The 64,198-nt window shown below is 36.9% G+C and overlaps 1 protein-coding gene across 1 annotated transcript; it reads left to right on the top strand.

The window, feature by feature from the left end:
- Positions 1–3,924: 3,924 nt before the first annotated feature.
- On the top strand, positions 3,925–60,048 carry LOC134678376 (dendritic arbor reduction protein 1-like). The gene is given in 7 exon segments (XM_063536928.1): positions 3,925–4,055; positions 8,456–8,533; positions 57,468–57,914; positions 58,422–58,580; positions 58,801–58,975; positions 59,233–59,292; positions 59,778–60,048. Coding segments are annotated over 7 exon segments (1,161 nt in total). The 5' UTR covers positions 3,925–4,004; the 3' UTR covers positions 59,969–60,048.
- Positions 60,049–64,198: the final 4,150 nt, after the last annotated feature.

The raw sequence follows: 64,198 nt of genomic DNA, 5'->3' as shown, positions 1-64,198 counted from the left end.
AAATAAATTTTAAACATAGGGGCGCTTTTGGGGGGTAAATGAGACAAATGAAAGAGTTCATTGTGTCTCAAATAATTTTTTAAATTTTTTATGATAAATAGTTTAGAGGTACTTAATTAAAAAAAAGGCAAAAAATTACCACCCCCCCCCCCTTTAACTCCGAAATTCCGGGTCTACAATTTTGAAAAAATACACAAAATAGGTCTTTACCTATAGATAACAAGAAAAATCTATTAGAAGTGTGCAGTCAAGCGTGAGTCCGACTTCATTACTTAGTTTTTGATCCGATCCAACGCTTACGGGTTTTTTCAAGATATTTCACTCACGTTTCACATAAAAAATTACATTGTTAAAAATTATGTAATGTACGGAACCCTTGGAACGCGAGTCCCACTCGCACTTGGCCCGTTTTTTATAAAACACCCTTTCAAATTATCTTCAAGCTAGCTATAGCGATGCAAGAAGTTATGTTGCCTGTAAAACATTAAAGGCGTTAAAGAAGAGTTTATACTGGTACATTATTAACGCCTATCAAACAAATCAAACCTATATCGTCTGTATAACAAACGTTTAATTAACAAAAAATAGAGTCGGACCAAGAAAACTCTGTAGAGGATTTGATAGCCCACGCAGTGCAAGTGTTATTTATACGTTTTAATTTCGTAGAAGTTTAATTTCGTTTAAAATAACTGCGTGGGCTATGAAATCCGTTGCAGACTTTTCTTGGTCTGACTCTAACTCCATCAATGATTTACTTTTCTCTGATAAGGCCCTTACGAGCGTGTACACTTGCCTTAGGGCCGTTTACTTACCTATTGATTAGGATGATTCGTGTATTATGAGATTTTACATTTGTTGCTACTAAACGCAAGTAGGTACTAATTCGGACAATCGATATTCGAAATGTCATTGATATGTCGTACTTAGTTTTCAATTGTTACATTACATTACAAAAGCGCTATTTTTTACTGTTTATAAAATAAAACCGTTTAAAAAATAAAAATCAACTATGCCATTCAGTTTCCTTAAATGTACTTACTTATTGTTAGTCATACCCCGAGAGTTAAAAAAACCGGGCAAGTGCGAGTCGGACTCGCGCACGAAGGGTTCCGTACCATAATGCAAAAAACGGCAAAAAAGAAAACGGTCACCCATCCAAGTACTGACCCCGCCCGACGTTGCTTAACTTTGGTCAAAAATCACGTTTGTTGTATGGGAGCCCCACTTAAATCTTTATTTTATTCTGTTTTTAGTATTTGTTGTTATAGCGGCAACAGAAATACATCATCTGTGAAAATTTCAACTGTCTAGCTATCACGGTTCGTGAGATACAGCCTGGTGACAGACAGACGGACGGACGGACGGACAGCGAAGTCTTAGTAATAGGGTCCCGTTTTACCCTTTGGGTACGGAACCCTAAAAAAACACCGTGTTGTATAGGTAGTATAATGTAACACAATGAGTGGATGCTTATTTGGAGTAAAAAGCTGCTTACCTGCCCGATTCATAATAACCAGACTATAATCATAATAACCAGACTATAATGACATTTTTATTTGTTTACCTGTCAGCTCTGATGTTAACTTGGAAATGTTTCGTAGAAAAATAGTTTAATTTCCTGAACGGCTCTTTTCCAGCAGCTTATTATTTACAATGTTTCGCTCTTGATTATGTATAGTTTTACCCATTGTTTGTCATTTATTATTTAATATTCAACACGTAAATATTATTCAAGTAAACTGCCACAATTACACTGACAATAGTGACAACCTATCATTAAAATTATTACCAGTGTAAGAAATTAGTTCCAATGAAATTCTCATATACAGGGTGATTCCGGGGTCGTGGAGCAAGCGATCAAGGCATGATACACAAGCCCATACTGAACAACTTTTACTATGGGACCAACTCCGAAATCGCGAAAAAAAAAATTGGTAGTTTCATACATTTCGGCCGATCACATGTTGTCGTGTTCTATGGGAAGGCCAGTTTTTTTTCGCGATTTCGGATTTGGTCCCATAGTAAAGCCAGCGATCAAGGCATAATACAGTGATCGGCCGAAATGTATGAAACTACCAATTTTCATGTTGTCGTGTTCTATGGGAAGGCCAGTTTTTTTTCGCGATTTCGGAGTTGGTCCCATAGTAAAAGTTGTTCAGTATGGGCTTGTGTATCATGCCTTGATCGCTTGCTCCACGACCCCGGAATCATCCTGTATAGAGCATTATATTCTTTGATATAGAGTCAGACTGTGAAAAGTTTGCAGCGATTTTGATAGCCCACGCAGTGCAAGTGTCATTTTAAACGTCAAACTTCTATGAAATTATTACGTATATATATATAACACTTACACTGCGTGGGCTATCAAATCCGCTGCAGACTTCTCTTGGTGCGACTCTATTATACTACTCTTTGAAAATTCCGCAACATGGCGAATGTTAATATATCCGGTCAGGCTTTACCTACTTATATAATTAATGAGTTTGAGGTTCGATTATTAACCATAATATAGTATCAGCTTTGGTATCAGTTAGGTTTCGGAATGCACCCTAGCTGACAGCGCGGCAGTTATTCGGAACAAGCTGTCAAGAGAGCTTCGCGAGGCAACGAAGCGTCGGTCTTAGCATAGTCATCTCAAAAATACATCAGCCGGTGGTTAAGTACCTAAGGCCGCAGAGAGAATAACCGATGTACTGTAAACGTTTACTGCTTCCTGGATCTGACCCCTGTTCCAGCCACCAAGCGTGTCTAATCCCACTAGGGGTTTGTCGACATTCTTCGCTATAAGACCGTTCACTGACCGACTATCGGAACAATGATCTTCGAATCTATGTCTAGGTACGTGCTGGATTTTTCCTTCTCGGTTTTAACAAGATTCTCATGATGAGGGATGGTGGCCTAGCGCTGCGATCGGTCTACTATCAGCAATGTCAGTTTTATTGTCACAATAGTCCTGTCAGTGATGATATAACTAAATCCAGCTAAATCAATTCCAGTAGAGCATATGGTACGTTCATTTTCTAGGACTGGCGATGCAAACGCAAAACATTTAATTTAGCTACGTATAATGAATTAATCGAGTAAAAGCGAAGCTCCCCGTTTCAGCAAAGTAAGGGCAATAAAAATGCTTTCGTATGTCCGGCTGCTCGCATCTACCCACTCACTTGCTTGATATTTTTCAGTGACCTCTATTATTATAATAAAATAAGGGTGACAGCTGGTAGCTACAGTTACCAAAAGCAAGTGAGTGGCTACGGGTCGAATTTCTCAATTGATTCTCGTGAAAATTTGTGAGTATATTCTATAATTATTTCAATTTTCGCCTACTAATTCGGACAACTTCCACACTTGCATTGAAATGTTCGCTTAAATAGTAAACCAATATCTTTCGAAATATTTTTGTAGAAAGTGACGTCTTTTTATAGTTACAGCCATGTTACAGCAGAAATTACAGATTTTAAAGCTTCAAACTCTTGTAAGTTGCACCCTTCTTCCTAGCAGCGATAATATTAGTGTAGGTATAGGTACCTATTTTATAGGCACGTTAGAAATTTTAAACGAGCTCTAAAAATAGGAATATATTTATACTATTCGGCGAATACGAATATTCGTAGTTGCGTCACTAACGTTGATGTAGGTACTTACGCCGAATACGTACTATTCCTATTGGTATGTCAATAAATGTATTATAAAAGTATTTTGGGTATTAGTTTCAGTGTAGGTAGTTATCAAAGTGTAACGGCGGTATGTATTCTGAATTACCTACGGCCGGCCACGCCACGTACACAAAGAACCAACTGGAAAGCAGTGTTTCGCAGCGCTAGCCCTCGTTATCAGTCGCGCAAGAACCTAATCACTTTCATTGCAACCCCGCGAAGGAGGTCGCGGCGGCTATCACCTATCGCACGCAGTGTGTCTCGCGCAGCAGCCGCGCGCAGGCGTGCGCATGGCCCTCGCGTGACAGTCGCGCCCCGATCCGCGACGCGACGCCCGGCTCGCCGGGAATGGAGGCCTGCTGCGCGATCAGAGCTGCCGAGGACCTTGTGGGCGACCAGGTACGAAGAGCCCTCACATTCTGGAACTTCGATCCGCATACCAAATAGTTTGTGCAAATTTACTCAAGTGCAGTTTCCACCGGCGGAACCGTTTCGATGTGACTCCGAATTGGGCCACGAGCTTGCGCCGGCGCTACTTGGAGTTGGGTTGTTCCCGGTACAGCCTTCAGCCCTATATAGCAGCTGGATCCAGGATGTAGATACCCTCTATGTTTTCCGAAGTGCAGGTGTAATTACGAGGTTAAGTGTTTTGGTCTTATCTAGTGCTAAACCCGAAATCAAAACTCAGATTGGTTGCGCAGATCCACGACATCGACCTGGCGGCCGATTTTTGAATATCGATCACTCGATTTCGTCATTCGAAAATCGGTGGAAAACGGCGAAATGCTAATTTTTGAAATACGAACGATTGAAATTTGGAATCTATTGGTATTGACCACTCGATTTCAATTCTATTAGTAGAATTTAAACGCCTAGTAGTGGAGATATCATTTAACGAAATACACGAAATCGAGTGGTCGAATTTCAAAAATCGGCCCCCTGGCAGGATCAGGAATATACTCGTACGTGGACTCTAGATCACAAATAGATATCCCCATGGTCTGTATACTACATTACGGTAATTTTTATCAGTTGCTGAAACCTTTCAAGTTTTTCAGACTGATGTACGGAGGGCATTACGGACATTATTATTATTTTTAATGCAACTCATACTGATTGATTCCAGCTAATTAAGTTATTTTTTTATATATTGAATAGTACTTAGTGTGTTATTGCATTATCAATGCAAGCTAATTATCAGAAACTTTGTGCAATCAATTGGTAAATATATGTACTTAAATCATTGTTATGTTCATTTGTAAAAACTATCATTGCCTGTGTCTAAATAAGTAATTATCGTTGTTACTCAGGACCAATTGATACATCGGATACAACTTTACGTCAGTTAGTTTTAGTAGTAGGTAAACTGTTTTAGCCTTAATTGTTTATGTTCATTTACATGCAGAAGAGGTACCTCTTATAAATGAATATGTTATTATAGTCAAATTTAAAATCAAGTTAAACTATCACGAAACTAAACAACAATCGCAATTAGTATTTCGAAGTTCTCAAAAAAATATCTATTAATCAATAATCAGCAAATAAAACTCATTATATTCCGCTTCTCCATACAAACGTAGTCCCCATTTTCCTCTGAATATTAACATTATAGAAAATATTGTTACGCAATTTGATGTATTTTAACAACAGATATGCCCGCTCGTTTATAAATTATTATCTGTTAGGAGCTTTTAATAATTTGTTTAGAATTAGTTTTTCACTCCCAACTATAGTAATAATAAAAAAATCTAATAAATTCAGAGGAAGGCTCGTAGTAATGGTTAACAATACATTTCTAGATGACATCAAAGCTCTCCAAAACCCGTCTCTACGTATTGGATCTGTATCCCCACGCCAGCCTATCTAAAGAACAAATCGTGAAATCCAGAATTATGTAAAAATATTTTTCATAACAACAATATCTAAGGAGGAAAATTGGGACTACGTTTGTATGGAGAAACCGTCGTACACTATCCTCTTAAACCAATCGCTTTTAAATAAATCAGGACGTGTAAATGGATTAGTACGTACAAACGCAAAGATTTACGGGATAGCAGCTGCAAGCGGGCGCAGTGGAAAAGACATCAACGCCGGCCGGTGCCGACGGCCGCGCCGGGACCCCTTCCGCCGCTGCTACCGCTCTCCTTTTATTCTTAAACATACTAAAATATACTTTTTATATACGGTACTAACAGTTGCATATAGTCAGACCGTAAAAAGTCTGCAGCGATTTAAAAAAAAAAAATTAGTGCTAGTGTCATGTTAAACGTCAAACGTCAAACTTCTATGAAATCTATACATAACACTTACACTGCGTGGGCTATCAAATCCGCTGTTTTGTACATTGCCATAAACAATAACTGAGGTTTTTTTTTTCAGTTATAGAATCGTTACCCTACATAAATACTACAGAATGGGTTCTCGTATTATTTTATTATACGTAGAACGCTAGAGATATAGCCGAACAGAAGTATATTATTTTCAGATTAAAGGTAAAACCCTGTATAAGTATTTCATCGCAAGTTTTGCGCGACTTGTCGTGTCTTTTGTTTTGTCCTAATTTCTTAGCTTTTCGCCCCCTCTTAAGTAAAGCTGAGCACGCTAGAGCTAGTTTTTGTAATTTGTACCTGTATAAACCCCTGATTCGACTTTTAACTTGACACATTTTTGTTTTAAATTACTTTTTTTATAACTATTAGACGGTATCCTCTTATAGGTACCACGTTTTGACTTTGTTCTTACCTCGTGATATTAGTTATGATCAATCCCGCCAGTCCCACATCGTGCAAAAACGTAATCAAGCTTTACATGGTACTTACTACAAAGAGCGTTAAGCGACTGCAATACTGCTTGAAGATGCTTGAGAAATTTATTAAATAAAAGAATTGAATGCCATATGTTCAAAGCATACCTACTATACCGGGTATGGCCTGTAATATGAGCAAAAAATTTAAATGTAAGCTGTACTCCTCATACTGATCAACATTTGTTCAGCGACTTTTGAAAATAAGTTGTACTTTGATTTTTAATACACTTTAAAGGTTATTCAAAGACGCAATGTATTGCGAATTTTGTTATGTTTAAGGCTTGACAAGCAACGTCAATCACAATGATATGGCGTGGCGATGGCGTCCAAAGATAATATTTGTTTTGTATGAAAAATAGGGAGTCTAAATACTTCATAATTTTTAAAAGTTGTTGAACAAAAGTGTCACCGTTTGAGGAGTACAATCTATGTTTTAATTATTTGCTCATGTTACAGGCCACACCCGGTATAAATGTTAGGTATATGGTCCTCGTCACTTACTGAAGTGCAGTCACCTGTCAACCAGTTTTAATGGCTGTCCTAGTTTACGTAAAGGTTGAAGCGGTCATATCAAGCTTCTTTTTGGAAATATTCTCTGCCCAAAACATATCGGGAATTTCTCTCCACATCTGCGCATACATTACTATATGCATATTTATTACACATTTTGCTCTAAATCTAAGTTACTCTAATATAGTAGGTTCTAAAAAACATGTTATAATATGTACGGCCAAGTTAACTTAGGTCAAGTAGCGTTAGCGGAGAGTTTACAATCGCGGTGAAAACGGTTCATGAATTGGAAGTTGTACGGTTACTTATGAATAATAGGAATGGTCTGTTGTCCACAATACACAGTGTCGAATGGTTTCCAATCTTAAGATTTGCATAATAAGCTGATACTTTTGAATGAATGGCTTTGATGTCAACTTTTTATTATTAGCCTAAAAGCAGATAGAAATGATGTCGATGCGAAGGCAATATAATAAAATACAAGATTTGAATTGTTAAATACTTTGATAATACTTAATAGTCAAGCAGACAAATGAAAAAAGAATTTTACTGAGTTTATTGAAGGCTAAGCTTATAAATGCAATCAAATGGTGGGATGCTTTTTACACTCAATTAAAGGCACTAATTACTAATCAGTGCTGCAAAAGCAATCACACTAGGTACCTAGGAACTTTAATTTCGTAGCATGACATACTTATTTAAAATCTAAGAAATAGGAATTTATCTTTTAATTTAGCGGTTTAGCCTATTAGCGTGTCCCACTGCGGGGAAAGGCCTTCCCTCTTTTCCGCCACTCGGCTTTATCCAATGTCCACTCCCGTCACTCCACACGGAATGTATCTATCGAGGTTGTCCTGCCATCTATTCTCCGTTAGTGTCTTCCTCTGCCCCTAGATCATGGACATAATAATAATGCCATAATCCAGGGATACAAACTGGAAACATATAGCTACAAACAGGGATAGATGGAAGTCCTGGAGGAGGCCTTCACCCGATGAGGGGTTCTTGTCCACCACAAATAATTAATAATAATTATATATTTATAATATATGAAAAACTGACTTAACAATAACAATAAATAATTAAAAATTGATATTATACCTTAAATAAATACTTAAAAATAGCTGCTAACTTATTTCGTTGTAATGTAATGTGGACTTGAAATAAAAGGCTTTTTTATTTTATTATTTAATAATCCAGGGCAGTGGCGGATTTGCCCTAAGGCAAAGTAGGCCCGGGCCTAGAGCGGCAAGTTTCTTGGGGGCGGCAAATTGTGACAAAAAATTCGATTATGATAACAAGAAATAACTCAAAATATAGTCAATATGATGGGTGCTGAGAAAGGGGCGGCTACAGGGCCTGGGGCATAGGGCGGCAAAGTCTGCAAATCCGCCACTGATCCAGGGATAATAATAATGCCATAATTATATAAATGGTACAGCATTCGATAGTATAAAATATGAACTGGTTGGTTATGTTTCAGATTGTCCCTGGCGGCAGTCGCTGGGCCGCTCCGCACGCGCCCGGCCTTCTTGACTCATGGTTTCAGATGCAGATGCAGGTCGGTTCAACTAATCTTCTTGTTGCCTCTACTCTCTGGAGACCTAACTATTTGTATTTGATAGGAGTGTATTTTCAACAAGTTAACTGCCGTATTAGAACTTCAAGATATTCACAAGAGACTACACGTACTAGATCCATTCTAGTTAGATACGTTATAGTTTAGATATCAACTAGTTCTCTTTTGCAGCGCAATTCGGGCAACCAATGTCACTTTTACGTTAGATAGAGTAAGATATCTATTAGATGTGAAATGGATCTCTAAGTCATATCCTGTGGAAATCGTTCAAGAGTATCTCGAGAATCACGCAAATGTCAGATAGGTCAGATCTTAAACATATCGTTATCGTATCTTGGTGATGTCTAAAAGATATCTAATAGATATCTATTTCAAAATCCGAATCGGGCCCTTAGTCGACAGCGGAAGTGGCTAACTAGGTGGCTAGGTTAGGTAGGTGGTATCCCACTACATACATGTGAACATAAAAAATATATAATAAAAAATAAAACATATAACAAATTCGCATTCAATTGAGTTGTATTTTATTACAAAGTATTGAATCGGTATACCAACATGCTGGTACCTTAATATTGAATTGCCAGAAAAACACAATAAGGCACTTAAAATAAAGCTTGTCTGATTAAATATTATAAGCCTGTGATTAAAATGTGTAAGTGTTATAATTGTAGATACATAATATAGGTATAATGTATAAAAAAATTACAAAATTTTATTTTCAATATTCCTGTTAAAAATTTATAAAATGATATTAACAATCTAAACTCAAACAATAAAACAAAGTTGGTTAATGTAAAAAATAATTAAAGCCAATTACTTGCAATGATTTAATTTAACATTTATTGGGTAACGATATACTCGTAGGTAGGTACTCAAAATCATGAAAAACTATTAAAAAAAAACGTAAACCCCGATTTCAGACTATACCTATTATAATAAAAACACATTTATTAGGAAGGACTAAAAATCAAATTAAGCATCATGATCGTCATTTGTCCTTTACCTACCTATTTAAAATCCTCACCTAATCTGCAGGAAGGGTGAGAAGTCGAGAACGGAGGGTCGCGCTTTCGTCGGAGCATGGTAGCACTAATAAAATAACTATAGTAATTAGTTTGAGTTGTGTTTTTTGTAGTAGTGACTATAACAAAACAATATCTTACTGTATTTCGTTATTCCTAACCTTTATTTTACATTATTGAGGGTTATTCGAGATCTAACGTAGGAAACTTGAACTAACAAACGCGCGCTATTGCGACCTAGTTTCTAAATAATAGATTCCAAAAAATCGACGATGTTCCAACTCTCCTCTGTCACAACTCTCCTCGGTCTCCCCTACAACAGCAACACTCTTAACTGTCCATCGGTGGGCCTTATGCCTTTTGTAATAGGGTTTATGAACTACCATTTAACAGTGTGGGCTCATGGTGCCTCTTTTATAAAACCTATCCTAAAATAAAATAGGTGGCTATGTACTCGAATAAGTTGAGTTTTGCCGGTTACCCGTATAACTTTCTACCTTACCTCTAACGGCTCTAATTGCACGTAACTTGAGATTAAAAACCTTTTCGATTGGCAGTTACAGTTAGAACAAAACACTATCTTATTTGCATTACTAATTTCTAATTGCACTTATAGCAACTGCAAACTTAAATGAAATAACGCACTTGGTTTTTGCTTCAGCAATTTGTTCATAATACGAGTACTTACATTATGAACAAATTGTAAGCTAGATTGGAAATCGATCGTTTTATTATACTATACATATAACAATAACCATCAGATATCTAGACGATTTGCTAATGATATGGATTTAATTTTAAAGTACAACTTTTTAAACAGTATAACTGTCCAATTCAGGTACTTAAAAAAACCGGCCAAGTGCGAGTAGAAGAACTCGCGCACGAAGGGTTCCATACCATTACGCAAAAACGGCAAAATATCACGTTTGTTGTATGGGAGCCCCACTTAAATATTTATTTCGTTTTGATTTTAGTACCTATTTGTTGAGCGGCAACAGGAATACATCATGTGTGAAATTTTTTAACTGCCTAGCTATCACGGTTCATGAGATACAGGCTGGTGATAGGCAGACGGACAGCGGGGTCTTAGTAACAGGTTCCCGTTTTTACCCTTCAGGTACGGAACCTTAAAAATGAACCTTTAGGTACTTAGTATTTTTATTTTTGCCTAACATACGCCACCTTATTTGGTTCGTGAAAGAAAACATCTTGAATATTTTGTAGGCACAAAATAGGTAAGAGTAAATTAGCGTTAGTAAGTAGGTACATATACGAGTATGTAACAGAGTACTTAAGTAATAGAAATAAAAGTAAAAAAAGATCCGTTTAAAGCGTGCCGATATATAAACGCTATCGTCGGTTTAATTGCTCGGTTAGTTCGGATTGGTAGTTTTTACTCAGCCTATCGGAATTAATTTGCAGAGACCAGTAAATAATAACTACTATTATTCATACCAAGTCGCGTGCCTCACCATTTTTGTAGAAGCGATCTATTTAATTTTACTCAATTTATTTTAATATTTCGGTAGTAGTTGTAGCCGGTGTGTTGTGTTCTTGAGTGGAGACCGCGACTCGGCAAACGTAGTGTAGGACGCCTCCGACCAGGTGGGATGACGATCTGCGAAAGACTGCAGACAGATGCTGGATGCGGCAAGCTGAAAACAGGGCGCTACGACGCTCTTTAGGGGAGGGCTATGTCCAGAAGTGGACTACATAGCCTGATGATGATGAGTTGTAGTAAAACACTTAAACCCACACTCATGTTTAATGCCCTTCATTATGTACAGTCACATGAACTACTATTACGAGTATTGTACAAAAATCAAAACAAAACAGGGAAAATAACATTCGTCATTGGTACAAAGGTGAAATTTTCCTTTTAAGGGATCTCTTCCAATGAACCTTCAAATCAAGGGGAGCGGGTATTTTTTTGGATTTTCGAAGTTCTTATTTAGTTACATTTAGATATATATATATAGTAGAGGTCCATCAAGTAGCCACAATAAATATATATAAATATATAGCATCGTAACTACTAAAGTAACCCATTCGCGCCCTGTTGGACACGCTCTTCTGAATTAGGGTATTTCATTGGATTTTCTATTTTAACTGTACTTAATAGCATCAGACAAATTTGGTACTTTTGAAAGTTGACGTAGACGTAGTTCACTAGTATCAATAGATATACAGGGTGTTACTGACCAACGGGCTTTAAATCCAGGGCTCGATCCTATACTCGCTAAACTGAGCTACTTTTATTATGGCAAAAACCCCGAAATCCCGAACAATTTTTTACGTTTTCATACATTTTGTCTGATCAGATGTGACGTTTTCTATGGAAAAGCCTAAATTTTTTCTCCGATTTTAGGGTTGGTCCCATAGTAAAAGTAGCTCAGTTTAGCGAGTAAAATCAGGCCCTGATGGAATTAAAGCCCCATGGTCGGACATGTGTCTGGAAACTAGAATATGTATATGTATATACAGTATGTACTGTATATACATATACATATTCTAGTTTCCGGGTAGAATGGCTGTGACATATGATATGAGAGACGGACATTAATAAATTATAAGGGCACCGTTTGTGCCGGTTTCGCTATGGAACCCTAAAAAGAAGGGATCATAGCGTGATTGGTCATTTGAATCTGATGCGATATGTTCAGCAGGAGTCGCGCGTCACGGCACACAACCTAATAACGATAAAAATGTTGGCTTCCTTCGCACACTTCAATGATTCTCGTGCTCATTGTTGCTATTTAGATTTATAAAAACAGAGTTAAAAAGTATATACGTACTTAATACTTATATCATTTAGGACTTTTAGGAGATATGAGAAACAATATAGGTATCTATAGAAACCGGTAGCGCACGGGTTTTTCTGTTAGGACGATTCATCAATTTATCTTTTCATATCATCGAATCGTGTTTTAAATTTCTACTCCAGATCAGAAATAAGGACTATTGATCTCCGAATTGAGCCGCGTAAGAGACAAGTCAGTAATAAAAGAGTCAAATAAGGTACCTATCTTCGAGCAACACCGGCTTCCGACACGTCGGAAGGGAGGGGCCCAAGCGATATCTCGCCCTACAAATCTTTCTGCCATTTTTCGCGGGGGGAAAGGTGCACACAGTCGCATTTCTCACACACTTACATACAAAATCCAATCTGTAATGACGACACAAATACATAGAAAATGACACACGTCAAAGACAAATCTTGCAAACCTCGATCTCTTTTTGTGTACGGACAAGTGACTAGTGTCACAACACGCACACTAACACATTTTCGTTGAAGTATGTCATTGTATTCTGAGAAATGAGAAGTCGGATTTGTCGCTCGACCGATCCGCAATTTGTACTGAGCGAGCAAAATCGATAAATCCAACAATTACTTGAGACTAAAATATAATAATTGTATTTAAATGTAATTTAACGTATGATATGTAAAAAAAATATTACATGTGAAATGTAACACTTTCTTTTTGTAAATTTAATGTCCCCGACCTCTTTTTATAACAAAAAACCGAGCAAACAGGCATTTTTGTGCAGCAGTGTTCACGCGCGCGTCTGGACTCGGTCTAGTGAAAAATCCAAGTGCAACTAGTTTTATTACCTGCGCTAGATTAGATTGACGCGCTAATCTTGTACCTCGGCAGAGGGGAAATAGTGCGAATGCCGCCTCCCTTCCGTGTTGCTCGAAGGTACCTATGTATTATTTATCGGGATGTAGAGATTTAATATAGAGATGTAGTATTAGTCATAGACTAGAAATCCTCTAGACCGAGTTTAGAGCAATTATTTCATGCAACCGATGATGCCAAAAATGCGGGGGTGCGCGGGACAAGGTGAGCGAAGTCCCGTGCGTGATTGGTCCGTTCAAAGACACGGACGTCACACAAAGACACTTTCGACTCGAACATGGAGTAAAATTTCCGTATGCGTGGCAATCCCGGGGGTAGCGCGACTATGCTAAGTCTGGTGGATGTTTTGTGTGTGAATATAGGCAATATAGAGATGTAGTGGTAGTAAACGTATCGTGTGACGTCATTATATTTACATTTTAAATTAATTAACCCCCGTGTATCTGGATTTATACTATTTTCAAATCCGTGGAAGTGTAAAAAGACTAGCAATCGAATTTGGAATTTGAAGGATAGAGTTTTCACCTATTTGGATATTTTCATAGTAATTCGTACATGCGAACTGTTTTATGAATTGAGATCTTTTTTAGGGTTCCGTACCCAAAGGGTAAAAACAAGACCCTATTACTATTTGCCGTTTTTTACGTAATAGTACGGAACCCATCGTGCGCGAGTCCGAATGGCACTTGACCGGTTTTATTATTAAGATTATTAAACGACTCTAAATTTCATTTTTTAGGTTATAATGATTAGTTATAAATTTTCAAAAAAATGTTAATGAGGGTAGCATGAAATTGACATGAATTGGTACAGCATTAAATTGATAGTGACTGCATTGTTCGTCTAATCTAAAGTGAGTTTAATAAATGTACGGGAACCAGGTACGTAGGAATGTTTCCCCGTGCGTGCGCGTAGCGTGTAAAATAATATTAAACGCACCATTAGAGCCGCGCGCACTGTGACATCGGCCATTGTTCGCTTCCTCCGCATCCACGTTACGTCACGGTAGCCGGTGACCGGGGACTACTTACATATCAGAATTAAACTAATAGCTGCTAACGCACATAATTGAGTTATTAATTCCTACGAGTACTACATAAGTAATAATAAGTGGGTGCAAGCGTAAAGAAAGTAAGTAAATATTATAAATTAACCTACATACATTTGTGCTTTGCCACATTTCGATTAGTACAACTTATTTAATGGGTAGGTATTTAAAGCTAATTTTAAAACTACGCGGGGAAATTGTAAATAGGTAAGTAGGTACCTATACTTAGATATACCTTTCTTACTGCATGATTTGAGTAGGTAACAATTACTACCTACTATTTATCGGAATCTTCAGTTTCTTTTATTTTTTATTTGTACATTACGGTCATTACACTTCGATGCGTCGGAAGCCGGTGTTACTCGCCTACATCACAATTCGCGCTTATCATAAAATTAAAGAAAATAATTGACATATAATGAAGTTTTACATGATTATTTAATGCTTTATCTAAATTATCTTATAATACGCCTCTGCATTCATATTGGGCTTTGCGCCCTTAGTTTCAATTAGCATTATACACTTCGGTGATTTTACTCAGTTGCGTAAGCACAAACGTAAATGAGATTCATAATATGAACGGGGAGAGGGGCGAGGGGCGGGAGTATAGTGACAGGATTCACGGTCCAACTGACGAACACAATGATCGCACTCAATACCGATCGATTATGCCTTTATATGTATCTACACAGTATCTCTACAGTACCTACCATTAGCTATTAGTAAAGTTTGTTGGTACCTCTGCGCTGTGATGCAACGTAATACGGCTAAAAAAAATTCAAGATCACCGAAAACGGAAGTGTTTCAGAAGTTAGGTACTATAGTAAAATATTAATGTATAATGTATATAAACCTTACCCTATATTGGTGCCTTAAATACTTGCTTAATACTTAATTAAAATTTGTCTCGTCAAGTTATACCTATACAAAAGGTATTTTGCATTCACTTTTACCCACCGTACTACTTGTCCATAGGTAACTTTGACGATAAGAACTCAATGGGTCATTTGATTATCTGTAAAATAAACCGCAAAATCTTACTGACGTATTTAGCTGCAATATATTTTTGTACCTGATATGTGTCCTCGTATCAGACTACTATCACAAAGTAAATGTAAGTTTTAAACATTAAGGACTTTGATAAAGTTAAAATCCGCGAATGGTGTTAGATACCATGTTCAAACAGCGCTGAAGACTAATATTGCCCCGTAACTTTATCATATTGTCGATAAGTAAATGCGCCGCGACTGTTCCCTCACACTGTAGAATTTAGTATCGTACTATGTTATTCAATACGTATTTCATAATAAGCTGTGAACTAATTTCTACTTGAATACATATTTTCATGCACAGCCTACTAAGTAGTCTACATTAGTACGTGTATTAACCTTTGTTACTAAATAGCACGGCAGAATAAAATATGCGATGCGAATAAGATTTCATGTCCATTTACGTAGTGCAAAATCGATTCCAGGCGATCTTAGAGCTATAACACGGGCCGAGCGCAGACAATCTGGGTTAGGGCGACGCGACCCTAAATCGAACTTGTAATCTCCGTCTGACGGTGTACGAGGGAGCGAGACAGGGCGACGCGAGGCTGACCTAGAGTAGCAGGTTGGGAATCCGGAAGGTATGAAGGAACCGGCTCCGCAGTGCATTTTTCCATTCAATGGAAAGCGCGCTTAGAGTTCGCAACGATGAGCCCTGCGGCTTTATCGAGTTACCTACTCTTTGTTATAATTTTTTAACGAAACGAACGAAAGATGTACATATATGTATGTAAACTCGAACATTTTCATTGATACTAATTGGCAGGTACTACTGATTTATTAACATTCGTATTTCATTTCAATTGAATTTCAATACTCAGATGCATACTTTATGGATGCATACTTGATGCCTCTTATTATTTAATAGTTAATTAACTTTTTTGCATCGAAAGTAATAAAAAACTATAATTATTTTATTTATCAGCTACCTAAAAAAAAGTAATTATTTAAGGATGACTCACATTAGACCAGGCCGTGGGCGGGCCGGAGCTTCCGGAGCTTTGTTTTCTATGGAAAGCACCACCAGCACCGATCAGCCGTCATATAAAATAACATGTCGGACGCCTCGGCCCGGGCACGGCCTGGTCTAGCCTGAGGCATCCTTTATACATGAAAGGTGCATAATCCAATGAGGATATAATACCAATCGAAAAATGGTAGAGTTAGACCACAGACAAAATGAGTTAGACCAAGATAAATAGGCAACGATTTAGATATTAGCACACACAGTGCAAGTGTTATTTTAAACGTCATAATTCTGTGAAATCGTTGCAGACTTTTTTCTTGGACTCTAGTTGACTTGGACTGTTGTTAGCTGCAATCTTATTAGTACGTCGCTGCCATTCGTGGTTCATGCAGAGGTCGGCGCCGGCTTGTCTATGCTGCCATCACCTTGTCAAATCGTGTTACGTTTCTCTATGTAATATATTTTTATGTAATATATTTTTTCAAGTGTTAAAGGTGCACCAAGCACATTATACCAATTGTCATCGAAACCGGCACCTCTTTAAAATGTAGATCTTGCCTTTACATGTAAGTAGGTACTTTCTTCTTTATTACTGTGATTACTGGTACAGTTCAAATACTTCAAGACGATCATTAATATTTGAAATCGGTAATTGACGCTGAATGAATATAGGTAGAAGTGTAATTCAACAATCTGATTATCTCTTTTGTGAACAATCTTTGGCGAACATTTAACATTTTGACGAAACGGTGCAGGTGATGAAGCCCGGCTTAGCCACAGGCAGCCGGCCGTACCTACCTAAATACCTAATACCTCACCTACACAGCGCACACTTAGCACACACCCTCGAGCTTGCCCAGGCCCCGAATCCACGGGTTTCGTTATCGAACTGTAGTTTAGTTCCTAGTACATTAAGTACCAAAGAAGAAAACCCTGTGTGGAGGCTTTAAAATATACTAGCTCCTGGCCAGACTAAAGGTTAAGCCCGCTGTCGGGCCGACGAATTCGCGATCTCGAAGTGCAGCAAATTTCAAAGGGCATGTGGCCCAATTACCGGCGTGTCAGCGCGTCGCTGCGCGGCTTTCTACCCCGCGGCCACGCTGCGCAGCGCCGCCGCCGCGCCGCGCGCATTCCGCATCCGCGCACGCTGCCCATCGTATTTGCACTACCAATACCTATTGCAATTACGCTACGCATTTTTTTTTAAATAGTAAACACTTTATTGACCTGAATTAGGTAGCCTATGTTTTACTTAGCAACTGAGTTAGATTAAATAATTTTAATGTACCCTCCCGCGCATTTTCTTCGAGGCAAATACAAAAAGCTCGTAGGTAATGTAGTATATATTTAATCTAACTTTTGCCAATATTAGCCAAAGTAGGTAAACTATCTGTAATCGAAGTTATTTACCCACTATGAAGTAGGTATATCGTAACATAAGTAGGTACGAGTACACATAATAAAAAGTTGATTAAATTTTTTTGTCTAAAATTTCGATTGTTGAAATTAAATTGATTGATATTTGACGTACTTACCTACTTTCGTAAGTTTACTGACAATGCAATAAATACTAACATGGAGCTGTTCTGATGATGTCGTCAGAAGAGCGTGTCGGTGGATCAACATCGCATCGCGAGCTGCGCCGCGGTATCGCGACAACTCTGCAGACTCATTACGTTCCAAGTTGTAAACCACACTTCTGGCAGTCCTAGTAATACTAATTTACACAACATTACTTACCTATCAGATTAATTTATTCATCCATTTGTATTACTTGCTTACATGCCGTGAAATTCTACAGCCCGGTTTACATTAACTAGCTACTTATGGCTACTCATTTAAATCACAGATTATATAAAAGTTCTAACGAATTAGTTTAAATTATCGATCCATAGTAGGTAACTAAGTACCTAGTACTTTGTTTATTATGACCTAAAATATTAAATAAAGCTAGCATACAACAGAAATTAGGCTGGTGTCCGAACATGTTCGAATAAAAAGCCGTGCCACGCTGCCGTCTCCATCAGAGATAATATAATCGTTTGCTAAAATCGCAAACCTTGGAGTTACCATTACAAGGATATTAGCAGGAAACACTTAACTCCTTTCGGAAGAGATAAGAGATTTACGGTTTTAGCCGACATGTCACTCTTTACTCATCATCATCAGTCGTTCCCTCAATGCTGAGGATCGTGACATCATGTCATAGTCATCTCTTCCATAGGCTTCTGTCACCCGCCATATGTACGGCTTCCTGCAGATGTAGATGCAACAGTGTAGTAACTTGTGCGCTCCATCTAGCGCACATCTAGTGCACTCTTTACTAGCTTGCTTAATTTATTTTACAGGAGGATAAGCTTTCGTTGTACTGTAAAAGTATAAAACTTTAGCCTTTAACACATTTGCCCACCGCGACACAGTTCAGTGAACGTATCTTTTGAAACATTCAGTTCACGATAAGTTAATTTCGTCCAAATTACCTTAAAGGTATATCATTGAGTCCATCCATGCTTGCTCGACTATTTACATATGTTATCTCTTATTGACACGTCCGAGCGACTTATCGGTCGCTTCGGTCTGGATGTGCTTAATGCACGGCGCTCGAGGTCCAAATTATAAATAAGACGCATTTTTCAATGATTATTATGCTTGTATTTAGGCGTCTTCCAAGATAACTGAAAATACATACGCTTAAAGCCGGCTTTTACGCGCATATATGTACGATATTATATAAATAAATGATAATATTTAAAATTATAAGTATATTTAAAATCTATGACTACACGACCATTGAATTATTGTTAGATTAGTTATGCTAAGTTATTGCCTTTTAATCAAGATTAACCTATGCCTATTCATACGTACATTTTTATACAAATATCAACACTATGTCGCTCCAACTATTTACAACACATTATTTATATTACCTACACACACATATGTATATAAACGTTTTTTACTTATGTTTCATGGGAATTTCAGTAAATACTTGTTTTATTTTTAAAATGTTTTTTTTCTGTTCTAAACGATACCACCGAAGTAAAAACCCATGACTTACGTTACGACCCCCATACTATATCAATGGTTTAATAATAAATTAGTAAGTATCTACCCTCTGCAGGTACATCATTATATGTAATTAACAATAAATAACGTTACAGTGAAAATTATCCTGAAATGTGGTTGGAATAGTTGAATGAAGGTAAATGAAGCCATTTAATTCTTTAAAACGCTATCCTTCCATTGGAGCCAAAGTTACCTACGCGAATTAACATAACCGTTACCCGCAATTTATTCTTTACCTCAATGGGTCGATTACAAAAAGAGGTGTAAGAAAAAAGCTCTAAAACTTTTATTGGTATCGTAAGTGTTGACAGAAAAATCCCAGCTAAATACATAGGTTTAACTGATTATTGAATGATTTATTGAGTGAAGCTCACTTTTAGAATAGTACAATGTGTGTGTTGACTTTTCTTAACAAAACACACCGTTAGTTTGCCGGCGTCGGGGCAAGGGGGGGCGGTACACCTGCGCGAGCGCCGACGAAAGTGATCGGCGGCAGATCTTAAGGTACGCAGAAACGCTACTTCTCTGGTGAATATTTCGAGATAAACAATCAATGTTATTCGTTGCTCGTTTGAAATAAGTACTAAAAAATTCACGCTGTCGATATATGATTTAATTTAACCAAGAAATTCTTAACGTCACAACTTGATTTGTGTTAATAGAGATTAGACATCTTCATTAAATTCTAAAATATTCAAGACTATTATAGGTGAGTCATAAATCATTCTCAAAGCTCTGAATTTATATACATACTCTTATAATAAGAGACGATACAATCAACTTCTGCCGCTTCTGAGTATGGCGTATTCGTACCAAATGTTGGTCACTGTGACCGCACACGGCAGGTTATGTCCGATAAACGCCGCGATCGTAATGCCATTCAAGCCTTAATAGCCTTTTTGAAATCGCCGTACAACCAATAACTCAGGCGTCCGATATGGGCCCTTTTTCGTAAAGCACCTAAACAGTTGCCCAACTGCAAAATAATCATTCCGAGTGGGTGTCGCCAAGATAGCAGTAGACTTATAGTGATGCGTTTCGGAACGTCACTTAGTTGGCTCGGTAAAGATTATGTGCAAGTGTATTTGTTAGCTTTACACGGGAACATGAGTAGGTAATGTAACTATGCTGTAATGAGCGAGACAGCACCAGAAAGTTATTTTGCCAAGAACTTTGTAGGTACCATAACTACCTACAATTAACTCACGTCTAGGTAAAATACATAATCTAAAGTATATAATCATTTACCAGAAGAGTTAAAAGAGTTACACCTAAATCTATTTAAAAGAAAATTAAAGGCAGAGCTAATTGAAAAAACATATTATAAAATAGAACATTTTTTTAATGATAAATTTTAATGTAATCCTATTTAAAATAATAATTCAATAATGTATTATAACGACATGTAAGATGGAAGTCTATTTTGTATTAACTCTCTTCCTGTTTCATTATTTTTTTTGACTATATAACATTATGCCTAATTATTTTTATTACTTATTTAAATCAGTAATATAATGCATGCACTAGATTAAGTAGTTAACTAGGTTAAACATACTTTAATTTTCACATGCCTAACGGCCGAATGTATTAAGGTTCAATATCATTATTGTAACATCTCATGTACCATATGTTCTTGTGAATAAATGACAATTCAATTCAATTCAATTCAATTCACTAAAATCCTTTGAGGCTCTTTCAATACAAACAGTATGCGGCCTCGAAACTTAAGTATAATCCTCCAGTTTCAAACTATTTCATGAGTACGAGAAGAGACGGTGCAAGAATGTATACATATAGGTACGTAATACGTAATAGTAATTACCTATCTAAGTTGAATGTTATTTGATTTAAAATGGGGCAAAGTTGTTTAACCTCTCGTACTAATCCTATTTATATGAATCTAAGCAAGTGAAAGATTCCAAAATTGAACAAGGGGCGTAACGAGTAGTGGTTAGAAAAGTGGAATCTTGAATCTATTTTTTGCACGAAGACGACGAGAATAACTTTAAATTTTGGAATTAGCTTTTTGAAATTGTATTGGCCTGCCAACCATAGCAAATTAGTTACGTAGGTAAAGCGTATATAGGTAAATATGCGTGTACATATTTATTGTGCATTTATTTGTGGATTAAAGATAATTAGTTTATACGTAGCAAGTAGACTGAAGTCGGTAAATGTATTAGGCTCTAGCTTTACGAACTCGGGCACCGGCAGAGTTTTAGATATGTTGGTATAGGTAATGTCGTGACAATGGTTGGAATTCACGCAGAGTCGTCGGTGGCGCAGTGCGGATACTGGGCGGTCTTGACGCCGGGTCAAACATTCTAAATGTTCCATTTGTATGACGCAATGTGCCTCGAACTGGATTTGCACTCGTCTCACAGGCACCCGACCTATGCATGTGTGCGGTAGTGTGTAACCATAACTTAAACGCAAACCTATTCTGACAATTCACCATTCAAACGAGCAAGTAAGGTATTAATTATGCTAAAGTCTAAACAATAATTTGGTCTCTCATCCCTTCTCGATGTGACATCATTAATATTGAATGGTATAGAAGCTTTGTGTCGCTGTTTTTCCGGCAACCCTATCCATCGCTGCATCGATGCGCTCGATCTTGTGGTTCGTTCCTTCTATGCGATTAACGTAAACATGACACTGTAAAAGTTGTTATATCCGATGAGACGTCGTCGCGGCCACTTCACTGGTAGCAGACAGCTTGGCGCGCCACTTTTTTAACTATAATTCTTTTAACATACAAAAGTCGAACGTTAATGCTGGTGGGGATTGCGGCGGAAACCGCTTTCTTTTTTTACAGTATCTAATGTCCGTACTAAATAAGATGTGATCGAATATGCTACATTTGTTATACCCGCGTAATTAACTACATATACAATATATCTAATTACGAGTACTAATTAAGATTTATTTGAATCGGAATATTATATAGCACCGTGATAGTTGTAACAATAACAATTATCTTTACGTAAATACTAATTTTTCAAAAACATATCCAAATCAACACACTTCCCTTAATTTTATCAGGATCCGGTTATCATCATCAAAATGATGAAAACAGAAAATGGGCGTCTTTAAAAAAAACAGAAGTTTCCAACCGTTCTCGAGAAACTGGGAAAAAAATTAGTGAATCAGTGAATTTGGTATCTCCGGCACTCAGTTAAAAAAGTAGTCGATCCCATTATATTATGTAAGGTACCGAATCAGCGCCACACTAAGCCGCGGGCGTAGCTTAAAGTTGAAAAAAAAAGACAATACGCGTGACATACTGGATGTTGTGTACCTGCAATAAGTATAATGACACAATGAAAAGCGAGTCAGATATTTTTTGCCTACTTACCCTTATTTCAGTGCTGATTGAATGGATTTTTTCCTGACCCACTGAAGAAAAAATGGAAAATTAACAAACTTTTTGAAAAAATGTTATAGTTATATATAAAGAAATTTTAAAACTAAAACAATGTCATGCAATGTGTAACTGCAATGTTTGCCTTCATACAGAATATCACATTCGTAACAATCCTAACTTTAAAAACCACAAAGATTTGGATATTTCAATACCTATTGTTCATCTCCAAACGGCTGTAGTATTTCATGCGCCAATTTCGTTGGTCTTCGTTTGACTCTAGGGTCTAGGGGGTGATCGGTAGTAAATAACGTTTGTCAATTTCTTTACTTGTAGAGTTAGAACATGCATGGGTGGCAGCGATTTTGATAACACAGACTGTGGAAGTGTTATTTTAAAAGAACTTCTATGAAATCATGACGTTTAAAATAATACTTTCACAATCTGGGCTATTTAAACCGCTGCCAACCATGCTTAGGTATAGGAAAAACGAAGATTTAAGCATTTAAGTAATAATAAATAACAACAACCTCTTCAGCAATCAATTTAACAAAAGATGATTCACACATCTTAATATATACTTTTGATTATTTAATCCATTTGATTAGAAATATATTATAATTGTGCTCGTATTACAATATTTTGGATGGTGAGTCATTTTACTCCTATTAGGTATTACGCAATGCCCATTACTAGTTTGTCTTAATAGCCTCGGGCAATAATATAGTGTGACTCATCTATAACATCACACGTGGCACTGCAAAAACCTTCCTATATGTTAATAAGGCAATATATTTTATAGATATAATAGTTGGCAAAAAAACGTTAATCAAAAATAGTCACATTGATATCAAGGAGTAAAACTGTCTGTCATTCTATTACCTAACTAAAATAATGGAAACATACTCTCGTGGAACCATGTCGCGCGTAGAGTGACTGAAAATACGAGTGAACCCCAAAACTGGAATTCCGTTTTATTCACTCTAGTCGCTTGCAAAGAAGACATCGTTATGTGGCTGATGTTTTTTCCAGAAAATTTATCGTGATTTCACTCCTCACTGTTTGCATTAACGTATTGATAAACTTTTAGGCAGTGCTGGTAATTAATGTACTGCGCCAGGTATGGTCTCGCATTACGAGTAAAGAGACAGGCAACTGAAACAAATTGTGGTGTTTTTAGTGAAATAGTGTGAATTATTAGTTAAAATTAAGTACAACCTATCCCGAAGTGATCAGGATCTTTCATGATCTGCTCGTGGCGTGGTGTATGTACGTAAAGTGCATAATAAACCGATAGGCAGGTGTCTGCTAGATAATGAAATTGCAATTGATAAGCGGCTCACTGCAGTTTCACTTTATATGCTCAAATACAAGCTTGGGACCCGTTCTACTTGTAATGTAGATACCTACAAGGCTTTCTTGTATCATAATCGCCTCTAATGTAATCGTAACATAATCTAAAGAAAATCATGATGAAAAGAAAAATACTTTGTGAGGTATTTTGTTAATAAACGTACAGTTTTCTTAATTAGGGGTGCAGCATATAGGTAATAAATAATAGATTCAGCAGCCAATTGCGCAACGACGTTATAGAGCTTTAATTTTTGGTACAACAAAAAGTGAATATTTCAAACAGATTACCATAGTGCATTAGTTAAACCACAACTCGAAACATTACTACGAACTATGGATGAGATTTCACAAATCCTTTACATAAAACCGCAATTACTTATTTAAGGACGTTTAGAAATTGTTTAGGTAGGTACGTAATCTGCGAATTGTCAACAGTTCTGAAGCACTGCTCGAGGTGAAAGGTGACCATGGTCTATGAATGTAATTTCGATCCTGTTCGGTCAGAAACTGTAATATTTACCCTGATTTAGTCATTAACTACTAAAAAGCTAGTTTATAATATTCAAAAGGTACCTACTGAATCGGTTTTCATCATAGTGGAGTATAAGCTCTCAAGCAGGTCAAAAACTAATGTTAGCTGCTATGTAAAGTTATTCAAACTTCAAAGTACCTACATACTTGACAATACTCGTACTAATTAAACATTAATTCAATGTATATAATGACTACCTAACCTACATAGATCGTATATCCCGTCATTAATACAAAATCAAACCTTTATAGTTTATGTTCATTGGCGAAATTATGGGCCTCTAACCGAATCGCAGAAACATATTGTATGCAATTTATATTTACACATATATTTTATCTAACAATGTACTACGTATCTTATCAGTATTTCTGCTATGTAGATACCTACTAAAAAAAGATAAACTGGAAAACATAGTATTTCGCGAACCCCACCTTTGTTTGGTGACCTATATTTGTTTTTTTACTTAAGGTGCAATTCTACCGATGTACCTACAGTCCTAAACGCAATGTGCAATAGAAATATTTCTTTCATTTGTATGAATACCTATTTACGCAAGGGAAAGTGGGGAAAAACCGGGCCATAAGGACATTATTTATTTAAAAACATAAACTACTCGAATATTTATTTTATTAGTATTCGTTAATTTTAATAAATACTCGTCAAGTTCTTCTGGTTCCCACCAGTAAGTTTACACAATAGTAACTTTGCACATTGCAGTCTATTATTTTAATTGATTGTTGGTAAAAGTTAGTAGCTGGGGTTTGGACTGATTTCTCCGACAGCAGACTTAACAGTGACAAAGTGTATCCGTCTGTAGTGTCCGTGCTAATAGATATTAAAAAATTGAAAAAGTTGACGTTTTTAGTGGCTTCCACACTTTTTCACTTCGAAGTCGGTTCACAGTTAGCTTAGACTGATTCTATATATTAACGAATCCAGCAACATAAAAACTAGTTGGATGTATTCAAAAGGTAGTTACACACAAAATACAGTACGTAGCGCCCCCCTTTTTTAAATTTAAGTAATCACTATTATTTAGCAGTGGCGCTAGTGTGCACGTTGACGGGCTCTTAAAGGTTAAAGTTGGCTTGATAGGAAAAAAAAAAACGAAAACGTCTTAGTTTCATTTATTTTCAATTGTACATCGTTTCCCTGTGCATAGTCGGTAGGTCGGTAGTCCTCAACGCTGAGGATCGTTGCATCATGTCCTTCTGTTGAAGACCAGGATCCTCCATAGGCTTCTATTCTTATCTTGCCTGCTTATTCTAAATGGCTTATAGGGGAAAAAATGACCATAGCTAGTGATATTGGCGAGAGCTCTGACGAGCAAAATTTTACACAGGTATTTTTTCAGAGAAACCGAGATAAGAGATAAATCCGCGCGATGGCCATTTTTCCCCTAGTATATTTTTCCCTTTCTAATTTCTTTGCGTTACCTACCCTCTTAAAAAGCACTAATTGCAATATGATGCCCAATTTCACTATTGAATCAATCAGATAATATTGATGTACGGGTTTATCGGTTTCTCCATGAATAAAAATATTAGCAAATCTAATTTAATACACAGGTTACGTATATTGGGTACATGTATCATATCTACTAGTTTATTGTCTCGATTTTTGAATGCAATTTGTTATCACACTTATCTTCTACCTACGCGAGTATACCGATATTTTATTTATTAGATTATAACAATTTACAGTTTCAGATTACTTTTTGTTTACCTAAACTCAGGTAACTGAATTCTACAACATTGGAAAAGGATCTTTGGTAGAGAATGTATTTTTTTAGTACGAATAAGAATAATCGGTAAACACACTAAAGTGGATTTCTAATTCTTCCAAATTTTATATGAAGCGTGTTTTATTTTAATAGTATATAAATAATCTCGGTGGTCTACGTCTTTATTGTGTACAATTTTAATACAATATTTATTAATTTAATAATTATTTTTATACAATAATAGAATGTAACACATTTCAAACGATGGTGGTTCATCGAGGTTTCCAAATGTAATATGTTCTGAACATGAGAATAGGTCTAAATGGAAAATTTGTTCATTGTTTTTGAGATTTCCATCTTATACCTATCTCAATCGTATTCATTTCCTTTTTAAGAAAGAAGGGTCGTGGAATGTATTGGGCCCCATACATTCCACGACTCTTCTCTTTCCGCACAGACTATATGCCATTCAGTTTCTTTAAATGTTAGGTACATTTAGCCATACACCATGTATGTATTTTTTTGCAAAAGAAAAAGGCCTTGCTAAAAGTAAAAATTACATGGTTACAATGCGAAGTATTTCTGTAATCATTATTAAAAATTTTAGCTACATTCTGTTCGCCTTTGAATTCAACGTCGTTTTATTAACAAACAGAGCTTGTCTGCTAAATCTGCTAACAATATGATAATTAGATTTAGATTCGTCATAACACTCATAACTAAATACTTCCCTGGTGAAAAATCATGCATTATTAACCATAACGTCATGTGTCATGTCATATTATCACCCGCTGCGATTATAGTTCTTTACTTAATTATTTTATTTTATTTATATTTTAGTTTTGATACATACCTTACATACCACATAATATATATGTATACCTACCTCCTGCCTGCGAAACTATCGGGATCCAACATGTTGGTATAACGGATCTACTTTATGCCTTATATGGAATCGTAAAGAGTCTTGTTTGCATTGTTAATGTTACTAGCATTTCACTATCGATAATTCTATCTCTGTCTGATGTTGGAGGCGTGATTCGCCATTTTGAGTGGAATGACGGAGCGTAACTGTGAAATGTATACCTGTCCTATTCTCGCTTGTTGGCAACCTTTGACCTAAAGAATCGATTTAAGCGAATGCGGTCGGTGTCGTTTGTGAGTCGATTAATTAGCCAAAGTAGCGAGACCGAATAACTAATCGCGATACTGCCATTCAGATTGCATTATGTCCGATGATTTCCACGATTTCCCAGATTTATGGGACTATTCGTTTAGATGCTCGTTTGTTTTAACCGTCTCGGACTTTTACTGCTCTACACAATCAAACACATGACTATGAAATTTCCTACCCCAGGAGAGTAGGTACCTAAGTGGTGTAGGTATATTATTTATACATTCAATACTCAATACTCATGCAATATTTTATTGCAAATTCAACATTTCAACATTTACAATTACAGTTTACATTTTCAAGGTAAGTCATAGTAATTATTTTTGTCAGTATTATAGATGAAAACTGTCTAGAGTTAGACCAAGAAAAGTCCGCAGCGACTTTAATAGCACACGCAGCGCAAGTGTTATATTAAACGTCAAACTTCTATTTAATTATGACTTATAAATGACACTTGCACTGCGTATGGTATCAAAACAAAATCGCTGCAGACTTTTCTTGATCTAACTCTATTATACTGGTCAAATTACCTATCGTGACCTGATCGTGATTGATCAGTTGATCACGCACGTGTCAATGGAATGAATGCTGCCGGTTTAGACCATTAAACAAAAGGGGATAAATGTTACGCATTTTCGCCTGTGGGTAATGTATGTTTGCCTTACTTTATAACAATCATATTTAGGTATTAGTAAAAGAGATTATAGGCTATTTATAAAATCCACCACTACGTTGGCATCTATATACTTACCCAGAAACAACAAATTCTGACATAAGTAGGTAACCAACAAAGTACCTACCTATATTATACAGTGCCAAAAAATACTTAAACTTAATAACTTAAAACAAAGCAATACCAAAAATTCCTAAATAGTAATTGCTTTTCGTTCAGTTACATACTGTATGTATGTACTTCACTAAAACTTACACCACCACAAGGAAACTATGAGTACGTACGCAGTGACAGCACAAAGGTTTATATTCTGCAGTAATGTTTATAAATAGATCGTTGTATATTCTGGATAACTTAACAAGAAGAAAATATTACCCATTGTCGATTCGACGAACATTGACTATTATCTATCCGATGACAAATGAGCTCAAAACTCTGTGCATATAGCATTAAGCAACGCCGAAGCCAGTACAAGGAACTTTGGTCTTGCACGTCATACATTACCGTGGCTACAAGACCTTATGAGATTATAAATGGTAGTCCCTCCGCATTGTATGTTGTCGCATTGTCCTCTCGATCAAACTTGCATCGTCAGTGTATAGGAGTAAGCCGATTTAGATTGGAACAGATAGACGGCGCGTGATGCTAATTCTAAATTTAAATTTGTGTTGGTTTAGGTACCTACACTGCACACAATCAGAATTCCATAAGAATGGAATCTCTACGCTGACAATGTGCATTGTCATTTGACAGGTGACGTATGAGCAGGTTATCAAAACATCGAGGTGACGATTTAACCAGATTCTCTTGCGACTTGAACTGAAGGATCATGGATGGTTTATAACTTCTTGGGATGTTTGGAATTATGGAGAACCTAAGATTTATTTATATCGTACTATTTTACGATTATAAAGATTTTTTCCAATGACCATGCTACAAATTATTCGGAGTCGATTTCGATTCAATTATATTATTCCAAATGTCGTCGTAAGTGCAGTTCCTTATATTATCCACAGCGCGCCCAGTAATATTTTTTCCTTATCCATTTTTCGGACTCCCATTACCAGCTCTAAACTACCTAGGTAGTTTATTTTTTAGCATACACCACGCGTTCGTAACACAGTGGAATCAATAAACTCAAGACAAGTAACAGGTACTTAACTGTCCTTAACAATATTCGCTTGTGAAACTAAATACCGCTTTTAAGTAGGTACTTACTAGGAATTTAAAACAAGTACTTCATCGCTAAATAAAAGCATATTTACCTAGAAATATAAGGACGCCTAGCACGTGGAAATTCGTACATTCACCCGCCTGTTCCTATCTCTAAGGTATAAAGGATTTTCGATCAATTGTGTGTAAGTATTTAAGGATTTATCCAAAAGGATAGCAGACGCCACTGGTGATCGTAGAGCTGGCAGCTTCCTCGCACAAAGAATAAGTATTGCGATACAGCGGGGAAATGCTGCCAGCATCTACGGCACCATTCCGCAGGATAGTTTGTAATTATTTATTTTTAGATTAGTTTTATTTATTTTTAGATTTAGTTTTTAAGTTTTGTAGGTTAGTTATTTAATTATGTTTTAAGTATCATTTTTGTTTGTAGGTATTAAGTTTGTATACACAAATTAAATTGACAGTATTAGGTACTTCTACCATACCTAATCGTATTACCGTATACTATACTAGCTGTTGCCCGCGACTTCGTCCGCGTGGAATCTTATCTTCAACATTTTACATCTTTAGTACCTATAATTTTCATATCCAAGCAATGTTGAAATTAAGTACTTTTCTTTTTTAGCAAGTTGTATGAAGTTTTAAGTCAAGTGGATTTTGATGTTGGTTGCTGAATTGACTTTTCTTGTATTCTCATAATAGGTACCTATGCCCTTATACAAAGATTCAAGTTCCGCATTCCGCACTCACAAAATATCTGATCTCCATACAAACGTGCAACCCCTTTCTCACCACCTTGGGGCATGATTTTCAAAAATGCTTGAAATGCTTAGTTTCCATGTTTTTTAATTTAAAACGTTTTTACAAAGTTTCAAGTTCCTTGCTTAAAATAAAATTAGCACCCGCAGACGAATTTTCATCCCCTTTTTAACCCTCTTAGGGGTTGAAATTCCAAAAACGTTGCAATTACTTTTTTTTTATAATCGGCTATTATGCCTTTCTAAGAAGTTTCAAAACCATTTGTAATGGATTCAAACTTTCAACCCCTTTTTAAGCCTGTTAGGGGATGAATTTTACAAAACGCTGAAATTACTTTTCCTGTCTTCTAATAATATCCCTAAATACAAAGATTGAAGTCCTACACTCGAAAAAATGTTTGATATCCATACAAACTTTCAACCCCTTTTTCACCACCTTAGGGGATGAATTTTCAAAAACGCTGAAATCAGTTTTCTTGTATTTTAGTAATATATCTTTTAACGAAGTTTTAAATTCCTAGCTCAAAAGAAAACTTTAACCCCATACAAACTTTCATCCCATTTTTAACCCTGTTAGGGGATGAATTTTACAAAACGCTGAAATTACTTTTATTGTCTTCTAATAATATCCCCAAATACAAAGATTCAAGTCCCGCAATAGAAAAAAAAATTCATATCCATACGAACTTTCAACCCCTTTTGCACCACTTTGGGGGATGAATTTTCTAAAACGCTGAAATCAGTTTTCTTGTATTTTAATAATATATCTTTTAACGAAGTTTCAAATTCCTAGCTCAAAAGAAAACTTTAACCCCATACAAACTTTCATCCCATTTTTAACCCTGTTAGGGGATGAATTTTACAAAACGCTGAAATTACTTTTCCTGTCTTTTAATAATATCCCCAAACACAAAGATTCAAGTCCCGCAATAGAAAAAAAAAAATCATATCCATACAAACTTTCAACCCCTTTTGCACCACCTTGGGGGATGAATTTTCTAAAACGCTGAAATTAGTTTTCTTGTATTTGAATTTGATACTTTTTTTAAAAGTTTCAAGTTCCTAGCTTAAAATAAAATTTGCACCCGAAGACGAACTTTCATCCCCTTTTTAACCCCCTTAGGGGTTGAATTTCCAAAAACGTTGCAACCACTTTTTTTTGTAATGGGCTATTATGCCATTCTAAGAAGTTTCAAAGCATTTATAATGGATTAAAATTTTCAACCCCTTTTTAACCCTGTTAGGGGATGAGTTTTACAAAACCCTGAAATTACTTTTCTCGTCTTCTAATAATATCCCTAAATACAAAGATTCAACTCAACCACTCGAAATTTTTTTTGATTTCCATACAAACTTTCAACCCCTTTTTCACCACCTTAGGGGATGAATTTTCTAAAACGCTGAAATTAGTTTTCTTGTATTTTAATAATATATCTTTTTACGAAGTTTCAAATTCCTAGCTTAAAATAAAACTTTAACCCCATACAAACTTTCATCCCCTTTTTAACCCCCTTAGAGGTTGAATTTCTCAAAATCGCTTCTTATCTCTTGTACACTTAATAAATGCAATCTGGTGTGCAAATTTCAACTTTATGGCTTTTGTAGTTTCGGCTCTGCGTTGATGAATCAGTCAGTCAGTCAGTCAGTCAGTCAGGACACTTGCATTTATATATATAGATGTACGAGGTACATAGTCGTACATTGCCATAGGTACCTAATTGTTCTTTGCCGCGTTTTAATAGAATAACTAGTGAGTGATATGTGGCAATAGACAAATTACTTTCCTATTTAAATAATTTCTTGTACAAGTCTATAGCAACCTCAGCTGTAGGTTTATTTTGTTAGTATCGGAACAAGTTCGCCTTTCAGCCTATGTCTCCTGTGTCAGGTAGAGTCTGGCCAGCGAGTCGGGTCCCAAGCTATTTTTTAAATTCTTTATATGGTAACTATTTTTCCTATCAAATAAGCTGTCAGTTTCAAGCTGTCATTTAATTTCATAGTAATTTTATTGGGTGTGTAATGGTTAATATAATTATAAAAAAACTATCATACATTTGTTATAACGCCACTTGATATATTATTGTATGTTATAATGTCATTTTTATTATACATTTCCTTTATTATATTGTGATTTCATCTAAACTGTCATTGATATGAATGTATGTAATATAATTTTCAAATAGTATATAGACATATTTTATAATTACATCTGTTATATTATATTTTTGTATAACGTAATACTTCATATAATTTTATCAAGTATAAATACATATATTGTATAACATTTTTTGACATATTTCTTTTACTGATAACGTAGTTTTACGTACTTTTTAGTCAGACCTACTGCTTTTTTTAGCTATTTTATTTTAGGGAGGTCGCAGTTCTAACCTAACCGAACTAATTTTTTCACGGTTTTCGTTCTGCGGTGGCCGCAGTTCCAACCTAACCTAAACCACTTTTTTTTCTCGAGTATTTTATTCTACGGAGGGTCAAAGTTCTAACCTAACCTAACCCACCTTTTGTTAGGTAGTTATTCGTTTGTGCGGAGTCGCAGTTCCAACCTAACCTAACACATTTATGTCATGCAATAATTATGCCATATAAATAATCATGTGATGTCACTTGTTATAACAAATAATATGCTTTAGAAGTATGTAATAATTATGGCATTGTATATTAGACGAAGTGTAAATATACCTTATGACCATTATACCAACAATAACATTATGTATACCGTTAATTAGATATTACGGTAGTATGCCATTTATTACGTTATTCAAAATAACGATATATCAAACAATAATATATGAAAAGTAATTATAACAAATGTAAAGCACCCAATTTTATTGCCTGGTGCGGTTTTTATTGAATTTCCCGCGTTTTTAGGGTTCCGTATTTTGTGCAACAACTTGCTGGCCAGACTGTAGATCTAAGTGACCAAGCCTAAGGTATATATTACCTAAGGGTCTCGTAAAGACCACACAGGTTTTTTGCGCACGCGGTGTAATAAGTGAAATTATCTGGGCACATCGATTGTGGTCAGACCGCATAGAAAGTAGCGCGCCGGCTCGCCGCGGGCGACGAGTCCGCGCCCGCGGCCCCGGACAGCGCCGCGCGGTGCGGCGCGTCGCGCGACGATGCCGTACGCCTAATAAATTCAATAACATTATTATAGGTAGATAGATGACATGACAACAATTGAATAATATTACCCTAGTACCTACCTGCTATAACGGATAGGTAGGCTCAAATACAAAACAAAATAGGTATGATTAGCAGTGGCTTGCACTTTTACAAATCTGTAAATTTGTAGTTTTCAACTATATATATAATATTTAATAGTTGCTTGTTAGGTATTCAATTCAGGTTTCGTCTAGTACCTTGCTAAAACCTAATATAATGAATATCCTATCCATATATGGTAACCCCTTGTATTCATTACATACGAGATACTTAACTTACATTTAAATTATCCGTTAAAAAATAGGTAAATTGTGACAAGTGTGACCACAATTCGCATTATTGGCGGCGAAACGAGAGCGCAGTGGACAGGTGGCCCGCCACCGCGCGCTGCGCCCCGAGGCACGAGGCCTGGGCCCGTGCGCGTCTTCTCCTCCAAGTCATGATAATTGATAACCAATGATATCATTTCTTACAAGTGTGTTCAATTGGTTCAAACTTACCAACAATAAAATATGAGTTCTACCTACATGTGGGTGTTGTTAACTATCCTTGCATGATACTAAATAGCAACTTGTAATTTTTTTTTTCACTAGGTTTAACAATATAATAAAAGATAATAAAATACATTTACTTTGGATACCAATTTGTACATACTTAAACAAAATTAACGACCCTATCTCATTAAACCTGTATAAAAACTTAAATTTTTCGAATAAAATAAATATTCTAACAGAATTTGTTACCATTACCACCAAAACTAGAAAAGTAGCTTCTCCGTATATCTAAGCATGAATGGAAATATCTTTGCTCGTATGACTCATCCAAGCTCAAAATTTATTCACGAGAGTGACTGGAAATTTTAGCACTGACCAGCCGCTATACATCGGTGTAATCGGCGCGGCGCCGTTGTAGCAATTTTACATACTAAGGTGTAGCTAAGACATCTTGAATAATCTAAACGGGTCAGTGAGAAGAAATCGGAAACAATAAAAGTATGGTTTCTGTTGGGAGTTGAGTACGTCGATGTCGTCGATCTTACTAATATTAGGTATATATTATTTATAAACGTTATTTATGTGAAAGTTTAATTGTATCTTTGGTTATTCGTTGTTTGTTCCTCCAATGCGAAAAACTGATGAGCGGATTTCAACTACTTAAATTGAATGCACTAATAATGGAAAAAGACATAGAATTGGTACATTTTATCCTGAAATTCATGTCAAGGCGAAGCCTCCTTTTTTTATAAAAACTCATATACCTAAGTATTCTGACAACACTTGAGGATTAATTGTTCGGACATAAGCTGTAAAATTAGGTATATTATATATGATTTAAAAACACTGTTTTAAAAAAGATGTAATTTTATTAATGGCAGTAAACCTAAGCACAAGACATTTGCGAGATTAGGAACACTAAAAACGAATACCTACTAAAATAAAGTTAAGAAATAACAAACATGCAATATGGATGACTCCTGTATTTAAAATAAATTATTTCATAACAAGCACGAAATAAAGCATCAGATAATTATTAGAAAAACACAGATAATTATGTACCAGTTACTTTTTAAACACAATTACTATACCATACTGTAATTGGTCAAGCAAATGTGACGTCTCTATATTAGTTTTCATATTTTAATTAGGAAATCGCTTTGACAATTCTAAAAAAGAAACTGATTTGATTAGTAGGATAATAAATAATACCCTATTCATCTAGGTATAATATTTACACATGCGTATTATACGCATATAATACTCGTATGTATGTAAAAACTTTGACCAGTGTTGAAAACTTGTTAAGCATGAGTGGATCATAATTTTAAAGATACGCCTCTGAACCGTCTGGCTGAACAAAGTAAACCAGTCCGTTTATCGACATAACTGCTTTATCTGCCGATCAATCTCGCCACCTGTTCAGTTCAGTCGTAAATCTTCATTATTGTCCATTTTTTACCATTTTACTGTTACACAGACCACTCATATCGTCATATCGCAGCGAGACGGACAGCGCGCGCGGGCGTTTATGGCAATTTCCGATTTTGTCTTATCACAATGGTTACTTATTGGTATTTACATGTACTTTTAACCCAAACTACACACAAAACTGCAGCGAATAGTGAGTCAGGCTGGAAACACACAATTAGATTTGTTTCTATGAAGTTATTATATGACGCTTTCCTAAATTTCTCCTCTTAGTAGAGAGACCAGCCGGCCAGATATAGGTACCTAATTGTCTATAAAACAGTAGGTATAATAACTACTATTAGTAACAACCGACAACTTCATCAGTGAGATGATCATAAATCAAAGGTTAAAGTATTCCAGCGAACATAAATCGTATTCAATAAAACAAGTAAAGGATGACTCACGCTAGAACGGGCCGGGGTCGGGCCAGAGCTTCCGGTGCTTTTGTTTTCTGTTGAAAGCACCACGTGATCACCGATCACCCGGCATAGAAAATGACATGTCGGATGCCTCCGCCCAGGCCTGGCCCGGTCTAGCGTGAGTCATGCTTAAAACAGAAAAAAACAAGCAAAGCCGGGTGCAAAAGCTAACAATAGGTATATATTTGATATTTGAAAAATTTGGAAAATTAACATGACAAAAAACACATTTTTTAGGGTTAGTTAAATAAAACGTTGTAAAAATCAATCGCTTATCCCGCGCGTGATCATGTGATCAATCAACAATATGAAATTATTAATTTATTCAGTAAAATATATATCAAATATAGAATTAAACTGTAGGCTGTATACTCCTCATACTGACCAACATGTGTTCATCGACTTTTAAAAATAACTTGTGGTTTGATTTTTAATTCACTTTAAAGTTTATTCTAAGACGCAATACTTATATTGCGAAGTTTGTTATGTTTAAGGCGTGACAAGCAACGGCAATCACAATGATATGGCGTGGCCAGAGATGTGAAAAATACTTTATAAAAAGTATTTAAATACAAAATACAAATACTTCCTTGATAATACTATTTCAAATGCAAAATACAAAATAGTTTTTGAATTTGTATTTAAATACAAAATACGAAATAGGTATTTTCAAAATACTTTTTAAAAATACAAATACTTTGCGATAAAAGGTACTCTGAGTAGTGAATACCTAGTCTGAATTAAAAAGTATCACTCAAATTTCCGAGATTAAAAGACTCTTTATTCTTTGAAATCAATCCTCTATCTAAAGTGCAAATTTCTAGTTGTTTGCTCATATTAACCGGTAGGATTTAATTTAGGTATGGATGATGGTTTTTAACGGCCAACTTTTAAAACATTAATTTGTAATGTTTTACAGCTAGTAAAATGCCTCTCGTTAGTGTAATGAAAACGTCTCGCTTGTGTTTCACCAGGGCAGAAAAGTTTGTTCTCCTCTCGTGCCTTGAAACCCTCGCAACACTCAAGATTCCACTTTTTTAACCACGCGCTACGCTTGTGGTCATGTGCGACGTTACTAAACAGATTCAACAGTTCCATGTTAAAGGAATGAAGAGTTGCGAGGATTGTAACATCAGAAGAGATTCAAGAGATTGTAACTCCTACCTACATTACCTACGAGTACCTACTATAAAGTATTTTGTATTTTGAAAATAGAAAATAGGTCTCAAAAACTATTTCAAATAAAATACAAAATAGTTTTCTTCAAAAGGTATTTAAATACAAAATACAAAATAGGTATTTTGCATTTTGTATTTGCATTTTAAATACAAGTATTTCAAATAAGTCACATCTCTGGGCGTGGCGATGGCGTTCATTGAAGATAATATTTACTTTGTAGTTATGAAAAATAGGGAGTCTAAATACTTCATAATTTTTAAAAGTTGTTGAACTAAATGCTGACCGTTTGAGGAGTACAATCTATGTTTTAGTTATTTGCTCGTGTTACAGGCCACACGCGGTAATTGCTGGGGATCGAACCCTGACCTTCCGTGTGAAAACAAAAAAGCGAACGTCTGCAAACTGCGCCATGATAATTCTTAGTTTGGCTGACGAAACTCGGCTACTTATTCCCGAGTACAAACTAAATATCTAAATACCGCCTAAACCAGCGATAATTTTTTCTGCAATATTTGCTATTTAATCTGTAAACATGTCTCAAAAAGAAAGAACTCTTATGATATCGACCACAACTTCGCCATTTTATTAAATTTCAAAAACCGGACTGACAAAAAAAAATTTGATCATAGAATCTGGTCACATAATTTCATGAGAATCGGTTGAGAATTGTGACCTGTAGAGGAGAACATCCGGACATACAAAAGCAAAATGCTCGAGTCAAAACGTAGACCTTCGCTACGCTCCGGTCAACAAGTATTACCTACGCCTACGGACAGGTCAGAGCGAAATGAACGCGTGAATGACAGCTAATTGATTCTAATCTCATTCAAATTTAATATTGGTGTGTTATCAGGTGCGCGTTCGAATTGGCCTGTAAGTTTTTTGTACTGAACTGGAAGACGCCTATTACCGGGATAGGGTTGCCAGATCGAAAGGCGCTATTATCGGGAAACAATATAAATTTTTCGGGATTTTGGGACTTAAGTCGGGAAAAAAAATACAAATTAAAGTAATGGTATTAAAAACAACGATATTTTACATTATTGGCACTACGTCAGCTCGCTCGCTCGACGACAGTTCGGAACTTGAAATTATTGTTTTATAACGTGAAGCTGTTTTTGAAAGAAAGAAAGAAAGAAAGAAAATACATTTTTCGGGACAGTTTACACTTTGTCGGGAATCGGGAACACATGCTAAAAATCGGGAGAATCCCGCCAAATCCCGACCATCTGGCAACCCTATACCGGGACCACAAATAACACTACATTCGATCAAAATCGGCTTGTCACTGCAGGTAGAACACACGCCAAAACATACCTACCTACACACTACACCAAAGCCAGACGAAACATAGTAAACATACGCGCAATATATGTAGGTACAATCAGCTGCAGAGATCGTTAACCCACCTGAAAACAAATTTCTATAAAGCTGACTGTACATAATAATTATTTTTTCTTTGGCGTAGTCGAAGTAAAAAAAGTTGTTACCAGTGGTAACTACTGGGAAAAAAATTCCCAGTAGGTAGTTACCACCAACTCGGGTTTGGTGGTGACTAATGGGAATAACCCAAAAAAGTTGCTACGTCACTAGAACGAAAAATTTTCAGTCGATTCGGAAAATATAATCGTAATAATCGAATGGTAGGAACGTTTAAATTAACTCACTCGTTTAAATGGCACTAGCCACATTCCGCTACAGCGCGGTGCGCGATTACTGTCCCACTGCTTTAAATCAGCCATTAACTAATAGTCAGATCTCCAGTTTTCTCGTACAAGTGATTAGTTCTCAAGCTATCTACTGCACTGCACAAAACATCAAGCTACTTCCATCAAACTGACTATATGGTAAGACAGAGTCGGTACGTCATTAAATGTGACCGAAAAGGATTTACTTGGGTCTTAATAAGGAATGGTTTGACCAACAGCGGTAAAAGTACTACAGGTGACGTTTGCGGTACTGGTCCCCACGTTATTAGTGTGTTGTTGCCGTCGTCACGAGAGAAGTTTTATTAACTTGTTATCATGTTGCAACCAGACACACGAAACCGCTACTTCGTTAATTAAAAAGTACTTACATAAATTAGAAATAACGAATGTAACGATTGTCGCGTTTAAAACAAACTACCAAACATATTTCACCATTGTTAGTTACTGAGAAATCTTTATAAAATGCCTTATTCATGATGGTATAAATCTGAGAGATGAATTATCATTTTAGCAATCCTATAAAACTTTAAAGATTGTAATCAAGTAAGATGTTAGAAAACGCGTAAGTGGCATAAAAATATTCGATCCCTTGTTTAGCCTGATTCCTCTAATTGGGATTGTAGTAGGTAATTAATTACAATGACTTTTAGACCCTTGGCAAAACTAAATTTGCTAGAGGATTTTTTTACTATGTACTTAAAAAATACTATGTATTGTTACACCTATAGTATGGTATGGTAGTAAATAATCTGTACCTAGCTTTGAACGTAGCTTATGCCCGCGCATCAGTACTTAGGTGTGATGTCAAGTGCAAGGCGCCGCCGCCGGCGTCGCAAGGGCCGCGCGGCGTGTGGGCGGGCTGCCACCGCCGATTCCCATGTCCAATGCGCGCAAACCGACAGTTATGTCAATATGCGACTTACCACTTACATATTAATGTTATCCTCATTTAAACACGTGACAGGATTGTTTTAACGCGCGCATTATATTAACTACATCAACAAATAAGAGAGAGCTCTGAGGGCCTACCGTGAACACCGAAGTTCGCAAATTGCTAGCATATTTCTGTTTTACTCCAATGAAGGCGTAATTAAAGTGATAGACTATAATACTATAGGTCTTCGTAAGTAGGTTAGGTATTTACTTTTTATTGATTTGTCGATAGTGGATACCAGTGGCGGCGCGTCCATAAAAGCCGATTCCCACCGGCTTGCCTGTTTTTGGATGTTTGAGCAGAGTTGTAAAGGAAATATGTAAGCCTAATTAGCCCCGGCTTGCCTATGGATATGTTTGACGCGCCGCCACTAGTGGATACAATACTATGGCAATGAGTCGTAGAATGTATTGGATCCATATTTGATTAAGGGACATTAGCACAAATTATAAAATTAATAGACTGATCAATGACACGTAGGTAACTATGAAACTTTCCATACAATATTTAACCTAAAAGGACCCAATATGATTTTATTTCACTATCCTTTTTCGTTAACCACTTTAACCGGAGTAAACAAAAAATTGCCACTCGGGCCAAATATTTTAATCCCCAATTCGCTGTATTCGATTCACACAACAACAACAAAACAAAATTCGTTTATAATATTCTTTTTAAAATCGTAAAATGGCTTTGGCATAAGCCTATATTGTATGTACTATAAGTATGTGGGAATGTTTATTCTCAATACTTTATTATAACAATACGACGAACGAAAGGGTAGGTCAAATAAAAATGGAATTAATATATATAAATATTATTATTCAAGGAGAAATAATGACACTACGTTGTTATAAAGAAATAGCCGTCCAATATCCACTACGGACGTGCAAAAAGCACTGTTGCTTGTTCTTGGTTTACTTAACAGCTGCGGCAATTCGGCTCGGCTGACGAATGTCTGGTCGAAAAAGCGTGGCTGCGGAATAGAAAATAACGCATTGTCCGTTAACTCACACGGTGACATCATCGCGAAGCCATCTCAATTTCTGAACCCGATACCAGACGCATAAGTATACAAAATACGAATTATCATAAAATCACCAACGCAAATTTAAACCTACCTATACAAGTTAGTAGAGTCCTGTAAGTACTGTAATTAAAGCGAAAAGATTCATCGCTCGCGGTCATAATGGTATCTAAATATCAACTCTAATATTGCCCGTGACAACAATTATTGATCTGCTTTTCTTAATTAAATATGAACCTTTAATCTCAATACGAAACTCCAACTTTTGACACAAAAAAATTAAACATACTACTCAATGGTAGTAATCTTAATCCGCCATGTACCTATTGTCCAATACAGCTTAAAGCCATAAAGCCTCCGAATTTAGAAGCTCGCAGCGAATTTATGATCTGATGCTAATGGGGTATCAATAGCGAAGGTACCGTTACATACTGACATCGATTCTACACCATTCATTAAACTTCTCTGTATTAGGAAAATAATATAAGATATAACTTAGGTACCTAACTAGCTAATACAATTAGACAGTTTGCATTTTTTTAAATGTATATTTTTAACTCTACCATGTTCTATTAACTCTGTTGATTTTTTTCTATTTGTAACTAACTGTTAACCTTTCTTTATTTCAAAAAGGCGCTATAAATTAGTACATTACGATTACGATACAAGTGACAAAAGTAGGAGAGAAAACTAGTGTTCGCGCGAACTGTACATTTTTCTCTCCTGTGGGCAATAGTTAACAGCTTGTGGGCATGTAGGTAATGATTTATCATAGTTCTCTAAATAAAAGGAGGACTTTTTCACGTGGATAAGGGTTAAATAAGAAAATTAACCTTTATAGCCTTTAACTCTTGTGTATGTCTACAGGAAAGACGTAACACAGTTTTCTGTTTGACCCACATTGTACAACGTTTTACAGTACATTATAGCCCTTTAAATTTAATTTAATTAATCGCGCCGTAGGGCGGTAAAGTAGCACCATAATATGTACTATAAACAAATAAACCACAAAACTGAGCAGCCATTCCTAACTCTACCCGCTATATGCAAATCCATGCATCGAAATTTAAATAAATATAAGTGAATTCATTAACAGACAAAAGTGTCCTACATAGATCCCATGAAGTTGGTTAAAACTATGTTCCTAAACATGTTAAAAAGTTTGGACAGAAATCAAATGGGAGTTTATCACGGCGGGTATTAGTAGAGCTACGTTGTTGTACGCGTTGACTTAAATACAGTGTGTTAATCCAATACGGGTAATTAATCAAATAGGCATGGAATTTACCCATGTAATCATGAAATCAGAAGTTTTGTTGAAGTTACATTTAATTATGACCTTTATACATTTTTTTAAACTAACCTAGCAGCAGTAGATACTGTACCTAAATCTAAGCCATGTATTTTAAGAACACGTACGATTGGAATACTTAGACAATAATTAAATTGTGAATTAACATATCAAGAGGTGGTCGTGATACAGCGATTTTACTATAAAGTGACAGACAGGCGAACATGCTCCTGACGCGTTTTAATTTTATGTAAATTATATTTCTGTTCCCTGTTGTAAGAATGTCGACTATTGTTTAGATTAAGATGAATGACGCTGATCGTATGTAGGTATACATACTATAGTTGACTAAGCACAATCATATCACAAACAAATTTCAACCAAAATGAAATTGGTTGGGATTTGTTTCTAGGGTAACAATAACAAAGGCGCATGATATAATAGTACCTACTATTTGGCCACTTCGGTCGTTACTATCTATTTGTTGCAGACTGTACCAGTCATTATTCTAATTTTAAAGTTTTCATTCTACAAGTTTCCATTTCCTGTTCTTTAATCTATTTTAAATAAGTACATAGGTATGAGGTACTCCCTTCTAGAAGACCACGCGTCCGTCGAAAATGTTTGTTATTCTTCTGGCTTAAACATTTACCAGGTGGGTGAATGTCTTTCTTGTTTAGTTTAGACCTTATCATAATTCAACTTCCTTTCTTGAAATCCAAAAAATGCGCAATCCTTACTAATGACGGAATCGTGAGTAGTATACCTACTCTGCGACGATAGGATCGTGAGTGACGATGTTTCCGGCAGCGCGTGGGCGGCGCGAGTTCGTTTCCCGGTCTTTAAACGGTTTGAAAGATAACTTCGCACACTCTCAACCACCTCACTTCCTCTTGACATGGGGTCATAATCTTTAATCTATAAACATGACGCTTCGTGCTAACTTTTAAATTTAAACCTAATGTCTCACAAAAATAAGCATCATTTTGTGCTACAAGAATAATGTTTAAGGCATTTGGGCATAATTGAAAGAGGCACCATTCATTGAGAGAAGTAACGGGCAAATAGTATGCCCGCGTCTCAACGACACCGTTCAAGCGGCTGAGTACAATCGAACACTGAAGTCATAAATATGTAAGGATAAAAATTAAAAAATAAACTACACACCTACATACAATATTTGCATTTGATTATTTTGCGTCACTACATGCAACTTTGCTATCGGTTTTTAAACGACTTCAATTTCATAGAAGGAGGAGGTTCAGTATTCGGTCGTGGCTATGTTTTTTTTTAATGTATGTTTGAACAATCGAGAGAGCCTTTACCAATTGGTGTAGTAAAAAATATTACTTAGTCTGTAAACAGTTTTACTGTAAACGGAGGTGCGTTGATCATTTTTAACTTCATGACGCTCTGTGCATATTATATTGTAGGTACATATTCAACATTTTATAGGCGCCAAATGCAAAAACAAAACATTTGCCTAGTTCTGGATCTTAGGATGTTAAATATGACTTTGGGAATACAAAATAGGAAAAACAGTGTAGGTCCATTCAATCCTGTAATCATCATAGCAAAGAACTGAAATAATCTTGTCTAAACTTAAAGCTCTTAAGTGGATACCTACATTACTACTTTAGGTAGTGATAGTACCAAAAAGTGTATGTGTATGAGAGCCCACATAGAGTAGTAATGTATCTGTGTGTGTGCTCAAAATAACTTGTTTGGCTGTCAATGTCCGTGTCAATCTGCGTACACACACAACACGTGTGTGCGAGGCGCGTGCGCCGCATTCCAGCGCGTACTCATTCATACTCATACATATACACGCACGCATAAGCGACGGTCTTTTTGTCTTAAGATTTTTCTTTATTAGGATTGTCGCACTAAAATTGTAATGTTACGAAGTTCCGATTACAAAAATCACCTGCCGTATTTGCACTAAATATTCTGATGTGCATACCGTTTGGTTTTCTAAGCAACAACAAGAGATATACCTCACCAAGAATATTTTAGAAAAAACTGTGGAGAATAGCCAAGTGTGTCGGGCCATGCTCCGTATCGTATACCTTCCTTAGTTACCGTATGTCACAATAATCGGACCCAAATGAAGGCCTTTTCTGGATAGGTAGGTACATGAACTTCTTTGCTGCTCTTAGATATGTTTTATTACAAAGAAGGGATTATTCATGGAAAAACAAAAATGGCTCAATCACATGAAAATAGTAATTAAATAGTGGTTTTATAAGAAAGGTGGACTGGTAGAGAATGCCTTATACCCTAGCATTAAGTACGCCTTTTGTACGATTGTATTTTCTTTTGTGCAATAGGTAAATATTACCTTCATACATTTAGGTAGGTATGTACCTAAACAGTGTCTTATAGGTACGTTATTAGTGTTATTACAACAAAGATTAGACTAAATGCAAATATTTAATTTGCGTCAATAATAATATTATCAAATTATTAATGACATTAACTGGATTATTCATTATTACAATTATTAAAATCATACAGTGATGTATCAAAAATATCAGAAATACCTAAATCTATCCAAATTTGTCCAATTCGAGAAATTCTAACTAAATGCGGGGACTGCGGTAACTAAGGAAGTTAGGTAATACATAATCGGGTAAATTATTCACGAGCGCATTAATTTTTCACCATTTTCCCGAGCCGGTCCAATCAGTGCTGGGGGCGGGCGCGCGCTCGATACTTGCGCGCGCAATGTGACCAGAGGACACTGTTCAGGGGTTCACTACATACTCGTATTTGTTTCTACTATTCCTATTGTCAAAAAAATATACAAGTACCTATACCTGGGTACTTTGTAAAAAAAAACTTTGCCCGGGAACACTCGGTGACCCTGCCTACGAAGCTGGAGGTTCCGGGTTCGAATTCCAGTAATAGCCATTTATTTGTGTGTTCTTCAAGAATACTTGTTCCTGAATTTATGGAGGATATACATACGTATGAATTTACGTATGTACGTATTTATTTATATAAAGTTTTGACGACCGGTTAGGCCTGGTGGTGAACATGCCTATTTATATAAAGCTGGTGGTCCTGGTAGCGAGTCCCGGTAAGGTCATTTATTTGTGTGACGCTGATGAACACAGATATTTGCTCCTGAGTTGTGGGTGTGTCCCATGTATTTAAGTATTTGTTTATTAAATCGTTGTCTGAGTACCCACAAGACTCCTTGACCTAACTATGGGGCTTTGTCAATTTGTGTAAGATTTTCCTATAAAAATATATATTTATCTATATAAGTATATTGTAAAAGTATGTAAAGACTGTACGTAGGTACACGATAAAATCTGGCCGTGCATGTCCTTCCGTCCTTTAAAGGCATTTTTTTTAAATAATTTATGGTTATCACTCTACATAATAAAAATACAAGCATAATGTAACGTTAGGTTGTCCGTGACTTTTAACAGTAACTAGTCAGTTATCTAAATATGTATTAGGTAGGTACCCACAGATGTATCTAGATGTAGGTACATAAATTACAACAACTATTGAATTAATTATTTGGCTTAGGTACTTTACTTCACAGTCACATATAGTAAAAATATATCATCGTAATTTATTTTCGTTAGTATACTCGTACAAAACCAGGATGTCGAACAGTAAGTTGGGACCATTAGCATCAAGGCAGCGTAAACGTTCGCCTCCATTTGCTAGCTACAGTTATTCCACTACCCCGTACAAGTGGGACAGTCCACGGGGTGAGCAATTTTGAACCTTCAGTAGTTTGCCTAGGGTTTATTAATGCCACTATATGCTATGTCCAACTTTTCCCTTCCCGACTTCATTCAATTTGCGGCGGGTGACAAGTTATGCGTTTTTTATTGTCCTCGACTATAAAAGTGACGGCTGGCTCGCGATGGACAATTATTTTGAACGATGCTCGATGTTCAAATAATATCTCCTTACTTCAGGAGATACAAAAAAAATATATCAAACGTACGTGATTAGCCATTTATTCCATGCTATTCAGCACACAAACTATGGTTGGAGTTATATCCCAAAAGTTTCTTGTTAATCACTTTAACTTTTATTAAATAAATCCCAGGCAAGTTGACTCGCTTTTTCTTCGGGAAAGACCTCTCCAATCTGACCGCGCCTCCATGAGGAACGTTATTGGTAACGTTAAGGATGTAATGAGGATTTCACCTGTGACTATGAGGCCAGGAGACTGTGGCCAGCAGGAAAATCAGCAATCCGCTGAATCAGAATAAAATTCCCACTAATCCGGGATTAACCGGTTAAACCGGTATTCCATGCAGTGTCAAATTGTACTGGTAACCATGGTAACTCCAGGTTTAACCGGTTAACCCCCGGGTTTGTGAATGGTGCAAGTGGCCCTTAGAGATTTTTTTTTAATTTTTATTAGAATATTTTTTGGTATAGTAGGTGTGGTAGTGGTATACCCTAATTATCTGCATTATTTCAGAATATTCGTTCGGTATGACTTATTTATTAGTCATACCGAACGATTATCTAAGGCCAGCAAAAAATAACATTCCTCAACATTATTTTGTGTTTTACGGTATTATTGTACAAACACTACGGAAAAAAATATCATTGCATTATTATGGCAGTCTCAAGTTTTCAGTATCAAATGTAGAAATGCAAATGTTTTTCAGTTCACTTTTACCTTATTAATTGGATGTTGCTAATGCACTTCTTTTGCTTATTATAATTATTTCCCAAAGTCTCCAAATACTACCTTTAGTATTAAACCAATTAATAGAGCGAGGCAATTCATTTAATTGACCATATTCCATCTCAGCGGCGACAATACGAGTGAATGATGGCATTACCGCAGTAAAATTGACGATTATTGTTCGCCTTATAGCCAACTAATCTCTTTTATTACCGGGCTAGAAGGAAACGTACTTATAGTTACACCTCTTACATTTGTACCTACGAGGATAATGGTAACATTCCATTTTTAACCGCAGCTGCACTACCGGTACTGAACGCGTCGCTGTCATTGCCAATTTCCATAGTAAAATGAACAGTCTGCACTACTGTCGTTGGAAATGGACTGTCACCTTTACATTTAAAAGCATATAATTTCGCAATGTGGTTAGGTACAGGTAAAACTAGTAAAAGTAAATGACGAAAGTGAGTTAAGTATTAAAGAGGGCTTATTCACGGGCACCTGATGGTGATGGTTGGAAGGACAGCGAAATCCGAGATGTGGTGTACGAGCGTGCCACAATCCATTACCAGCCCGGCGGCGCCGGCGGCGGGGGCGCTTCCATTAGCTAATTAGCTACCAGTCGCCACCGACCCCTTTCTTGGCCAGATTGTTGCCGTGCCGTCTTTGCTTGCTAATTGATTTTGATAATAATTTAGGACACGTACCTTACCGCGCTTATTTTTTGGCACTGAGTTTAGTAAACGTTGCCCAGTAGCAACAGAATTTAAGTATGAGACATAATCTCAAAATAATATACCTATACCTATAATTAGCTAACCCCAGGCCAGGCTATGGAGCCAGGCTATAAAAAAAGGCCAGGCTATAACCAAAAGTAGGATTAGCCGGGATATAGCGTTATTAAAAGAAAGTTTATTTTAGTGTATTTCCATTCTCATATTTTATCACTTTCACTTCTGTCAGTTCATATGTAGGTATAAGCAGGTATAGCATTGCATAGATACAACAACAGTAAGAGAGGATGATTTAGAATCAGAGTCGACTATTCAGATTCATAATTGTTGACAATGAAAATCAAAAGTCAAAGGCAAGTCTGATTTTATCAACAGTAACTTACGCAAAACTGAATAAACTCGTCAAAGTGGCGTGACTTATTGGTCATTTGTCGTGCCGTAGGCCATAGCCAAGGAAAAACCTATCCCAATGTCATAATTATGCGTGTTTATACAATAGCACCCTACGTTAAATACGCAATCCTCATTTAAACAATGTCAAATCACACCCCTCCTTTTCGTCGCGACTGTCAAATTAAAAAGTTAAGCTCTCCCCTCGAGCCGATGGTTGTCTAATGGGATAATAGCGTCGCGTGCGCCGCACGCGCGCCTCACGACCGTGCACCTATGCGGTAATTTCATTATAATAAAATGGAGTCAAACGTGTAAACGATGGCCCCAGCTCGTGTCGTGTCAATTCGACCCCTATCAGACAACATTTAGCCTTATTAACTAGAGAGTGACGATGTGCTTATTCATTTTTCATTTAGTTGAGCGGCTTATACAACTTAAAAACAAGACAATTTATTTTTGCGCGAGCGTTGGTTGTTTCACGGAATAAAATAGGTAATGCAATAAGGACAGGTATTGGATTAAAATAAAGTCAGACTGTAAATAAGTAGCTACTATGCTTGTGCAATAACAGAAAACCCAAAATCGTAAAACTGATAGTGATAAACTAACACGCAGTTAATTTATAAAATGATGAGTTAGAATCATTACCTAAAAAGTGCTCAGCGGGCACAATAAACATTATGGGCGCATTCATTAATAAATAGCTGACCGCTGACAAACGGTGTCTTTGCCCCCCGCGGCTCCTCTTTGCCCCGTTATCCCCATAAAGCCCCATGGCCTCCCCCTCATCCTCCTGCCCCCTATCTCCCCATCTGCCAGGTGTAAAACTGCCCGGTCACGGAAAGACAGACATGCGATGCGGCTAATATGTTTTTATTATTAAAACTGTACGTATTGCTCATCCCCTCGTGTCAGGGGGATGACCCATGAATATGTATGCGGTGATTTGTTTATAGCACTAAACATTGTGGCACAGGGATGTATAGGGTGTATTTATGTGGCGATTTTTTTTCTTATAGATATAGTCAACTCAAAACGTATTTCATTGATAGGGAAGGCCACTGTCAAAACGACATTGCCAATTAACAATGATCCGAAAAAAGCTAAACTTGTATAGCGGAAAGTAGCAATTTAATAAATCGTTAAGAATTTCTACTCTATAAAATAAAAAGATAGTGGATTCGGGCTAAGGAAAGTTTATGCTTAATAAAAGCCTTTTGACTCTATATTTATCGCTCGAAACTTCTTTAAAATAGGTAATTTATTGCTAAGAACATGATAAGTAGTTACAGAAATAATAATATGGTAACAATATATAGGTACAAACAATAACGCAGGGCAGCTTGTGGAGAACTGTTGGGGATTCTCTGCCTCTGGAGTCGCTAGAGCTGCGTTCTCGAGCGCAGATATGGAAACATACGTGGCGGGTTGGCTATATGTTTAAAGTCCAGTGACACCTGACTACCCCCAGTCCTCATACTGGTGTTGCACTTGAGCCACCTTCGTTTTTTGTGGGAGCCTATCTTATGGGGCTCACCGAGTCACCGTCTGCCGGAAATAATTTCGTCGCCAAGACGCTAGTGTTGTACCTACAATTCACGCACGTTTACTTGCGCGTAGTTGTCATATTTGTGGTTTACATCGGAAATTTAAACGTCACTTTTACAATTCGATCCGAATTACAAAAGGTTAACAGGCAAATAGGTATCATGTACTGCCCCCTACAGTTAATGCACACTCCCTATTCATAATTATCGCAGGTAATCCTAAAGTAAAGTTCTCTAGGTGCCCTGTCAAAGCCATAGAAAAAGACAGCATATTGGTATAAACCTGAAATAACCTTATCTAAAACCTGAAACAATTATAATGGCTTAATGGTACACCCGAACCCGTATTTACAGAACGTTCTAGTACCCAAATAAGATTATAATATAATAAAAGAACCTAACAGCAAGCTAAACGAAAAGTATGTCACAAGTCACGAACACGTTACGGCGCGGCGCGGTGCTGTGATGTGACTAAGTGCACATTACTTCCGTTTCTTTATATGTTAGTGAGCCTTCGCGTATCACGTAATTTCTTGAAAGCTCCTAACGTGAGTAATGTGGAGGAAAAGACGTGCGCCACCAGTAATGTCAACTCTATGGCGGACCTAATGCGTTGAGTTATCTTTAGCTGCTATCGCGGCTCCATTGCTACCTACTTCAATACGGGAAACGATTGCTAAAAAGATAGCGTTGCCATCAATTTATAAGTAAATATCTATAGGCCATTACCGCCTATTATCGTAACACAATTTGGAACTGCTTTTAACGTTAATAAAGAAACATTTTAGAGGAAAAGCGATTAAGGTTAGATTTTCATATACCTACTTAATTTAGATGAGATAATGTCGCTGATAAATAAATTGATACACATAACTTTATTAATCATGTTTTCATCCAAATCGTTCACGCTAACTCATGGTTCCTCCACACTCCACACCCCACCCCTCAGCCTCGGTTCGGCGTTTACGGAAAATTATGGGAAACGCAAACAGAACTCGAATTACAATGTCTTTATTTTTTCATTTTAGCCGCCGTGGGACTGGTGATGGCGCCGTAATGACCTCAATGTGTACACATACTTCCAGCCATGAGGATATATGGGGAAGTTGGAATTATACACGGAATATTTGCGTACCCCCATCTAGTATAACCATTTTAACTTGATCTTTAAAAAATTGAAGTGAAAGTATCTTTTCAGGTTCAGATACTAATTAAAACCGATTTGGAACAATAAATGTCAGCTAATATGCAGCTGATAGTAGACGTAACTAGTGGATTGAAAGCTAGGAGTACGCGTACCTAATTATGGTTACAATGACATGTATTGTGCATTTGTACAATCGAGTGTAACTGACAAAAAATGTGTAATAAGTAGTAAATTACTATAAAAGTACGAAAAGTAGGAAATTAGCAACGTGTGGCGATAAATTAAAAATCGACCGAATGCAGTGTTTTGAATCGATACGAGTTGCCAATTACCTTTTCGCAGGTACAAAGTTTTACAATACGTATTGCCCTTTAAATACATAGGCACGAATTGTGCTAATTACCGCACTAGGGTGGTAAAGTAACATATGTACTGAAATAGTACATTTCGATGCTAGTGCGGAAGGTATGTCATTACTTCACGAGTACCGAGATATCTTGCCACGAGCCGCAGGCGAGTGGCAAGACTCGGGACGAGTGAAGAATGACATTTCCGCACGTGTATCGAACGACGTTTTTTAATACAGTTGCGAAAAAATAAGAAAAACATTGTTAATCGTACACTAAACAAAAGTGGTAACAGTGACAGCTCGGTTAGACGTCGTCTTTAAGTATATTATATCTATGGGCGTTTGGCAGCTATTCCGTTCCATTCAGTCAACTTATTAAGAACGGAATTTTCAATATTGAATATTAAAAAATAAACGTGTTATAATGATGAAGAGGTAAGTAATTAAATATGAAATATGTAATATTTTTCGTATTCTTACATTAACGGTAGGTTTTTATGCTGATTACGACGTTTAAAGGAAACTAATATTAACACTCATCAATAAGTAGTCGTGAATTGGAACAAGTATAAATTTAAAAAAATTGGAAAAGTAAAAAGCACTAGTTCGAGATAACCAACTTTCCGCACGCTAAACAGCTACGTAAAGTAGCACTTTTTGAGCAACTGTATTAAAAATATATTTTTGGAACGTTAGCTTGTAAACATGTTCGCGAACTCGACCGTAAAATAAATAATATAACTTGGCTACTTAACAATATATCAGTATACCAATATTAGGTATATCTCATGTATAGAACATTATCGTCACGTTTTTTTCATGAATCTAGGTAGGTCGGTGGGAGACACTGTATATCTTAAAGTTTAAAATTTGTACTCAACTATAAAAAATCTGTTAGCTTGAATTAAAAAAAAATATCATGAGGCACGAGTGACCCCCGCCCCCGGCCGTGGGCGGCGTTCTATTATCGACCCGCCGTCCGCCCGCCCGCCCAGCGCCGCCCCCCGCACTTGTCATATCTAACACATCGATGCCAATGTGTGTTCACTGCCTATAAAATGTTATTGCTATTGCTTATTATTGCCACTATTTGAAAGTAGTGACAGTATTGTTACTATTAGGTACAAAGACATGGGTACAAAAAATAAAAGTCATACTTATAACAAATATAACTTAATTTAAAGTATACTTAAGTATACAGAGTGTCCCAAGACTATGGGACATCAAGGGAAAGTACCTTAAATATCGTAGATAGGATATTTTGCTGAAAGAAGACATTATTTTAATTTAAATAAACTGCATTTATAGATTTTAAAATAAGTAATTACATGGCTCAACCGGGAATCGAACCCGCTACACGAGAAATAAATCACCCTGTAGTTTTATCATACCGATCGAAAGGCTTCATCATAAGGATTATTTTTTGCTAAATAACATAGTGTCAGAAATAAAAGGAAGACTATGAACGGAACACTAAAAAAACTACCGTGCCTCTAAAGTCCAAGCACACTTATCCAACGATTACTGACTGTGTTATTTCATGCAGCGACAATAATTTACTACAAGTATTAATAACCTCTATTTATGTAAGATCTCTTTTTGTGGCCATCCCGACATTCACACCAAATTTCTGAACGGGTACTTATACTGCGTCAAGCAGATCTTGTCAGTAGAAAAAGGCGGCAAATTTGAAAAATGTAGGCGCGAAAGGATATAGTCCCATAGAAAATTTGAATTTCGCGCCTTTTTCTACTGACAAGATTTGCTTGACCATCTATACCTATCTTCTTAAACGCGTTTTACATAAGTTTTACTTACGAATATTTTGGTCTTAGTGCCTAAATTTTATAATTTATAAAACTAATAAATAACGGCGGTCGTCGGACACGGGCATATTTTGCATATGATATATTGAATTGAAGCACCCCCCTAAAACCTAATTAGTACCCACAGTCCCTCGGGCGGTATAAGTACAAACATGAACTGTGACCCCGTTTGACTACAGCTAGCTTCTAAAGCTAGCTAGGTGTGGTCACCAATTATAGTTTATGAATCTCGACTATTATCAAAATATATTATTTTCGTGGAGTTTAGTCTGCCTACCTTTGATGCCTACTGTAGATCTCATAGTGAGTATTATATTCTTTGCTGTAGATACTATAGTTAGGTTTTAACATATTTATATGATACTCGTATACGAGTATGATGGTATTTTGACATGTCAATTTCAAGTGGCATTACTGACTGCTTACTCACTTTATTCACTTCTAAAGCTACAAAAATGTATTTAGGTACTTATCTACATTTTAAACAAAACGTTGTTGCAATACAATACCTACATCTTGATGATTGGTACGGCATTCGCTTTATTCTCTGCTTTATAATCGAAATAAAATATAGCAACAACTACTAACCGACTTACCTTTACTTAGAGCGGTGTAATAAGTTACCTACTTTAAATTTAAGATAAAATCTATAAGTGTAACCGTGTCCGTCTTTCTTCACTCGCAGGTACAAATCTGCGGGAGGTTCTACATTTCACAATAGCTGTCGGTCGGCATAAGCCGACTGATTTAGCTGGCTCGTGAATGAGTCGAACTGAAGCGAAATAAAGCACCTAGCAGGTCGCCTTTGGCATAGACTACCAACACACGCCGTAATGCTTAAGTACCCCATGCCATATAGCGGTTGGGTGTCCCACAGGAGCCTATAATGTGCTTGCACTGAGAGGACAGTTGAACCGTTACGTATAAACCATTGAAATATATTTAAGTACACCTACTTATATGTTGTTAAGTATTAAGCTTCTGCTCTACTACAATACGATTATTTAAATTAAATATCGTTCAGTCTCCTAATAACGATCTACTAGTTCCCTAGTATTTTATATCATGAGCATTATAAGTATGCATATTGCCGGTTTTTAAACAGTCATCGATGGTGAATAAATTTCTGCAGACATTCTGCACGGATATCATGGTCGTGTATATCTACGTGACAGCGTGATAAAAACTGTGTCCGTCTCTTTCAATCGTGGTGTTAAGTGATACTTATTTTATCACGTGGATAAAGCTATCCATAATAAGCTACCTGAACAGCCTGAAGTGTGGCCGATCTACGGCAGTTAATCTGTGCGCTAGTTGCTTAAGCTCGTCTAGCCGCGCTGCGCTGGAGGAGCCGCTTGCGCAATCGTTCGATCCGCAAAGGTCATGGAAGGAATTCGCGCGGTCCGGCGTTCTTGCGACACGGCACACTGTTCCACAGTTTCCACTCAGTGCAGCGACCAGGGCATATAATGGCGAAACGATTTCATGAGGGGTCGCGGTGCTGGCTCTGCTCGACTACGGCATCGGTTGTGTCTCATATTGAACGCCTTTTATAATTGACTTATTTAGACCCAATAACAATATTGCTACAACCTTTCTCCAATTGGTGGGTACTTAAGTTACATGCACATAAATACTTACGTGTGTATGTACCGCCTAACTAACGCGCTCGATAAGAAAAGTGTGTTACGGTCCCACCCACTTACTTCTGATAAACAATAGAAAAGTAAACAGCGATTATACATGGTGCTAAAAGATTAGTAATACATATCTTTATCTACATTTATTTACATACGATTATTCAACATTGACACCTAAATCATGCGAAATCTTTATCACTCGATAGTCGATAGTAGGTACCTATACGAGTACATACTAATTAAATATTACAAATTAATGTTATCTATGTACATGTACTAGTAGTTGAGTAGCTAATTAGCTATGTACCTATGCGTTTCATATCATCAACGCTAAATTAAATGTGATACCTAAACGCTTGTTAAGTATAGTATGTACCATAGACTACCCGGTTACTTTGTTTCGTGGGGTAACATTGTCCCAAATTTTTTTAAGCTAGAAAACGTACAATTTTTTACTTACAGTGCTTACTCGAGGTAAGGTACCGCTCTGGCCGGTGTAGCCTTATTCGGTCAGCAGCAATAGTTGCTAAGCGGGTGAGGTATTCAAAATAATCTTAACGCGACTTTATTGTTAACAAAATAAGAGCACGTCAAGGTAATTTTGAACACCTCGCCCGTTTAGCAGCTTCTGCTGCTGACTGTTCAAAAAAATTTAGAAAATTTGTTTTGCCTTAATACACAGTGTTGTAATATTTACTTACCTACTCGTACACTGTTTTTTTCCTAATCGTTTTTTTAGTTTAAAATCCCATTTCATTCATTACGTCAGACAGTGGCGTGCAGTGGAGATAAGACTTAAATCGGGCTCTAGAAGAGTCATTCTTGAAGGAATGTAACGCAAACTATAAAAATCGGCAACTTTTTTTTTGGTCATTTTGTATGGACTGCCTACCCTAGTGCCTACCTTTTTTTGTATGCACTGCACGCCACTGACGTCAGAGAAGAAGAAAAAAAGGTACGAGTAGACTATAGGTACGTTCGCCCAGCCCCATCCTGCAATTTGTGCAATATAACAGGCACATAATTCTTTAGGATTGATTAACTCTTGAATGAGAATCTGTTATGGCTCCGCTACACGATGGGCCAACGCCGGCCACTCCTAGGGACGCAGCCATGCGGTAGAATGAGATAGCAATATCACTTGCTCCCTCTGTCGCATAAATGCGTCCCTTGTAGTGGCCGGCGTTGGCCCATCGTGTAGAGGAGCCATTACGAGTATGCTATCAATTCGGATATCAAAGTTTAGTAGTAGTAGTATCCCCATCCGGTCTAAAGCTTGACTCACGCTCGGGCCGTGGCGTCCGACTTGTCAGTTTCTATGACGGCTGATCGGTGATCACGTGGTACGTTCCATAGAAAACAAAGCTCCGAAAGCTCCGGCCCGGCCACGGCCCGGTCTAACGTGTCACTTTTATCGTCTTATACGTGGGCATTTTCACTTAACTGTGCACCTTTAACGGCCGGTTAACAATCGTTACAAAACTGACGGTCAATGTCAAATCCCATACATTTTGTCAGGAATGTAACGGTTAGACGTAAAAACGACTTGAGTCGCGCTTTAAAGTGCAAGTAAAATGAAAATGCCCAATTACACCATCCCACTAATCCGGGGTTAACCAGTTAACCCTGGAGTAACCATGGATACCGTAACAATTTGACTCTGGGTTAACGGTTTAACCACTTAACCCCGGGTTAGTAGGAGCAAATGGCTCAATCTTACAAACGATATACTTAAGTGTAACTATTTTAATTGAAATAATTCGATTTACTAAGGTTCATTTAACTCTGTCTTCTTAAATGCCTCCAATATTAAGCTAATCCATAGGTACCTAGTTAGATTTGACCCTCACGGCCCGATTTGAATTGCTCATCGTGTATTTTTGATTATGATACGGAAAAAACAATAGCTATTTGGTACAGTCAACTGTAAAAATATGGGATTATCTTATTCAAAAATATGTCCCATGGTTCTTCATTCGCTAACATAGGAGCTATGGGACATATTTTTGAGATGATTTGTGCACCCATATTTTTACAGTTGAATATACCTACACTACACAGATGAATTGGATTGGTTATCAGACTAATTTGAGAGGCGGCTAAATCCATTCCTGGAGCGATTTTTACATAAGTAGGTATATCTATCGAGTAGAGAGTACTCGCGCCGTCACCTGCACGGCGTGGCGCGTGGGCGCTATTGTATGCTAATCCGATTTACTGGCAAAAACGACTTCAGTGTAAATGTAGCTTTATTACACATACGCCTTATTGTATGCGCTCTGAACTAATGGGATACTGAGCAAAATATTATGTACGCGTGCTGCAAGAGAAGATGTTATAAAAAATACTTACCCTTTGCCTACATGTTGACTTAAAATTAAGTACACTTATCAATTTAATAAAATCATTAGTATCTATATTATGACTACAGTCGAACTGCGAGTAAGGTCGAAACCAAAAAGTGGAAATAAATAAAAACATAAGAATTTTACAATAAGATCGTCATACACTAAAAAAATTACATAAAATACTAGTCTATAACGTTACTATAATAAGGTGCAGTAAACTCAGACAGCTTGAAAAGTCGTAGCACTTTTTTAGACCACAACAAGATTGCCAAAAATTTCATGAGCAATATGGAGATCTGGAGACCTTTCTCTAGGGACTAAAGCAATTCGAATCCTGGGTTTTTGACTTTCGCTCAATAGATAAAATCACGAACGTAATTAGTTCTAAAATGCACTTTAAGCAATTAGATACTTAAAAATAATTTTTGTACAAAAACTAAAAATAAGTATGTAAATTATTTCTGAAAATGAGCAATAATATGTTTGAGGGAACAACGATTAAACACTAAATAAATTAGAATTCAAAAACACTATAAGTTAAAATTCTCAAATCGGTCCTCGTCCCGAGAACACACATCCATCTCGCTCACACTTAGTGAGAGAAGAACACGAACCTACAGGACTCTAACAAAAACGCAAATACTTAGTACCTATATGTGTACAATGAAATCTCAATTTCATCATTATTAACCTTAGTTTATTAACATATAATATAATAAATAATTAATTATTTCCATTTACACTTAATCCCACCACATTTGGTACTTATGTATGTTTATGTGTAAAGAGGTCCTGTTTTTATGTCTGGAGAAAGTTAACTAATACGGCGAGATACAATATAAGACCATAACTGATTTTAATGATATATCATTTAATAGAAAAGACAAGACTTCAGAATAGAAAAGACGTTCAAGCTGTCGGTCTTACTCGTAACTCTTCACAAGCACTGAAACACCATGCTGCGACTCTAACGCACTCTAATTTGTAATGTGATAATCATTTCAGACATCTGACTTCGAGTCGCTGCTTTGCAAGCAGGAGGGCGCCTCGCTAGCGCCCGCCCACATGGACCTTTTTGATGGCGGCACTTCTTCTCGCGACGATGCGTTCCTGCGGCCCGCTCTCTGGGAGGACATCGCCTCCTCGATCAGGAACATCGATCCCGAAAATGCAAACATGCTCGCTCCACTCGGAGCGACACACGTCAAGCTGGAAGCGGATGATCCCCTGCTTGAAGAATGCGCTACGCCGCTACTCAGTCCTCTCGAGATCAAGACGGAAAGACTGTGCGGACCGCCGACGTACGCGCAGCCGCAGCCGCCGCAGCACACGCCGCAGCCGCTGCCGCAACCGGTCAGCACATTTGCCAAGTATCCACCAGCACGCCTGGTGTACATGTCTCCGCTGACGCCGCCCGGTTCCGACCAGGGCAGTCCAGGCAATTCGATGCAGGTAAAACTCACTTATTATCTTATCATCTTAGAACGCCAGGGACAGAATGTCCATTCACCACCACCTTAATACATGTTACAATCGATTCAAAATTTCCTAATTGTGGTTGTTATGGTGGTGGTGGTGGTTAGATATTTTGCTGGCATTGTGAGATGAAACTACTTTACTCATCAATTTCGTATAAAGCTTTGCGATTGCTTGCCATGCGACGGATAATGGTACCATGTCTGCTTGTGCTGATGCGATCGTATTGTTACATCCGGGCTCCGCAACTACTTATAAACATAAATATGTATAATTATATCGAAAGATTAATCATCACTTGGACGCTTCACAAAGCAGAATACCTACATTAATATGAAATCGTTTCGTATCTAATACCCAAAGTCAATGCTGTTGTCACATAATTTAAATGACTACTTGAAGGTGTTAAAGTAAGAAATTCACACGGAGAAAATAGAACAATATTGAAGTAAAGAGTAGAAGCAAGTAACGTTGTTGTTGCAGGGCGCGGGGCGCCGGACGCCGCCGCCGCCATACCACCCGCCGCCTCTGCTGCGCGCGCCGCACCCGCCTCCGCCCCTCCCGCATCATCACCAACACCATCACCAACAGGTAACACTAATATATACTTTAAAGTAGTAACAAAGAAATCATGAAACCATTGTGTTTGGCAGGTTTAGAACGCATTAGTTTGACCATTAGATTATCATTGAAGTCAAACGTATTTTTTGTCTAAACGATAGAAATGCGAGTACCAATATGTTAGCTCAGTGGTTCCCAATATTTGCTGTGCCTCAAAACCATATTTCGGTTCCCTTCAATATCTGTGCTTGAGTGATATTATAATATGAAGGTAAACGTTGAGCATTGTGTTGGACAGCAGGCAATGGCACAGGTGCCGCCAATGGGCGCCCAGCTGCCAGCGCCGGCGCAGCAGCACCACGCGCCGCACCACGCTCCCATGCTGCACTCGAGGCTGGGCCCCGCCTCTGTCAAGTACAACCGGCGGAACAACCCTGAATTAGAAAAAAGAAGAGTACACCACTGCGACTTCATGGGTGAGTTGCTTGACACTTTGTCGACGGTTGCGAAATATTAGAGGAGACCGGGGTCAGTTGAAACAAGCTCGATAATTCCCAAACGTATAGTGACAACCAGAACATCAGCTGGCAAAACGTGTAGCGTCTTGAAGCACGCCAGATATTTTATGGGGCAACATTACTTTTATGACTTTTTTATTTTTGATGTTCATTTTCAAGTCCTCTGTAAATCTCTAAATCAGTTTTTTTTTCTATTTCTATATGCATTATTTCAGGTTGCACGAAGGTATACACGAAGAGCTCTCACCTGAAAGCACATCAGAGGATACATACAGGTATGGTTTTTCCTATAACTAACTATATTTTAACTATAATTTGCGTCTGCGAACAAAGCGTCAAGCGAAAGTATATTTTGCTATAAAACAAATCATGAGGATACAAACAGCCAAAGCATTTTAGTTGAATGTGGATGGCAATAATCGTAGTAAATAAGTAGAGTCTGTTCGGAAAGAGAACAGTCGTGGAATGTATTGGGTCCCATACATTCCACGTCTCCAGAACTAACCACTGAAAGTTCAAAGTTGGTCATCTTGATCATCTTTTATTGGCTGTTTGTACCGTTTAACTAATAATACTCAAATTCGTTTCGTATCCTCCATCAGGAGAACTGGTATCTAACATGCGCTTGCTTACCCATGCGAGGTTTTAGCATATTTGCACTCAAATAGTCTTTATCACTGTTTTAGTGGAAGTAGGGTAAAACTAAGACAGTGGTAGGGGTAGTAGGTTTTGATGTGATGTTTTTATTGTGTTAACTTAGGAGAGAAACCTTACACTTGCCAATGGCCGGAGTGCGAGTGGAGGTTCGCGCGGTCTGACGAGCTGACGCGGCACTACCGTAAGCACACGGGCGCGAAGCCCTTCAAGTGCGCGGTCTGCGAGCGCTCGTTCGCCAGGTCCGACCACCTCGCGCTTCATATGAAGCGCCACCTGCCCAAGACCTCCAAATGACACGCGCGGAGGGGCGGGGACCAGCCTCCCGCGCCCCAGTCTACACCGGTAAACAAATCTACCATTTATAATACTGCCATACCTACACCTCGTCTTAAACATTAAAATAAACGTTTGTTGGGCGTCGTCCGATTTCCAAGAAATAATTTAAAAACTACCTTGTGTTTTTTCTCAAGCATAACTTTAACAAGATAGTGAACGACCGTTTTTTCATACAAACGTAGTCCTCTGCCTGGACACTGACATTAGCAAACGGTTCGTGTTAAATGAGCGTTAAAGTTATTTCGGAGACGCCACTTCATATCAGCGAGTTCCACGAAAGAGCAACGATGCCCAACGCCGGCCGTAACATGCCGTTACTGAATACATCATAGAGAGCGAGAGCTTATGTATGTAGATAAAGCAGTGTATGTAACTGTACATAATTAGGCATTAAAACACTCGTGTGATCCTTTTATGAAACTCACTTCGTTCTTTTCATAAACCCACACTCGTATATTAATGTCCTTCATTATGTAGCAGTCACATAAACCACTAAAATTAAACTTTATTTTATTTGCTTCTGCATATAAATACCTAACTGGATTAATATTGTTGAAGGAGGAATGCAGTGACACCATCTTCTTGGAGTGCGACCTCGACACAAGCTTGATGGAGACGTTCTACGGCGCGCTGTGACGCGCCGAGTGCGCGCGCGCAGCTGAACAGCCGTGGACCCAGACGCGACTGCCCTGCTGAATACTAGTATTTTCTTTCAATAAGAAATTGACAAAATACGTACGTTGCTATATCGAAACCTTAAAGTAAAGATTAGACGCCACTTATTGTGAATTCTAATGTTCTTGTAGATATAAAAAAATGTATGTTATTCAACATCATTACCGAGAAAACTGCTTTAAACATAAAATCGTACATTAATCAAATGTATGATTATTGCGTAGACAAGAGATAATTAAATGCAATCACAATCATAACTTGTTTAAAGTATAATAAAATTGTTGATCATAATTATGATTTTATAAGGCATATTTTTCAAACATTATTTAAAGAGCGAATATTGTGTAGGTAGCTGAATTTTAGCTACTTGGTGGAAATGAGTGTCTACTTTACCAATTGGGGTGTACAGTTTACCTAATGTGTATCGTTTTAATGGAAAAGTAATTACTGCTAAATATTTCTTACTACTGTATTCAATGATATGAAAATTACTCGCTCAATGAAATCAAGTATACATACCTACTTATTTAATTACAATAATTACCAATCATTTAGACCTTCTGATTTAATTGAGCCGAGTTGGTTGTTAAAAAAAAATTAAAAAGCAACACTTAAACGATGCTAAACACTAGATTTGAATAGTGTATCCATTAATTTAATTAAACCATTAATTTGTGTACCTACTTGAATGTACAGCGTGCGAGTAGCTGAGTATGTTTGTATAGAAGAGTTGCTCACTGCAATAGCAATGAAGTCGCTGTTGAAGCTTCGAAACGTAAAAGCTCTAAGTATTCTTTAGATATTATTATGATTATTGATTAGTTAAATTATAATAAGTTATTAACTAAGAGAGCAAGGAATATCCAAGATATTACAGTTATCTTTATATTATTATAAAAGGTCGTATAGTTCGTAGGTGATAGTTATAAGCGTAGAGTACATAGTCGCGTTATTGAATGTAACGACCTGAGATAGCGCAGTGGACATTGAAAACCCTATATACAAAATAATGATACCTACATAGTTTAGTATGATCAAAGTTTAAGTATTGTAATAAGGACATGCATTACCAATAGATTAAGACGAGAGACGTCATAAGATTAAGACGTCTGACACTCGTACCAAGGCGAAATGAAAATATAATACTACTTAAGTGTAAAAATATATCAGATCGAGTATATCAAAAGTAATCGTTAATCGTGTCTTCTTAAATAAAATAAACTACGAGCCTTTATTGCTGCTACTATATGTAACTCTAGTTCGTAAAAAATGTGTTTAGTGGGTCCATACGACTGCCTATGTTTGATATTTTATGACATGACTTAAAAATCATAATAAAGTGTTTTAATATTTATTAGTTTACCTCTCGTGCTAATATTGAGATAAAAGCATGATAAAGAGGGCCAAATTCTAGAGGGCAAAGCTCATTAAAAAGGTAGAATATTGAGCGGTGCGACTGTGCAATGCACGAGAGGTGATCAAATTTTGCTGCCTTGCGAATAGGACCCCCCGCACACACATAGCGTTTGCGACACATCTAGACTTTTGCTGAATATAGCTTAATGTATGACCTAATTTAAAAAAATCTAGTTTTGAGTTTCTTTTGTAACTTCAGTTTCATTTCTTTATTAGTATATATGTATTTAAAAGTCAACAAATATCAAACATTAGAATAGAAGTGCATACTCTACGAGTAGCAAAGTAACTTGTATGCAAAAGGCCAAAATACAGTATTGAACCCTTATCGTATGTACATATGTTGAAATGATCAGCTCATATGTTTTTTGACTAGACTAACTGTGTATAATGCCAAGCTAAGTTGGCAGCGATTTTGATAGCCCAGACGGTGCAAGTGTTATTAAAAAGTCATAACCCGACTTAGCTTGTTCTAACTTTATTTGCATGGCTGGGCGATAAGTAGGCGTCAAAGTCTTGTTAGGTACTTATCCAAGAAACGTTTATTTGTTGCCTATAATCAGGTCGTTACATTCGTACACGCTGTTTTACACTTTCTAGTCTCGATTTATTAAAGACAATTTAATCAAAAGTAATCACAGTAAATATCTCGGTACGTCTGACGTATATTCACGTCTTATTCAGTACGACTAACATGTTTTACAGACACACGAATGCACATGAAGTCATAATGATGCACTATTGTATGTACCTAATTATAATTATATGGAGCGAGATACTTAAGGTCCAATAATGTAGATAACAATGTAAATTATGAGCCTTATTGCTTCCGTCCAATTAAATATTCTAAACATTTAATACTGTCCTGGTACTGGAATATGCGTTAAGGCATACTCGTACCTGTCCTAGAAAACCATCGGAAGACTACTTTACTAAAAAGGCTCATTTACACGATGCGAGAACTCGCATGCGAGTTAAATTACGCGGTTTCTGATCGTTCGGATAAATTGTACGAGTACCGTACTCGGAGTACGTAACCAATAGTCCGCAATGTAACTGAAATCGTATGCGAGTTCGCGCGCCGTCTAAATTAGCCATAATCGCCGTTGGTACAGTAGTTCACTTATGGTTACTTAAAGCTAAAATAGTCTATTTTTTTCTAGCTAACAACCGGTCAAGAGCATATTGGGCTATGCTAGGTGTAGGATTCCAAAACCGCTTCTGATACAATAGATCAGCGGTCGGCAACCAGCGGCCCAACCTCTCCCTTGCGGCCCGCGAGCCTCCCTGGCTATTTTGTATGTAATATTTGTCAATATACAATAACAACAATGTTTGATAAAGTCATAAATATTAACAAAGTGCGGCCCGCGTCCACTTCGTTAACTGCTATGTGGCCCTTGACTACTAAAAGGTTGCCGACCACTGCAATAGATAAACAGAATTTCGTCTACATTGTACGTGTAGGTAGGAGAGATACCTATTCTATTAAAGTGGTAAAGCTTTTTACCCCTTTACTATTTCAATATTCAGCTTTATAGTATGGCACTGAGCTAAACAGATACACCATGGACGATGGACGGGCAGACACACGAATGGCCGTATTAGAACAATGCTTTAAATTTGATTTTACCAAAAACGTCACTTTTGTCACTCGGTATCGTATCGCTGTGACATATTATAAGAATTAATCCATTACGGCCAGGACATGGCATCGCGAAACCAAATCGATTCCTTAGGGATTACGGAAACTTTGTCAATTATGGAGAGCCAGATTTCAATTTTTAAGTTTCAATTGTGAAAGTGAATCCCGCATCTTGCTTAAATTGTTCAGGTACCTATAAGAAATAATTATCAGGTCTAACAAACCTCGTACCTCGTAAGGTGTTACCCAAATAAAATTTCAATTACTTAGTGATCTGTGCATAGTCGAATAAGATACTCGATGAGAAGAATGATGCAACAATTACTTAAGTACCTATTAGGTATTAGGAATTAAATCTTATGTATGTAAGACAGTTTTCAGTGGCTCTCAGTTTTGGAATAACTTAGCTGCAATGTTGTAACTAGCAGTTATAGCTCGGAAACTCAAAATGC

Source organism: Cydia fagiglandana, chromosome Z, assembly GCF_963556715.1.
Source record: "Cydia fagiglandana chromosome Z, ilCydFagi1.1, whole genome shotgun sequence".
In the NCBI taxonomy this organism is placed as follows: domain Eukaryota; kingdom Metazoa; phylum Arthropoda; class Insecta; order Lepidoptera; family Tortricidae; genus Cydia; species Cydia fagiglandana.
The sequence above is the reverse complement of the archived record's forward strand: the minus strand, read 5'-3'. Positions and strand labels throughout refer to the sequence as shown.